We start from the raw sequence: 58,010 nt of genomic DNA, 5'->3' as shown, positions 1-58,010 counted from the left end.
ATGGGTTTAGGGGGAGTTAGTGATAATGTATTGTAGTCAGTGAAATTTTTCTGAATAATGTTGTAGTGGAAATGAAAGCTAATCTTAGGTAAAGTTGTGTAATCTCCATAATCACCTGTTGTTTTTGTGTATAACTGTTCAAAGGTTCTGGGGTCTGTAAAATGTTTTCATGTTTTTTAAAAGTGTCATATGCTAACCAAAGCTACATTTAGCCTAGTTGATTAAAAAAACTGTAATGTTATGAAATATTATTCCAATTTAAAATAACTCTTCTAATTGTGATGCAAAGCTGAATTTTCAGTATCATTACAGTCTTCATTGTCACATGATCCTTCAGAAATCATTCTGATATGCTGATTAGCTGCTCAAGAAACATTAACATATTTTTATGGAAAACATGATAGTAGATAGACCATAGATATTATATATATGTATATACATATAATGTTGTCCTGAGTTTTAATATAACTGTGTGTTTCCAGATTGTTCTTCAGGAGACACTATGCTGTCAACACAGTGATATTCTGTGCCCTGGATCCTCAGGACAGGAAGTACGTAACACACACACACACACACACAAATGTTTGTTTTTGTGAAAAGTGGGGACATTCCATAGGCGTAATGGTTTTTATACTGCACAAGTGGTTCCCAAACTTTTTCAACTCGCACCCTACACCTAATGCCCTTTTACTTTCTCAAAAAAAAAACATATTCTGTATGGTTTAAAAACACATTCAAAAATGTTTACAAGCATTATGTTAAAAAAAGTTACATCCTTAAATTCCTTATAAGTCACCCTCTCCTTGTAATACCTGTGTCATACCCATGTCATTATACAAAGTTGTTGTATATTCTTTGTTGGATGTTCTGACTTCTGCACTATTCACAGGTGGACACGGGACGGCTGCACAGCTGCAAAGTAAGTTTTAATCAGGCTATCTCAGTTCTGAAGTAGTGCCAGTCATGTATTTGAGTGTGTATGTTTATTCATAGTTGTGTATGCATGTGTGTAAAACAGGATCTTTGGCTTCATTGCGAGGAAAAGCGGGAGCAGCACAGAGAATGTGTGTCACCTGTTTGCCGAACACGACCCCGAGCAGCCCGCCAGTGCTATTGTCAACTTTGTCTCTAAGGTGATGATCGGCTCTCAGAAGGCCAAATAGAAAAATCATAAGCAGAGATTCCTGCTGAACTGCGAAGGGGACAGACTCTACATCCTTCATTTCAAATGTTGACGAGGAAACTGAATTTACTGTTTCGCTACTGTTATGTGACCGCTTTTACTTGCTGATGGTGTAGAGACAGTGAAACGTCAGTATTGGAATGGATGAAACTTTATTTTATGTTGGATTCTCCCAGTTTTTTGGACAAGATACACAGGGATGTCGCTAAAACTTAAACTTCAACCCTTTCACAAGGCCCGGGACAACATTCCCAACTGTCCCACCTGATGACGAGCATAAAAAATCCATTCCACAGGAAGTCTTTGAAATCTATGCAGCACTGTTGCATCACATGTCCAGAAGAGGGCGCCACACGTCTTCAGCTCATTCTCGCACTGCCATAAACACAGTCTGCTCCCAAGCAAACTTAACAGCCTAAAAGGAAAAACAACTTACTACCTTTTTTTTTTTCTTTCTTTCTTTTTCACTATTTTGTTTGCAGTATTTCTGAGGTCCTCGGATTCGTTTGGAAATAAAAATGATTGAGGAGTAAATGTAGATTCATTTCCATGTTGTGTCTGGGCACATGCATCCACAAGATGCAGACCAAAGAGCATTTTGCATATCAATTTACAAAATGTAAATGTTTTTGGTTTTATATATGTGTATACATTATCAAATACTACTTTTAACATTTTTTATAGCTCAAAATATTCAATAGTTGTTTATCTCTGTATTTGTTTATAAGTGCCGAGCTAACATTTTCAGTCAATGCCAAGTGGTTTCCTTAAAAAGCATATTGGCTTTGAATTTGTTTATATATTTGGAAATATTTATCATGTAACTCATATTCTGTGTATACTCATCTCTTACTCATCTATGCAGCATGAGAGTTAAGCCATCTAATTTTGATAGATCACCTCATTTAAGGTAAACATTTTTTTTTTTTTTTTTGTACTGAAAAGTGCGTAAATGCTTGATCAAAGAGGATTTTACAGTAAATGTTTCACTTGGAATTCATCTGAATCAGACAAATGTGCCTGTGCCACTACTTCTTCTTCTTTAAGAAGCAAGGACCATGTTTTCATCACAAAAGCTATTCTGTACTTTCCTTGTACTGTCTAACACATGGGTTTATTTGTAAATGAATGATTTATGGACTGTATACAGGCACAGAATACAATATTAAAGAAATTGTACGGTACTAAAATGAGGCAGTGTTTGTCATTTAATGTGCTAAAAGGATATATATCATCAGTTTTGTGACAACATCATGTTAGCATGATACTATAGTGAGATGAGAGGGTCTGTATTAGTTAACTTGGATCATGTGTGCCTTAATAATAACCAATCACCTGTCGCAAAAAGTCAGTGTCTTCTCTTATAAAACAGATTTTTTTTTCATGGTAAACTCTAAAAACACTGTAATTCAATCGAAAAGTATTGTTAAACATGTTGAAGATTAGCAGATAGGCTGTTGATTCATTAAAGGTGGGGTAAATGATTTCTGGTAGCCAATGTTGATATTTCAAATCACCAAAACAAACACGCCCCTATTTTGATAGCTCCACACCACACATACATACGCAACCCAGGCAACGATTATTGTGCCAGCTGGCCGAGCGTATGATATCATCAATAAGTGAAAGCAATGTGTGTTACTATGGTAATACAGGTCGAATGTGTTTTGGTAGTACTGTGTTCTAACATGCATATATGTGTTTTAACAGCATATATTAGTTCTGTGAAACAAAGCAAAACCAATGTTACTCACCTATCGAGAAGAAACAAAGCAACCTCGGCATCCAATCACAGGCCTTCCTGCTCCTTGAGTTCTTGCCAGCTTTGGAAAGCTGATCCGATATTTACACGGGTCCTACTTCTTGCCTTATCGTAAGCCTTCTTTTGTTCCGCAGACATTTTCCTCTTTAGTTTTTTTTTCATCCGCCATCTCTATCTGTCGTTGCTCGGCTCAGCTAATGTCCGTCCTGTGCACTGAGCTCTCTCTCTCTTATCCCCATCATGAGTAGACACACAAGGTTGTTTTGGTACTTGGCCCAACTTTTTTTTTTTCTAAAGCGTTTTTGAAAAAAACAAAAAACAAAACATATACCCCACCTTTAAATGATAAGCTGTTTCCTCTAAAAAGCTGTTCATTCAGCGTAGTGAAGCCTCTCCATTAACATCCATTAAAAAACAAAATGGCTTCTGTTCTCCTTTCCCACGTACTGCCAAAGCAAAAGCGTTAGCATTAACTGTTACATTTTTTTGGCTAAAGGTTGCAGGCTTGACTTCTAGAGGCTTTGGCAGAAGTCAGTATGCATATATTGACAGATAGGAGGGACTATCGTAGCCCTTGGGGATATGATTGGATGAACATTTTATGGTCCTATGCCTTCAACTGATGATAAATAAAATAATAATAATAATAATAATAATAAAACATTTAGACCACTTAACTTATTGATTGCTATCGTGACTTTCAATTAACATAAAAAAAATGTTTTGAACCAAATAACCTACCTTGCCTTTAACTTGTTTGGCAAGATTTTTCGCAAACGGTTGCTCTACCTAAGCCCCTTTCATACTTTCATACATCACAGAACAAAAACTGTAGCTTTATTAGCTTCCACACTAATAGACGATAATGTTCCCTTCATCTTAATTATGTGCTGCAGTAATGTTGTCTGCCACTTTAAATGCTCTAGCTCTGTTGAAAAACAATTAAAAAAATTGTTCTGAAAGTAATTCCAACTTTCGAGTTCCGCTTCTCTATGTCATTGTCATTATATTTGTGGTGTGGAATTCACTATTCTCACTATTCCCAGAGAATTAAAAAGATTATTAAAACGTTATATTATTAGTTTCTCCATTGATGGCCATGTAAGTCTTTAATGAAAATATTTTTTGCAAAAACCATAATGTAATTCTGATGTAGTTGATGTTTTGAAGAGCACATAACTCCATGAAATAGACTTTAGTCTGGTTAGATGCCATATTGAAATTAATGCTAATGAAAACATGGCTGTGAGGAATAGATTTACAGTCTTTACAATGCAACCCACAACTTTTTAAAAACTGTAGTTTTTGCCCACTGAAAAATATTTCTGAATAATCGGTATATTGTCCATTGAATACACTGCACTCGTGTCTCTCACAGCCTCGTTTCATTCCTGCCAAAAATTCAATATGGCTACCCTAAGGTCTATAGACTTTGTGTTGTCTTGTCTGCTGGAGGAATTTCTAATATGGCATGATCATGACATTTAGAACTGAGATGATTGGCTCAAAAAATCCTCAAAGCAAAGCAAAGATTCAGTTGTGTACTCCCAGGACTGCATGCTTCAGCTGAGCAACTGCCATTGAGATGAATGGGAATGTTAACAGCTAGCCATATCCAGGGTATGCTATTTGGATAAACAGTCTGAAACAAAGATTTATTTCTCAGGTAGTAGGGACATTGTATGACAAGAAAAGGATACTGTACTGTAGGTGCTGTAGTTAAACCATGGTTTATTTTTACTATGGTTTTACTGTAAATGCTGTACAAAAACAAGTATTGTTGTTTCTATAGTTTTACTAACTGTTAAACTATGAATAGAACCATGGTTAATTTTGTAGTTACTATGTTTATACTGCAAATGTTGTAGTAAAACCATGTTTGTTTACTATGATTTTACTACAAATGTTGTAGTAAAACCATGTTTTTAATTACTATAGTTTTACTACAAACAAAACAAATAATTGTTAAACCATGGTTACTCTAGTAAAACCTGTAAATGCTGTATTAAAACCATAAGTATGTACTTACTAAAGTTTAACTACAAAACACTTAAAGGGACAGTTCACCCAAAAATGAAAATTTTGTCATTAATTACTCACCTTCATGTCGTTCCAAACCCATAATACCTTCGTTCATCTTCAGAACACAAATTAAGATATTTTTGATGAATTCCGAGAGCTCTCTGACCCTCCATAGACAGCAAGGATCCTTACACGATCAAGGTCCAGAAACGTAGCAAGGACATTGTTAAAATAATCCACGTGACATCAGTGGTTCAACCGTAATTTTACGAAGCTACAAGAATAGTTTTTGTGTGCAACGAAAATAAAAATAACAACTTTATTCAACAATTTGTCTCCTCCACGTCACCCTGGCGCCATTTTAGAGAGTATCACGATGTATGTGCGTGCTTTGATCTGAACATAAACAACTTTTCCGCATGGTGCGTCTGACACAGAATAGCATACATTGTTTATTGTGGTTAAACCACTAATGTCACATGGATTATTTTAATGATGTCCTTCATATGTCCTTCAAGATTTCTGTACCTTGACCATGGTAGTATCCTTGCTGTCTATAGGAGGGTCAGAAAGCTCTCGAAATGAATCAAAAATATCTTAATTTGTGTTCTGAAGATGAACGAAGGTCTTACAGGTTTGGGAACGACATGAGGGTGAGTAATTAATGACAGAATTTTCCTTTCTGGGTGAACTATCCCTTTAAACTATGGTAACTAGTAAAACTATGCTATAGTTTTACTGTAAATGCTGTATTAAAACTAACTATGGTGACTGTAGTTAAACCATGATTAACTTTTTTAGTTACTTACTACTTACTACCACAGTTTAACAATGGTTACTCTAGTGAAAGCATGGTTAATTTTTGTAAGGGATCACAGTTTGACAATCTCAAAGACACTGATTCAGCATAATGTGGTAGACTGCAGGTGGCATGAGCTCACCGTATTCTCTGGAGAGAGAGGGTAGTATAATGGTTTGCTTATTCAGAGGTTTGGTCGGATAAAAAGATAGTGTCTCACTTGTTCAGATGTGATTACTGATTAAACAAACTGCCCCTTTATGCGGGTTCAGGGCAAGGGGGTGGAGGTGAATATTAAACAAGAAAGAACGAGACACAAAGAAACTCAGAAAATTTTCTGAGTCAGCGAAGCTGGATTTCTTCAGCGCAGTGCCCCCTACTGGCCCACCCTCCCAAATACAACAAGCACTGTGAGTGTTACTTACTTTTCTGTTTCTTTAACCTTCTCACTATGGGTTTCAGTCTGATTGAGAGGAATGCCAGTCATGCAACTCTCCAGACACACACATACACAATTCATCTCAACACCCCGCAGGTCTCCACATGTTTGCATAAACACACACATTGGAAAAGTGTCACAGTCGAGAGAGTTTGATTAAGCACTGTGAGTGTATTACACATATATAAAACAAAGACCTGTGTGTGTAGAGCTGTGTATCAGGCATTCCTCTTCGTCAGACTCATGGTCACGACTGGGAGCTCTGTGTTTTTTTGTGAATGTTTAGTTTTGCGCGTTTTGCTTGCCGTTGAGTTCCAGCATCACGCCGGGAGTGTGAGTTTTGGCCATAGAGGCACATTGTGAGGGGCGGCCGTGTCATAAGCGTGGCCCTGGGGTGGTATGTTCTGTATGGATACAGACTTTGACCCTGAGCTTAATTATTTGTGGGTTGGGGGTGCAAGAGGTCGCTAAAAAATTTGTATTTGAATGAAATCTGATAGACAGGGGTACGTGCAGTACGTGGTTGGGAGTTTGTGTCACATTTTGATACATTGATGAGAAATGTGGGAGAGGTTTTTTGGGGGTTTCTGTTCTTATGATTTATTCTTTTTTTATTATTATTATTTTTTAACTGGATCACTGCTATGACCAGAAATTATATCACATGTTGAACCCCTGCAGGCTTTTATGATTGTGTCTCAAGGTCAGATTAAATTATCAGATAATTTGTTAGTTAGTTCATGTTGTGAAATGTCATGTGGTGTAACGTTATGAAACTTTATGAAAATAGTAATATTTATGAATGAATCATTTATGGTATTTGTATAGAAATATTTACATTGAAAAACATATTTAAAAACCTTTTTTTTAAATAATGATTAAGATTTGTACATTCATATTTATTTAAGGTGTAAGGTGTAAAAGCAACAAGTTAAAAGTTGCTTTTAACTTGATGGTTACACCACATGATATATTTAGAGTTATTACATTGAAACTTTGCTTATAAATAATATAAAAGTTTTTCAAATTCATATGAAACCACCATGAATACAGAAGAGTACATTTCTATGCACTTGCACATATATATTTTTTTTTTCCTTTATCATGGACACGTTTAAAAAACTTTCTTACAAAACCCACACTTGACCTTCATTGCAATCCTATATATGTGCACAAACAAGCGAAAAGCCAAGACCTTGTTGTATACCTCCTTCCTGTGTGTCAGTGTATGTGTGTGTGTTTGTGAGTGAAACAGATCTGGTGGAGTGGGGGGGTTGAAGGGATGACCTCATCAGGAAAGGAAACTTTCCCACAGTCTGTACACAAAGCCTGCTGTCAAAAGGTGAACAGAAAGAGAAAGAGAAGAAATTTAACACACTGGATAAAAAAAGGCCTAATCTCAATATACAACCTCTCTAAAAAAAAAAAAAAAAAAAAAAAAAAAAAGACATCTCAGCTCAAATATTTAGCAGCGAATAAATGGTGATTCTCACTCACGTCAAATTTATTTGGGAAAAAGATTCTTGAGACGATGTCGAGATGCAATATTGCCAAGCTCTTAACAGCCGTCATGAGAGGGATCATCGGTTTATCGCTGCAAAACAAATATTTTCTTAATGACTGTCAACGTATAATACATGACACATGTCTTTCTTAAACACACTTGACATGTTTAATTCCTCGCTGGGACACGTGAATGCGCTTGGGCTTACAGTCGTAGGCGTTGCTGATTAGCTGAGGCATGCGATGGGTGATAATTAGAGATGGAGGCCAAGCGCATGAGTTAGGCCTCTGCAGCAATACACTGGACCGATGATGTTTTGCTATTTAAACCGCCAAGTGTTTTTGTCTGGCTCGCAGATTGCAGTGGTTTCTAAATGAACCAAACGAGCGTCTTTCCTGGAAATGGGGTTTTATGCTTTTGCACTACACAACCTCCTCATGCAATATGACAGAGCCACATTCTTGGACCTCCTCTCAGACAGGCCGCAGATTGCAGAAAAACCATAGAAGTGTGTGAATGTTACCATATGAATTATGAAAATGCTTGATGGCATGCTGGATGAGGGATTCTGATGTCTGGTAATGTCACATTCATTGGCGCTTGGACAATGATGAGGATGTCATAAGAGAATACTGTAATGTGACTTAAATGCCTCAGTATTTTGGAATGGAACTTTTAGTGTTTGTGTGAATCATCTGTCATTCTTAATGAATTTCCTTGCTAGCCCAGACAGGTTTACACAGCTATGTTTACATGCACCCATATAATACATTAGTACTCAGAGTGATGTCTCAATCGATTGAAACCCTTCATGTAAACACCTCAATCGATCTGACTGAGCTGGAAATTAATTTCACATTGAATGCACTGGTTGCATATAAACAACTTTCAGACTCTGAAATTGGATTGGATTCATTCAGGTTGAAGAGAAGTAGTCCATGTAAATATACATACTGACACTTTTCATTTGGCAGATGCTCTTGAAAGCATCTCAAGTCATGATTTGTGTTTCCTTGGAATTGGACCTATTAGCTTGGTGGTCCTATAGTTCCATGCATGCTCTACCAATATATATATATGCATGCAAATGTGTATCTTTATATACATATAAATATATACAGTACACTCATAAGTCATAAAAAAATAAAATGTTTCGGATTTGATCAATCGCGATTAATCTATTTGAAAGCTCTAAAATAAATAAAAAATTAAATTAAATATAAAAATTATAATAATAAAAAGCCTCCTTTTTATATTTACTCTGTCAATTCATTTTGTGCAAATAGTTTGGTTTAAGGAGGTCTCCAATACCTGGAGGTTATTCATCTCAGTCGGTGGCAGTTGCTTGGCTAACGCAGGACCCCCTGAAGGTGTAATTTTTAATGCTGGGTTATTTTTTCTCTCAGCTGCGAGTGAAATGCGAGGCAGCAGCCTAAAGTTCGCAGTTCCCCCGCGAACAGCACCGACACAAGAATTAGCACTATTTCGATAAAAAGCGATTACAGCGAATGGTTCAATACACTTAAATTAAAATGCTACTTTTAAATGTGCCTTTTTAATTAAAAAATGCTTGTTAAATGAGTTTTAATGTATGTAGTATTGTAAACTATGCTGTAATGTATTTAGCCAAATAAATTAAATTTGTCTTGTATTTTGTCCATGGGTGTTCTTGCTTAATAATAAATGTTCATCTTTTGATTATTGCTGTAGCCTATAGTAAATCTGTGTGTGATTTTTATATTTCCATCCCATTTTAAGTCAGAAATATAATATATATATACATATATATATATATAATTTTTATATATATATATATATATATATATATAATAGATGACTTATAGGCACAATATGTAATTTTTCACCGCTAGAGGGCGTGTATTCGATGCAATACGACAGAAATCATGTTCATGGATGAGCTAATGATTTATTAACGTAGCAGAATGAAGCAGGGTGAGGCTGAAAGCCGTCAAAGTGAAACAGGGCCGCTGAATGAGCGTGACACATGGCTCGAAAGCAGCGGAGCTTTTTTTATGCCACAGTCGACTGCTTCTGCTCCTTCCAGTCGTGCAGGTGTGGGGTTAAGCAGTGCTGTTTTATCATACTAGAAACATTTGAAAGTTCTGTTATAATGCTTCTCGCTGTGGTCGTCACTGGTCTATTAAAATGCACAACATATTAAAGCGTCTCTGGTGTTTCCATATGTTTTCTACAAAACAAAACCGGAAATCGAGGGATTATGACGTCAATTTAGCAACCATCCAGATCACCCTAGCAACATTGTAGCAATCACACAGAAATACCCTAACAACCGCCCAGAGCTCCTTAGTACCACCTCAGAACCATTCAAAACATCCTAGCAACATCAAAGCAACCATATAGCAACACCCTAAAAACCACACTGAATTCTCTAGCAACCAACCAGAACACCCTATAAATACCCTAGCAACTATCTAGATCACCCTATCAACACTATAGCAATCACATAGAAACCCCCCAATGACCACCCAGAGCTCCTTAGCACCACTTCGGAACCATTCAGGACGTCCTAGCAACATCAAAGCAACCACATAGCAACACCCTTACAACCACCCAGAGTTCCTTAGCAACCATTCAGATCAGCCTAGCAACACTGTAGCAATCACATAGAAACACTCCAACAACCGGCCAGAGCTCCTTAGCGCCACATTGGAACATGGAATTAAAAAGTCCATTCACAGGGTCAATTCAAGTCAATACTTGATAAAAACGTAAGCTGGATAAAAGTATGTCAAATTCATAAATGTAAGTTTATTTTTTAATCATTTATGTTGCTTGCAAATAATGTCAGGGTAATTTTGAATGGCTGTCAGTGAAGAAATATGCTTTTTGAATGGTGTAATTAGATTCAGCACCAAATAGTTTCTTGATTTGAACATCTTTTTGTCATTAAAAATGCTTCAGGAAGTCAAAAGCATGTGTGCACTTCAGATGAGCATGATGAGTTTGTATGTGCAAGTGGACATTTGGCCCTCACACTGACCCGGGCCTTTGAGCCTTAAGATACCCAGAGGCTCCTGCTTTGAAGTGCACAGTCCGCACACACACGCCCCCAATTTTCAGAACATTCCCTCCATAACGCCCTTTCTCTCGTGACAATGAGCTCAGCAATTTCTCCTGTCCTCGCTCAGAAACTAGGCTGTCACTTGCTCACTCTCACGTTCCCTTTCAGCTGTAGCCTACGTGCTGTAAAGCACATGCTCGGTGCACTTTTGTGATCTTGTCCCTCTGTGTATTGTCTGTGATTTGAAATACACTCATACAAGTTCACACAGAGACTTAATGAACCTGTATGTGGGGGTGGGCAGGGTGATCACACTCACTTCTCAGCCAAAAAGAGGCCAACAGATTCATTTTCATGACATCAGCATTTCTACAATACTGTTAACGAGGGAGTCCCTCTGTGAGTAAATTATTGGGGACTGTTTGTTCCTACTTTTATCTTTGCTCTCTCATAATGTTTCTTTTTGGATGCAGTTCATCAAATGAGGTATGGGTAATTTGATTCTGGTATTTTGGGTCTGTGAGGAAGAATTCAGATACAATGTGTCAAGGTATGTGGTTGTGTGACAATGTGTCAGTGTAAGCTGGATTAATGGTTTAGTAGTGTCAAGCTCTGTTCCAAAGCTGCCTTGCTTTCTACTGCCTGCATGCATAGGCAGCTGCCTTCTAAGGCAACACCGAATGTGGAATCGAATTTATCAAAACAAAAGTGACAGTTTTAAAGCCCTGTACGTTGGTACCTGCATGTAACACAAACAGTGAGTGCTCATCATGTAGAGCTCATCAGGAGACTTAACACAATTGAATACAGTGGAGTTTGGCATTAGCATGTTACTAAGCTAATGACAAGATATTAATTTAATTAATTTAACTATTAATTTAACTAACTTGAATTAATTATAAGAATATTTATTTACTCTTTTCTGTTATCTATGTCTCTATCCACCATTTTGGTTACCTGTGAAATATATATATATATATATATATATATATTTATATATATATATATATATATATATATATATATATATATATATATAAATATATATATATATATATATATATATATTGGCACATAGAGATGTAACTGCTGATTCACATTTGAAATGAATTTGGATTTGGACTGCTGCCTAGTCCAGTAAGTCTGTGCTGGACAGTGTTTACATTTTTGTTTTGTTTTGTTTTGTTTTTATTTATTTATTCATTTGTTAAATTTAGTCATATATGATCATAAAATGTTATCGTTTACATATATTTTGTTTTATTTATTATTTTATTGTTTAATAGTTTAATATAATTTATTATTATTATTATTATTAAAGTATTATTTAGTAACAAAGTATTTATTTATTTATTTATTTATTTATTTATTATTAATATATAATGATATTGTTTGCATATTTTTGTTGTTTTGCTTATTATTATTTTGTTTTTTATTATTTAAGATAATTTATTATTTATTTACATTTTTAAATACCATTATTTAGTCATGAAGGGGCATTTATTTGTTCATTTATTTATTTATTTATTTATTTATTTATTTATTTATTTATTTATTTATTTATTTTGAAATAACTTTTTGATTGTTTTTTATTCTTATTTTAGTTAAGCATATACATATATGCTTAACCAAAATAAGAATAAAAAAATGTTAATTCAAAGTAAATATATAGGTACTGTATATATAGCACTGTACATGATTATACAAAATAATAATAATAATAATTTTTAAAAATCATAAGTCATATTACCTTATTACATAGACATATTTATTTACAGGAAAACAAGACAAAAAAGAGAGAATCTTTTCATATTCAGCACATATTGTTCCCAAAGCATTTCAAATGTTGTAGTCAGGTTGAACTCTGCATGTATTTCACCAGTTCCTGTTGTTTAGTAACTGTAAATTAGTAGGCTGATTTACATTACATCACATTCTGTCTATAATGGAGATTTGTAATTGCATTATTGGATTGGTGTGTGGTTACTTTGGCAATGGATTTGGAGCTAAATGGCTATGTAATCATTGTTTTGTCACTACTGATTTATAGTTGATGAAAATCTAATATCGACCTCAGCGCTGGTCCAACACTGGCCCTTGATCCGAAGCAGCTGTTAGTTCTGACCCAGATGCCAATGGCTTGTTGAGAGGAAGGAGCATAGCAAACCAGCTAATCAACCAGTGAAAAAGAGAGGATAGAGAGAGAGACTGAGGGAAAGAGAGAGAGAAAAATTAAGAGATCAGGAAGAAAGATACAAGAGTGAGAGAGAGAGAGAAGAGGTGCATGAGAGACATTTTCTGTGTTTTTATCAGGCTAATTTTATGAATGCACTAATTGATACAAGTTATTGATACACTGTTTAAAAGTTCAGGGTCAGTATTTTATTTGATTTATTTGTTAAGAAATTAATGCTTTTATTCAGCAAGGATGCATTAAATAGTTCAAAATGATAGTAAATGTATTTTAAAAGTTACTAAAAATTCTATTATAATTAAATGCTGTTTTAATTGTAAACCTTCTATTCATCAAAGTATCATGGTTTTCACGAAACATTACGCAGCACAACTTTTTTCCCCACATTGATAATAATAAAACATCAGCATATTAGAATGATCAAGGATCATGTGACACTGCAGACTGCACACTGCAAATTCTACTTTAATTTTCCTAATTTCATTCAAAAAATGGTTAATTAAATACATTTTAAAATTAGATACACATGGTGACTACTTTAAGTCAACACAATACAAAGGACATTACAGGTAAAAAATAGTAGAAGTAAAATAATAAATGTGATAAGATTATAAATTATTCTAAGAAAATGTAAGGAAAACCCTTAGTAAAGATTACTTTTATATACAAAAAAGTGCTACTTGTTATCTCACAGAATAAGTGTTTTGGTGGAACCCATAATTTTCTGTTGTTGTGTGATCTGAGTGATCTATACAACATTTCTGAGGTATGTAGGGGCAAAACCATGAAGACATTTAAAAATTAGCAAGACACTGCATGCTTTATCCTCAGATGATTGGAGGAGGGCTGTATGTTTATGGATTTGTGCTGTAAATGCCCAGGCAAGTGGTTATCAAAACCTATTTCCCTCAATAGTGGGCGAACCCGTGACCCACAAGGTCAGAGGTCAAAACCCCCAGACAGGCCCACGAGAGTTTGCCTTTTAAAAGCGACCTCATCTCACTCAAAACCCCTCAGCTGGGGGCATTACATCACCCTTTTCCCATCATTATCAGGGTTGCAGAGAGACTGACTCTGTCTTTGTGTGCGCAGAGGTCAGTGGGTGAGAGATGGAGATGTCCAGGAACAGAAAGGGATAAAGAGATAGGATAGAAAAGTGGAACACAGAGATTCTATTTAAGTGACGAGAAACTCGTCTGTGCAGTCTGTGACCCAGCGCAAGTCTCTCTTCAACACACACACACACACACACACACACACACTCACTCACACGCTCCATAGGAACAAAATGGCACTCTTGGTTTAGCCTAACAATGTCAGTGATACTCTAGTACCGGCTTATGGGTTTTATTGTTAGCGTATAATCCTCTTGGCATTGTGCTTAACAATGCCCTCAGTTAATGGGCAGTCTAACCTACTTGCATTGTCTCTAATTGGTCTCTCTGGAGCAGGAAGACAGAAAGAGAAGGACCAGGTTGGAGAGGGGAAGGAGCCGGGCTGAACCACCGCTTTAGTGCAGAGTCAGGGAACAGGCTTGGACAAAGGAGCTTTTGTGGCACCAGAGCCCAGAGTTCAGGAAATGCACCTGGTCCCCCTCTCCAGCTGATAAGAGCTCTCACTAGCCATTACCTCATCACATACACACACACACATGCAGGTAGCAGCACTCATGTAGACAAGATTGACATGCACTAAATATTTTTTTTTTTTGTATGTATCTAAAATAAATTGAACTTTCGAAGTTTTCAAATGTGTTTTACAGGTAAAATTAAAACCTATTTATGCATCCAGAAAAAAAAGTAGACAATATGTCACATTGAATATTTATGTTCAGTCAAGCAAATGAAAAAGTGATTATCATTTACTCTTTTTAGAGAGTTTAGAAGAATGTGCAAGCTTCTACTTTCCATTAAATAATGATGAGGGCTGTCAAACTGAATTTTTAGAGAATTTTTTTGAGGTTTATAGCCCCTGGTTCCCATCTAGTGAGTTTTCTTTCACTGCCATTCAAAGGACTGTGGTCTGTAATTTAGTTTTTTTTTTTAGTTTTTTAGTTTTTTTAGTATTTGCACACAATGGCTGCCATTTTAACCCAAAATTCAGTAAAAACAGATATATTTTAAAATATTATTACAATTTAAAATTACTGCTTTCTTTTTAAATATATTTTAAGATGTAATTCATTCCTGTTATGTCAAAACTGAATTTTCAGCATCATTACTTCAGTCTTAAGTGTCAAATGATCCTTCAGAAAATATTCTAATATGCCGATTTGGTGATATTATTCTTATCAATGTGTGTGTGTGTGTGTATATATATATATATATATATATATATATATATATATATATATATATATATATATATATATATATATATATATATATATATAAACAGTACTGTGAATGCACTACGCACACACACACACACACATTTGGAACTGTTAAACATTTTCCAAAAAATAATGACCCACAAAAAGCAGCTGATAATAAAATTATTCATTTTCCAAAGAACTCAGAAAGCAAAGGTGTTAAAGGGGTCATATGATGTTGCTAAAAAAGAACATTATTTTGTGTATTTGGTGTAATGCAATTTAAGCATTTATGCAGTTTAAGATAAAAAAAATAAACACATTATTTTCCACAGACTGTCCATTATTGTTTCTCCTCTATGCCCCACCTTTCTGAAACGCGTACAAAGCTCATTGTTCTGAATAGCGAGGTGTGCTCTGATTGGCCAGCTATCCAGTGCATTATGATAGGCCGAATACTTCAAGTGTGTGATGGAAATATTACGCCCCTTAACACTGTGATTCTGTGTGTCCTGGCGCAACAAGACAAAACTAATAAAACCCATTACAAACGAGGCATTTGTAGCATCCAGTGGGGACATAATTACTGATTATAATGACTTATACTGTCTTTTTATGCGTTGCGTATCATGCTGCGTAACATAAAACCATGTCTGCATTTGTGATCTGTGAAATGACAAACAACAAGCACTACTCTACACTGCTCAAAACTCGCGTTTGAATCATCAGTGGCAAATCCTTTAAATATGAAAACATACTTACAGGCTGTGAGTCAGCATTATTTGTCAGAACACCGGCATTGTAGGCTACTCTCCCGGGAAACAGTCCTTGTACTCCGTAAAATGCGTTGCACACATCTGAATATTTGGTTTGAACTATTCTGGAACAGTGTTGTAAATACAACTTAACCACTGATTTCTAGTTGTGTCCTCTTTTGGAAGCCCAAACAAAGTAGTTTCGCTTTCACAACGAAACACACAGCATTTCCAAAAACATGGCGGCGGTGACAACAATACTACAGCGAGAATAAAAGTTATGCCTTCTTTCTTTGCGTGAATATTTGGGCGGTGTTATGCAAATCTTCCCACACAGTGACATAGACATGTGGGGACGTGTTAGAAAGAGCCATTTTAGGAGAGCCTTAACTCTTATAAAGAATATCTCTTTGGGTTTGAGACTTTAGTCTTTGCAACTTTAGGGATTTTATCTATTCAAAAACAGCTTGTAACACTCCAAAGACAAAGGAAAACTTGAAATCACATCATATGACCCCTTTAAAAAGCTATATAGTCACACCTGGACTTACCTTCCTCATATTGTTCTTATATACATCCATTATATGCCCACATGATTTCAAAATAAAAGTCATACATATTTTCATAAATTCATAATCAAAACCACAATAAATCCATAAATCAATACAGTATGTTTCACAATTAAAAAAACAACACTGTATGACAGATGGATCGCTTTTATTTAGTTTTTCCTTTTTTATTCAAAATATTCACACACTTGCTTACCATGTCATTAACTCTCTGATATTCCGATTCCCAAATGCGTGTAAGTGAGTGTGATTAGTCGTTTAAAAACCATCATAAATGAGCTTGATCGTGATCTATAAAGTGAGATGGGCGCCACCATGTTTGTTCGCGCTGCAGTTCAGAGAGTCCTGTCAGTCGTAATTACAGCACGTGAATTCATCAATTTTCTCTCGAAGTACATGCAGGTAAGTGGCTGGTGAACTGGGGGAAGAATAGAGTAAACTTTATAGTTACTTACACTATGTGTATCTGATATGAATAAAAAACGTTGGCAAATTATATTTGAATGGATTGTTATTGCTGCTTCCATAGACATCCGTGTGTATTTTACAAACTCTAAATGTATGGTTTTACTATTACTTATGTGTACTTAAATGTCTGAAACTTAAAATAAACATTATGTGGTTAAAAACACTGCGATTATCTTACAAGTGCAGAGCGTGTCTCAGCACCAGCCAAAGCACGAAAGCAGATTGAATTTGGCAGTTATGTGACGTCACCGAAAGTTCTATATCCCATATGTGGGACCGTACCGCTCAAAGGGTTAAATAGCTGCAACGTTACGCCTTACATGATTTACTCCCTCTCTTCTTCTGGCTTTTTCTATGTCTTCCTCTAATTAGATGTTCCTGGCACGCTCTCGCTCTCTCTCTTCCTGTCCATCTTTTTATGGCCATGCCAGATATCCTCTTTTACACTGGCCTACTTTTCTACCTCACGGCGAGGACCTCTCCTATGGATGGAGTTGGCGCTGAAAGAGGAAATAGTTCCAGACCAACAAGTGATCTAAATCTTTAGAGGGGCTTTTATGAACAAGAAAATGTGAGGAATTGTGCTGGTGGCATCAATAGTTTTCAGATCTGTACAAAACGTCTACTTAACAGCGATCAGATATTCACACACACACACACACACATACTTCCCTTTTAGCATCTGAAGCTACAGGAATGAGGAGAGGGAAGGCTCTCTGGTATTTGGACTGTTTTGTAATCATCAGTCACACATGGTTTGTCAAAATAAAAGCCATACTGAACCGCAGTGTAAAACTATGCTTTCTAATGTTTAGAAACCCAGATAGACATTCAAAGACACCCAGAAAAATGTTAAAAGGAGGCCAAAAAAGCTATATTAAATTTGAAGTTTGCATTTAAGGCATTGCATCTCAGATAATCAGTCTTGCTTAATGCATCAGTGTTTGCAAAGTTGTACAACATCCACAGACACGGCTGGTCTGTATGTCTTGCAGTTCTACCAGATCATAACTTCTGAGTTTGGCATTGCTGGGATATGGTAAGGAAAGTTATCTAGTGAAAAATAATATAGAAAACATGATATGGTCTGTATGGTTTGTGCATGAATTTGAGTATGTTAAAAGCAAGAGTGGGGGCTAAAATCAGCTAAACAGAGATTTGGTCTATGAATACATTCCAGGGTACTTACTTTTTCTGGCTTTTTATAGCTCAGATTGAGACTTAAATAGCTGGTGAGTTGGACTTTGTGAGGTTTTTCCATATGCAGTGGGGCGGAGAGATGAAGACTGATAAAAATGAGACAAAACACGGGTCTTAGTTTGCAAGTCAACAACAACAACAAAAAAAAAACCTATATTATAATATAGCTGAGAAAGAGAGAGATAGTTGAAGTTAAAAAGCCAAAGACAGAGAGTAGGAGGAGAAAGAGAGAAAGCAATGCATTGGCACTTTTAAATAGACTTCGTGGAACATCAAATCCCTTCCACCAAATCAGCTGATGCCTCATCATTTGCCAAGGGGGTGAGGAAAAGACATAAGTGGGCAGGGGGGACAGGGGTGGAGGCCAAAGATGAGCATCAATGACAGATCAGAATCTTCACACATTAACTATGCAAGAGAAAGAGAGTGATTTTTTATTTATTTTTTTATCTTTAGTATCTTTAAATTACTTTTTAATGAATTTAACTGACTCCCTTTTGTTAAATTTGTTAATAATTTTTTTTTATTTAACATTACTATTTACACTGCTGTTACTTTATTTGACTTTTTTTTTGACCCACTGAAGTAGGATTTAAGTACATATTTATATGTAATTTCATAATTAGTTATGTTGTCTTTAATGGATTTCACTGAAACTTGTACGTCATGGTTTTTAAATGTATTTGTAATTACACATTTGTAATGACAAAGTTGCAATTCAGTAATATACTTTAAATGTAATATCAAAAACTATGGCTAAAATAATACAGTACTTACATGTGTTTAGTATGTTAATAAACACATTAAATTAAGTGTATTTCTTCAATGCACAAGATGTTAAAACATAATTATTAAAAATACACTTTTTAAAATAAAACTTTAAATTTTTCATTATTACAAAGTTAACGTTTGTGTGTTTAAAGCACTTTTTTTGGTTATTAAATTATCTGCAAGTACTTTTTAAATGTTTTTATAAGATTTGAAGTACACTACAAGTACACATTCAATACAATTAATCATAATCCTTTTTAACAAAGGAAAAAAAGGTGCAAAATAGAGCAACGTGTATCTGATCAAATCCCCAACACACTAACACAAACTCTGTTCTGCTCTGGGTGTCACAGTTTCCCAGAATTCATTGTGTTTATGAGGGAAGCAGACCCTGAAGCAGTGAAGCAGCATTTCTCAGAACCCCTGCCTCTAAAGCTGTGTGTGTGTGTGTGTGTGTGTGTGTGTGTGTGTGTGTGTGTGTGTGTGTGTGTGTGTGTGTGTGTGTGTGTGTGTGTGAGAGAGAGTCTGTGTGTGTGAGAGAGTCTGTGTGTGTGTGTGTGTGTGTGTGTGTATAACTGGCACAGTATTTTAGATTCCTGAAATGTTCTAAATGCTCGTCGCCTCACTTCCTCCTGACTGATTCTGTGTTTGTGTGTGTGTGTGTGTGTGTGTGTGTGTGTGTGTGTGTGTGTGTGTGTGTGTGTGTGTGTGTGTGTGTGTGTGTATGTGTATTATGATGACATTGTCAAAAAACAAGCTTCTCTGCCTTTCAGGTACACACACACACACACACACACACACAAACAAATGCTGGCCGTGTTTGGAATTGAAAATCAACTTACTACTTACAAATTATTGCACAGAATACACTGCATGCAAAACTATACACTTGTAGTTATATATTTTCAATTAAATTCAGTTTGAGTTTATTTGTATAGAGTGTGTCAAAGCAATGTCATTAATACACAGCTTATAAAATAATGCAAGTTATGTGGTCAATAAATATCATGTATTCAGTTAAGCCGACATAATGAACATGTAAAACACTGATTATAGCTTGCGATCATAATGATTACAACATCTGGCATATTTAAATACAAAAGTTGCAGTCAGATGCATTACTTGTGTTCCTGAAAGCTGTATTACTGTAGGTCAAAATATGAGCTTTTTTAGTATTATAAGAATTAATCATTTTATATACCGAAACCAAAGTTCAAAGGTCAAGGATGAGTAATAAAGCTTTTATTACCCAGTTCGGTAAATGATGTACAAACACAACAAACTTTCATGACCTCGCACAACCATAAAGAACTCTCACACAGCACTAGATTATGTTTCCTCAGGTGCTAAAGATATGTGTGTTTGTACATAAGCAAATCCTCTTATGAAGTAGGTGATGAAAATCCTCATTTGAGCGTTTAATCTCTGGTCTGACGTCTGTGCGTTTTATTGGTGCTTCAGTGACGTGACTTTAACGCCAGCCTCGAAAATAGTTTACAGGGACCGAATGCCTTCCATAAATCGGTTGTGAAACGTATAAGTTATGTATGCATGTTTGGTGTGGGCAAGTTCTTTACATGTGCATTAGCTCTCAATGAAGAGCCGGATGGGTTTGCAACCAGCAGAGGGAAATTGCATCAGCGTTCTGGACAGATCGAGCATGAGGGCCACTCGCTGCCCGCTCATGAGAGGCATGACACATTCAAAAATAGCGCACACTCACCCCGACACACTTTTCCTGTGACACTTGCTAGCTGTTACACAAGTAATACCCTAGCATAAACACTTTGGGCAAATTCCTTGTTAGCATCACTATGACCTATTCACTTGGAAGGGCAGTACTCTGAAAGGTGCAATTCTCATTGGCTGTTTGGAACAGCATAGTGAAATCAGTGTTGTTTGGGATATCACATAAAATTTGGATGGAAATGCTAAGATGTGCATAAATTCTAAAAACGTGTATAAAAAAGGTATGTACTCAGTTGAGTTGAGTGAATTTTTATCCAATGAGAATCACATAAGCTTAGATGGAAACATCAATGTGGATCCAAAAAAGTATTGTGACTTTGTCTCAACAGATCATGTGATTAGATAAATTAACTAACTAACTATTTGGTAATCACCTCCCATAACTGTCTCTAATAACTGCATTCCCAAACATCATGCATCCGAAAGCAAGATAACATGACAGTATTCGCTATTGGGCTTCAACTGGCGCAAGGTATATTATTTTATAAAAATGGGGTCTTCTGACCAACGTAATCAGCAAATTTGACATCTTTCTCTCTTCTGACCAACATAATCAATTTCTTTTTCCTTTCAACACAATAAAAGTTTAGCCAACTATGACGATTTCCATTTCTGAGGACCACATAAATGTGAAAGGACAATTAAAAATCAATTATATGAATTATGCACAAAAAAATTATGAAAAAAAAATTGCTTAACTACATCTTACTGCTGAAACCGATGCCATTTTAAGTGTTTCCACATGACATTGCAGCGGTCAGGTGGTACAAGTCAGACCTCTACAAAAATGAGTTTACAAGTTGTAATTATGAGTTCTAGAACATGATTGTTTTTTTTTACCGAATCACATAATTACGGTAATTCTGACTCAGCATGAACGCACCTTAACACCTTTTCATTTTTTACATGTTATTGCTAATTGGAGTTATACTGTTTGTTTGATTTTCCAGAATTATTGTCAATATCAATGTTAATAAGAAGACTGATCAAGATTTTTGGCTCATTTTCCAGAAGATAGTCTTTTAAATGTGTACACTGTATCTGTCAGTATTTATCTTGTCTAATGTTAGTAGTAAACTGACATAGAGATCAGTGCTAACGCATGGATTAAAATCAGCAAAATTCAAATTTGACTTTGATAAAGTGTTTAAGATTTAATTTGCTTCGTTGACAGTGAAGTGTTAAAACAAACAAGTGTCCCAAAACACTCACAATTGGTCAACAAACAGATAGTCCCGCCTCCAAATTTACACCATTGGTTGGAGCAATCAGCCTACAAATAGTTATCTTACAGCTGTCTCAGCATGTTATACTGAGATTAAATATACTTTAAAATAATTATATTACTTTAAAAATGATCACATACTATTTGAAGATCTATCAATTTGAAAATCTATCTATAATTAATGTTTCACAAATTACTTTATATTAATTGTGTTTATATATAGGTAAAGGGTCTATAAAAGGTTCCCATTTATTACTATTCTTATTTAATTTTAGAATCATAATAAAAGTAATGTAAATTATTAAAGGTCTTACAAAGTAAAGTCTTAATGTGTCATTCTGAAAAAGGAATGGAAAACTGCATATAACAGAGTGAAAGGCGGTCCATGTGAATGTGTGTGTGTGTGTGTGTTTGTATGTGAGAAACACAATTATTTAACCCTGTAGCATCACGGCTATGGGGGAGGAGGGTTACGATTACTTTCGCCACAGTGGGCTGACTGACAGATTGCATCCGTTTTATTCAGGTCCCTCTGATTGGTCGATTCGATCTCCTGATACCCGTGGACCGCAGGACCTATGTCACACCATATGACGTGTGAAAATCGCTCACGCAATTACAAGCACATACACATCACAAACACATATCAATATAATCAATATTAGCATGAATAATACCTAGAAAAATCCATGCCGGCAGCATCTGGGCAGCTAACTAAATAATTTTTATTTAAATGTAAATTTTTTTTATGAGTTGTATTAATTGAATCTAAATCCTTCAAAAATTACTAGAACATTATTAAACTGATTTGAATCTCATTCATTCATTTAGTCATCCCATCAAAAAGTGGCTTTCTGAAACTCACCATGTTGCTTTTCTTTCAGCTGCGTAGCTCTTTGCAGTCTCTTTCAAGTAACCCTAATATGATGGTGGAAATGTTATTTGTCCAAATTCTCTGCTTTTTATGGCACTGGCAATATGTGTGTTTGTATGTCTGTACCGGCAATCCCATTTGAATTTGTGCTGGCCGGTGCACTGGCATATGTGTGTGCGTTTGCCCTAAAGTCGTTGTGGTTGGACGCCGTCCTTTTAACTTAATGAGAGTATGTTCTGTATGTCTCACTGGGGCACAAATACACGTTGTACAGACAGAGCAGCATATCATTACAAATCGCATAAGAAAAAACAAAACCAGACCCAGACGTGTACACCCACGCTCGCTTAACTCTACACACACCACAGGCTCGGTCTCTTCCACTCATACGCAGATACTTGCCCTCAGATACACACCCTGCCATTTTTAATAGACACATGGACGCACATACATGCTATTAACTCAATGGCTTACATATGCACTTCTTAGATACTGACTTTTTGCAAGGATGTTAATCTTGAGCGGTGTTTGCTGAGCTATAGCTGTGTAGTGCTGTGAAACTCTTCATTTAGCCCTAATGTAATGGTTCTGCATGGAATTTCTCACCATTGCTTTTCTCTTTTTATTTTTGCTTAAAAAAAGGCTTTTGGCCATGCTGTGAATATTATCAGCTCTGAGTGAGTAGTCTTAAAAGAAAAGTTCTGCTATTATTTATTCACCCTCATGTCTTTCTTTTGTGGAGCACAAAAGCGGTCACACACTAAAAAATGAAAGGCAACTATAATGACTTGGATTTCAGTCTTTTCCTCACAGAAAGCTTCAGAAGACTTGAAATAGTGCACACGTTTTGTGTTACTTTTATTGTGTGCATTATTTTTTTTTTCTTTTGTCCTTTTTGGAGGACAAAAATTTCAATGCACACTACCGTTCAAAAGTTTGGATTATTACAGTTTTTCATATGTTTTTGAAAGAAACATGTTCTCCCAGACTGCATTTATTTAATCAAAAAACACAGTAAAAACATAAATATCTTAAAATATATTTACAATTTTAAACAACTGTTTTCTATTGCAGTAGATTTTGAAATGTAATTTATTTTTGTGATGGCAAAGCTGAATTTTCAGCATCATAACTCCAGTCTTGAGTGTCACATGATCCTTCAGAAATTATTCTAATATGTTGATTTGCTGCTCAAGAAACATTTATTATATCCATGTTCAAAACAGCTGCTGCTTAATATTTTTGATTTTGTATTCTGTATTATTTTTTCCTATATTCCTAATGGCAATTGTATTATTTGTTTATATACTACACATTTTATTTAACATTTTTATCACAGAATAAGACAGAACATATATTTTAAAGTTTCTATAGATGGTTTGCACTGCATCATCCAGATACTTTATTTATTACCTGACTTGAAAAACACACATATACCATATATTGTTGCAATCATGCATGTATTGTCTTCACATTTTTTATTAAGTTTAGCTACAGCGATAGCTGGATGCCTTTGTCCATATTAGGGATTTCCTGACACGTCATAAATTATGAGTCAGTTTTGGATTTTCTGCATGAGCAAGCCCTCCAGCTTCGAGTATGATAATCAAATATGCCCAGTGGGATTTTTTTTTTTTTTGATAGAAAGATTGAATATACAGGAAATACGGGAAAATATTTAAACTTGATAATGGTGGGATAGAATGTTAAAATCCTGGAGAATCCCGGAAAGAAAAATGGAATGGTTCTGATTTTTTTATTTTTTTATTTTTATTTTTTTTTTTTTTGGGGGGGGGGGGGGGGGTAAAAAAAAAAGGAGCGAGTGGATTTTTATCTTTATATGGTGGTTGTCTAAACACTGCCAACACAAATTTATGTTCAAACAACATGTAAAAGTGAATTTTGCATATTAGGTGCCTTTTCTTAGAGGCCCTTTCCAAACATTTCAATGGCCTTGTATTAAAAAGACCATCATGAACATTTTTTTAAAACAACTTCTTTTGAGTTTCACTGAAAAAAAAAAGTCAGGTTTGGAATTATATGACTGCAAACAATGATGTCAGTTTTGGGTGAACGATCACTTTAATTCTAAGATTTGCAAAATTTGGACAAGCATGTGTGTGCATGATTGCTTGTGTGCATGTCCATTAATCATGTTTAGTATTTGCTTAGAGTTAATAAATTCAGGTTTAACCAAGAGTGTGAAATATTTGCATGATGAAAAACAGAACGAAAAATAAGGTCAGCGAGGGTACATGATGCAGAGCACTGAACTGTACGACCCTGACCACCTGCTGCGCGACTGCGTGCCCTCGCACCTCGGGTAACTTCATTAGGTCAAACACACTGGTTGGCCGCAAAGTTGACTGAATTTCCATCTAACAAGATAGAATCTTTTCTAAGGGCATTTGGTGATGATATTCTGGATTTAGGAAGAATGTGTTCTCTATATAGCTACATATTACTACATTCTAATGAATCACACTGTAGATATTCTTCCTACTTAATTCTGACGATCTAATAAATCATGTGTAAGAAGTATTTCTAGTGGAATGCTTTTAATAAAAAATAAAAAACGTAAATCCAATAAAAAGTAATCAAGTTTTTATTGCCCCCAGATGAGACATCCTTCTTAACTCTATCATTAGATCCAGCTTTCCACAGCCATTCACTTGTATGTTTGCATTTAGCTGCTTTTAATGCGGCCAAATTGTTTTGATTTCAGAAATAACAGTTGATGGTTACACATAATTATAAAGAATTTAGCAAGTACTGATCCAATACTGATAAAATCTAAATGTCAGAGCCAAATTTGTCATACACGCACGCAGCACAGTGACGAGTCAGCATTTCCCTGAGATTTATGTGAAGCTTAACTTCAGTTCCAAAATTTAGACGTGTCAAGGAGATGAATAGGGTGCCTATGAGGTGAATGGTGGTGAGGTCATTGCTGTTACTAATGGGTTTTACAAGGCTATATGCCATAAATGCACACTATATGCATTTAGAATTACAATATTTTTGTTGCTCTTTGCAGCATCTTAATAATCTTTTTTTTTTTTTTTTTATGGTGAGATTTAGAGAATCTACAGAATGGATTATATGTGGAACTTTACTGACTAATAAACAAAAAAAATATGAACTGACTAAATAATTAGGGCTAAATAAATAAATAAATGCACTTTCAATTTTCTGTCAATTTTCTGATAATCTGTGGAACTTTCAAATGACTAACAAACTATAAAATAACTAACTAAACAAATAAAAAAAATGCACTTTCAATGTACAACTTTCAAAGTAGCTGAGGATAATAAATAAAGCTGTATACTAACAAACTAACTATCTACCTACCTAACTAACTATTAACTACCAATCTACCTAACTAACTAAATAAATACATACATACATACATAAATGCACTTAAAATGTTCTATAATCTGAGGAACTGTCTATTTACAAACTATAAACCAACCAACTAACTAAACAAACAAACAATAAAATGCAGTTTAAACTTTTTAAACAATTTTCTGATAATCTGTGGAATTTTATACTGACTAATGAGCTAACCCAACTATAAACTAACTAAATTAAACTAAACTAAATAAATCCATGTTTTTAAAGTTTTCTAAAGTAACTGAAAATAATCTTTGGAACTTTATACTTACTATTAAACTAACAAACTATGTACTAACTAACTACATACATATACAATACATACAAAAGTAAATAAATGCACTTCAATTTTCAAACACAATAAAATGTGCTGTTTTTTCCCAGTGAATAATATCAAGCTGATCAGCACTTAAGCTGTGCTTCTGGTTCCTGTATTTTCCACTGAGATCCTTTAATAAGGCGTCCTTTGATGAGGAACATTGTTATAGTTCACGGAAGAATGGTATGTCCTGGATATCATATTGTACTGAGCATACCATGAGATTTGAACCTGCTTTTCCAGGAACCACCCCCCATAACATCCTCACAGCCAGAATCTGATGCATGTATTGGGAGATACATACGGCATGAAATGAAGCAGGTTTGACTGAATCAATTCCAGAAACGTCTGCACACACTAATCTAGACAACAGCCTATGCATTTTCCACACATATGCAGGCAACATAGATACTGAACACATTTTCACATACATCAGGCCTAAGTTTGTTCAGTTTCTACTTTGTTTAAACATTAGCTAAATATTTCAGATGTGGCTGAGCATGATTTATGTGGGTGTCTGTGCAGAAAGGTTTTATAAAATGGGCACTTGATTCTTATGCTTAGTTTGTTTTGGTCTTCAGCTCAGAAAAACATTAGATATACGCTATACTTTTAAGTTCTGCCAACTACTCAGAATCCACTTCCATCCTTTGACTATTAATTTCCATGGATGTGTGGTGATTATTACATCACTGTTGGGTTATTATTGGCTTTATTACTGGTGTGTAATGGGAATATGAATGTACAGTTAGTTGTTCATTAACACAACAAAATACATAAATAAACAACAGAGTGACCAGGACATTGTTTAATGCTGAAGGGGTTTTGACAATAACCAAAATTATCTGTAGTGGCCAGTGAAGTCTTTTCAGTCTAATAAATGTTTTCATTAAGTAGTTCAGGAGCAAAATATAATAAGATATATTTCAGAAACATTTGCTGTAAACCAAATGTGCATCTAGAGCAGATGTCACTTATAATGGACACTTCCATTCAAAAGTTTGGGATCGGTAAAATTTAATATCTATTAAAGTCTCTCCTTCAAAACAAACCAACACTTCATTGATCAAAAATATTATTACATTTTAAAATAACTGTTTTCTCTTTTCTACTTTAATATATTTAAAATGTAATAAAATGTAATTTATATAATTGCATATTATATTGAAATGTATTTGAAATGTAATTTATTCCTGTGATGCAAAGCTGAATTTTCAGTATCATTACTCCAGTCTTCACTGTCACATGATCTTTCAGAAATCATTCTAATATGCCGATTTGCTTCTCAAGAAACATAATAATTATTCAAATTGTTAAATACATTTGTGCTGCTTAATACTTGTGTGGAAACACTTTTTTCCACACACTTTTTTCAGGATTCCTAACATTGGCATGTGTGAATTTGTGTGTTTGCTCATATAAGTGTGTGTAATTCCATTGGGGGTTGTTTGTTTTTGGGCAGAGCGTGACTGTTTGCACCATCTGGTCATGTGTTGAAAGATCTTCAGTCCAGGGGTCTTGCTGAGCATGTTTGACCAAGCTGAGTCTCTTAGCAAGGCACAGGCTAAACATCCTATGAGCTGGACATTTAGAACAAAGAAATGTTATGATGCACAAAAAAATACCCACAATAGCGCCCCTTGTGGTTAAGAATGCAGCATGTACTGATGTTGCATTATGAATTGCATGTTAGCTTGATTTCACACTTCATAAAAAGCATTTGAATTCTTCCATTGAGTTTGTTTTAGGCCCACCATTACCACAAGAAGCCCCTACCAGATCACATCCTCCTCCCTTTGCCTTTGTTTTTTTTCCATCCCGCACTCTTTAATCTTATCCACATCTGTATCTCTCCCTCCTCCCTCTCTTTTGCTCTCTAATATAAAAGGTTAAGGGATGTGCTTCCCGCTGACTCCGAAATGGCCAAAACCTCATTTGAGTGTTTCATGGAATTCAGCTCCAGATGTTTCCCAAGAAACCCTTTACACACTAACCACAGCATCCCTCATGGATGAACCCCTGCCATAGATTTATTGACAGGCATTGTTCCAGTTTGTTCCTAAAAAGCAGCTGCTGTCTGAGAACAAGTAGGCAATAGTTTGAGTTATGCAGCTGTCCGAAACTTTAACAGGCCTTATAAAGTTGTATTACAATGAATGGCACTGAATACAGTAACATCCTAGATTTTTATGAAGTCAAATGAGGACTTTTGGTCTCTAAATGTGTAAGTATTTTGGCACTTACATATACTTATATACACTTATAATAATATAATAATAATAATAATAGCTCACCTTTTCCAAGCAAATTGAACAATTTGACATATCATTCATGTCTGTAGCACAAGAATTTAGGGGCAAGTTAAAAGGCAAAGTTTAGTACTTAAGGCTAGGGGTTTTGAAAACCCCATAACAAGAACCACTAATGACACTAGAGCACACAAATGGCCAAATTTCACACCGCATAAACTCCGATTTTTGGTTTTACAGTAGAGAGGGGGGATACGCATTCATGGTGTGACTTAAACCATAAATGGGAAACCCTGGGAAAGGGTGAATGCCCTCCAAAGGATAACACAATCATTCTCCGTCCAAGAAAACAGCAACAAAAATACCAGGCTGGGATTGCGACTTGGAAAAAATATGTTTTATGGAGTGGCAAGAAGGAAAAATAAAATAAAAGCAAACAAAAGCTGGCGAGGTTAAAGAGCAAAACGAACTGGTTCCATTTATAGAGCTGCTACAGAAAAGAAAAACATTAAAACTTTAAGAAATTGAGATGCCAGATTACTTATACTTAGTTCCAGTAGTAAAAAAAACATGAGGTAGAAAACCTGACCATCTCAAATAATCCCATACATATTTGGACTGATATTACTGTCATTTCTTATTGTCAAGCCAGCTCGTCATCCCCAAAGTGTTACCATTACATAGATTTAGAAAGGAGTGTACTACGAATGAAATACCACTGTTCTTATATTGTTTTTAATCTTACATTCGATTTTTACTTTAGGTTTTACTTTTGTGAATTAGCATTTCATTTCACACTAATGAATTTAGAATTTAAAAGTCAGTTAACTGTGCAAAATCTGGAACAGTATCTGTCAAATCATCCACAAACCCTGTGCTGAACCAGTTTACACAGCATAATTCCCATCTGTCTGACAGAAACGTTGACAGAAAAGAGGTAACAAGCTAAAATTAACTAGTATTTATTTTATTGTATGCATGCAATGTATTTTATACTATTAAAACCTATTTTGAATAGTAACAAAAATATGCAAGAAGATTTCTACAATCTAGCATATACTTTAATGGGACATCTGGCACAATTTTTACTAAAACCATAACAAGATGTAGTTTAATAGCTATGATACTATTTTTGAAATCAAATCTTTGCATAGCTATGACAGAAAACACTAATATCTAACAATGCCTTCTAAAAAAATCTAATAATCCCAAATAGGAAATAAAACAGTAATCGAATAAGCATGTGTCCTACTCTATGTCCTAAACTGAGTGCTGAAACACTGGTGTCTCATATTGTATGTCAATGAAATTTTGAAAAAAATCAATCGAATCTGTGTGTGAAAAAATTCAGCTGTACCCCCCTTTGTAATTGTTAACATTTTCATAAGTAAATGTAACTTAATTAAATATTTTGTCTAAGTAACTGTAACAGATTACAGTTACATTTATTATGTAATTAAATTACGCAAGTCTGTTACATGTAACTATTTATTCCCCAGAGTCTCTCAACACTGATTTAGACATATACTCTGTTCACATACTGTTTTTTGTCTTCTATATAGGAAGTATGTGATTTGGGCTACAGTCAGTGACTTATTTAAATTAAGGCAAAGGAATACTTCAGCACATTTAGTGTAATTTTGTTTTTTTGTACTAAAATTCCATTTCAGTTTATTAGTGACTTTTCACCACACTGTTCACTCCTAAGTAGTTCTCTACAAGTGAAGTACAAGAGAAGAATTTGCAGATCTTGCTGAGGTGGCTTTTTTGCTCACCACCCCAGCTACTTGGACTTAAGGACACCCTGGAGACTGTGTTGGCATGCTTATTCTCAAGTGCATTTGCAGACTCCAGTGTCCCATAGCTAATGTGCGACCCCAAACCCTTCCCTTCTCTTCCCTCCCTTCACATTCCTGTCATGATTGGCAGACTGTCAGCCTGTAAGAGATATTTTTTAGAGACTGTCGGTTCTGTCATCACAGAGAGTGAGTTAGGGAGCTCAAGACTTTGTTTCCTCCAAATGAGCCTGGCAGGGGATAAAAGTGACTGGCGTGGGAGTTTTATTTACACTGTTCCAGCATAACATCACTGCCAAACAATATTTAAATGCACACACACACACACACACACACACACACACACACACACACACACAGATACCCTCCACACCAGCCACCTCAGTAACCAAGAGATGTTCTGAGAATAAGTATTTTAGGAGAAAGCATCACATACAACTCTTGTGCAAAAGGCAATCCCAAAATGTACTGAGATAGTTTCAGTAAACATAAATCTAAGATGGCTGACAAGATATAAGAAATGATGAGTATTAAAAATGCTTCATACCTAAAATTTGTGTGTGCGTGTTTTTATGCTTGCAACAGTGCCATCCTGTTAGCTTAGCAGCATACTAAGGTCAAACTCTTTTGAAATCAATTGTAAGTAGAGTCTGTGTCACTGACTATGTAGCGTGTTTCAAATCTTAAATGGGGAATGCCTTTGTTGGTATTATGTGGCAGTTATCTAAGTTTTGGAGCAGAGAATGTACGACTCGAAAGGTGTGTTTGAGCATGTGGGGTGAATGTGGACAACGTTGGATTAAACCCTTATTTGGTTATAAACAAAAAAAGACTCCACAAGGCAAGACAATTGCTAGTTGTTGCTCAGCAAAAAGAATAGAGGAAATAGTTCAGTGCAATTAAAATGTATTATTTTACACAATGTGCTTGAGTAGTGTGCTGTTAACTTAGCAACATGCTAACATCATTTTTTTTAATCAGTATTTATTAGAGTCACAGAGTTTCTGATGATTCCATGGCTTTTCTTTCATATTGCGATGTACAGTACCTCAGATTACAATGGAAATGAAGTCTTGGTTCTGTTTATTGATTGGACTTAAGGAGTAAGTTAAACTTAAATATCAATGCAAGCTTCCAGTCAGTTGTGGATGTTTTTTTTTTTATTTTTACCAGAAAATTGAATTATGACATTTTGATTAAACATTATAAGGTCAAAAAATAAATAAATAAAATTCACGTACATGAATGAATCTTTCAAAATAAAAACACCATCAAAATAGCACTTACAAAATAGCCGGGGTGAATTTTGATTTCACACCGACTTTTAATTAATCCAAGATGGATGAGGTGAGGAAAATACAGCACAACAACCTGAGCTCAGCTTCAATCTACTCATCACCTTAACTTTAACTGCATTTGTAGTCGACGCCACTAGCCAGACGATAAACAAACACAGACCGGAAGTTTGTGGGCCCGATGAAACCATCTATAGTCTTTACTATTCTATGCTCTCAAAGGCTAGGGGCGTGTCTGTTGTTGAAACCACGCCCACTGATGGGAAAGCTGCCACCTCTCTCAACTTTCAAATACTGCTACAACCTGAATGGATGCTCCCCCTAGCAGCTGAATTGGATTTACACAGCCATATGGTATAGATAGCTAGCAAACAGTAAGCAGTAGAAACTAACGGCAATGACAGTAACTCGTGACTGAGTGTGCAAACCACCGATGCTAAGCGCTCTAGACTAGTTACTATAGTGTTTAGGGGAGGGTCCATGCTCAGTGGCTCCACAAAATCCAGAACATGAAAATGGTAAAAAAATATTTAACTGTTTTAGAAGTTCACAGTCTTTGTAACGTGTTTTCAGCAATACATTTCTAACATTTATAATGTGTTTAGAAACAATTCTCTAAACGGTCTTTACATAGACTTTAATAGAGTAGTGTGTACCTTGTAGATGCACTGCTCCCATGCGTTCCATGACCAAGATGGTGGACAAGGTAAGAGAAAAGTTGATTATTTTTAAAAAATGGTTCCATCTTTGGAAGGAAAGAACAAATAATTTTAGTAGTATGCAATAATTTTTAATACTATTAAACTTTAAGCTTATAAGAGTTGTATGCTTTTAGTTTAGTTTCATGCTAGATGGAATCTCTTCTTCAAGTGCTATTTGTGTTATGCTGCCTTGGTAGAGTTCCAAATCGGTCACTTATGAGGTTCCATGACTGTCTCGATGCTGCTTTAGAAGGCAACTGCCTATGCAGGCAGTATGCAACGAGGCAGTTTGAGCCATAGTGAACTTGCAAGGTGTGTGTGTGTGTAAGAGAGAGCATGTGGTGAATGGGGACAGTGTTGGGCTAAACCTTTATTGGGTCTGCTCCATCTGTTTTGGCTCATACTCAAACCATGCAGTGCGAAGTCATGCTCGGATCTCACACATTCCTTCAGCTTTATACGCTCTACTGTGTGCTCACTATTTCCATCTTCAGAATTGCTCTCACGGAGAAGCTTTTCCAAAAATAGAGTGAAGCTCAGAGAGCTTATTGCAAAAAAACACAAAATGATTATGTTCAGCCTGTTTCGCTTCTGATATTTCTCACAGTGACAAACCACCTGTGCGTCACGCCTGCTTTCTCTAAATCGGTCTGAGCTCTCTCCATTTCCATTCTGATCTCGCTCTGTAGCCTAGCAAAAGCAAATATTTTCTGCTACCCACCACACCATTTACCTTCACTCATTACCTTTTTTATTTATTTTTTGCTGCTGCTGCAATAGCCGAACAGCAAGTGATTATAACACGGTGGAATTTGATCTCTGCGCTGTTAAGTCACATGCTGTGACTGTAATTATTCGTTCCTGAAGAGAGAGGCACAACAGAAGAACAGAGCACAGAAACATTCAGGACATATTCAGTTCTGGCCTGTGAGCGCAGTGCGCATTTGGTTTCCTTCCTGGTTGAATTACAGTTGCTATCGAAATCTGGAGAGGCTTTGGGAAATGGTCCATGGAAAGATGATGTTGTTCTTCACAGGCAATGAGTTTGTTTGAGCCAGATCTGAAAAATAATGTCTTCGTGAGTTTAGATTCAATGAGGCCATTTATCTGATAATGTTGTTTACATTTTTAGCCTGCAAATGGGGCACAGAGGCCTCACATTGAACGCTTTCTTGGCTCAGAGTGTTTTAAGAGGCATGGTCGTAGATTTGGCCATGTGCAATGCAAAAACAACTACTGAATGTACAATATAAGTATTGTATGTTTCTATGCAGTATTTATATTTTATATGACTTTATAACTTAAATTACCAGTTTCTTAGGTGCTGTTTATGAGTTGTTTATTCTTGGCCCATTCGTTCTGGCTTGAACAACTGCAGATCTAGCTGGTGTGTGTTTTTTGTTTACATTTTAAAGCCACGAGATGTTTAATTTTACATTTAAAATCATTGTAAATGTTTTTTTTTTTTTTTTTTACTGTACTGTGTACATCTTTTTTTACTGTTTAAGATAAATCAGTAAACTGGTTTAAGTGTATGGTTAAAGCATTTTAATTTAAGTAAAGCATATTAAATAAATAAAACAGCACACTTAAAAGTTCCTTAAAGTATTTTAATAAAATATATTTTATAAAAATATATATTAAATATATATTAAAGATTGTCTACTTTAAGGACTTTTTCTACCTTAAGGACATATTTTAACCCCCATTCACATTACTGAAATATGAATAAGATAGATTATTGATTATTATATAAGAAAGAAAGAAGAAAGAAAGAAAGAAAGAAAGAAAAAAAGAATGTAAATGTGCTGCAAAATTGTCCTGAAAATGACTTAAAATAGCACATTACATTTTCTTTATGCAAAATATGATTTCTTATCTTTTCTCATCTTTCAGTTGTAGGGTTTAATAACTCTTTAAATAACATTTTACATTTTGTGACATTGACACAAATACTTTTCCTAAACAAGAACATCTGATCATCTGCAGAGACATTTGTTTGGGGTGGTAGATGAGAGAGTGCTGTGCAGGTGTCTGAGGCAAATTTTTGATGTGTAAATGAGGGAAATGAGTAATATGCTGTTTGAATTCTGAACCCAAGGCATTGTAAATCTTTTTTTTATGATTTCTTTGTGTCACAACATGACGAGAGTGAAGCCAAATCAAATCTTATTAGAAAAACACATGGTCTCCTAAAATAAGTGAAATTCGGATACTTTCAGAAAAATTTGCTTCCCAGCTGTTACACAAAGGGGAACATGTGCATAACAGAAAACAGGCATAGAAAACCTTTAAAAAGTTTAAAATGGCTTTCTTTTAGAACAAACCAAGCCCTTAGTAGGAGATGCACTACACATATGCTTGCAAGACAAAACCATTTGAGACAATATGGTGTAATGTGACAGAAAACCCTCAATGCCAACAATAAATCATGCAATGTATGTGTTTAGTGCATTAATGCATATTCGTGTGTGATTCATAATATAAAGTGGCAATGCCATCAGGGATGTGTTGTTTTCTATAAAACTCCCTCGGAGGAACGAAACAAATAAATCAACTCCTCCACCCCCTTCTCTCATTCCCTCCATCCCACTCCAGAAACCGCTGATGAAACCCAGTATTAAATGAGTGTCACAGTAACAGTTGTCATATGTGACACACAGCAGAGCAGGAAGGACAATTAATGATTTACCATCCAACTCCGAGATCAGCCAAAGGAATGTGAATGAGAGACAGAACGTTGGAGACGTGCTGACACTCAAATGAAAAAAAGTGTGAGATTCAGATAGATTATAGAGGATATTAAGACTAAGAGACGCTTAAAATGTAGGCCCGCAGTTTGGCGTCCGTCCTTTAGAGCACAGCGTTTTCAATAAACATTCAGCCAGCTGCAATAATATTCACAGAAATAAACACTCAGACTCGCACACACCAGCAAACAGGCCCTTCTAAATGCGATCCAATGATTTTGAGAAGTTACACGTTTACTGGCTTGCACTGATAAGGAATCGTCAATATGATCAAAGTCAATAACCCAGTCATGGATGGCACCATCAAACGCTTTCTTATCAGATTGTACAGTCGGGTGCAGTTTGATTTTCGGTCTCTGTCGCTCCGTGCAGAAACACTAGGCAGGCGCTGTGCATTCCATTCCCAAAATGATCCTGGAGACCAGAGGAGAGCCCTCACGTGCCGCTTCTTTAAACGGAAGGAATTCCTGAGGTATACAGACAGACAGACAATAAGAAATCTAGAGCAGGAGAGCGAGGGAGAAATATGCAGAGTCATAAGAAAACTAATCTTAGTAGCAGAGGGTGCTGTTAGTGGGGTTGTGTGTGCTGGGGGTATTTCCTTACCCCCTCTGCTTGTTTTTCAGTGGGCCAGTCTCAACACTGGGGTCTGCAGGCAGGCCTGTAGGCCTTTATTTTCCCAAAGCTGGAGCCACCGAGCTGTACAGCCTGTACAGACTTTGTGTTATTACAGAGCAGAGGCAGGAGGGGTGTTCAGCGCTGAAGCAGCACAATCCAACATCCAACCCACACTCTAATCATCTCTTACCACCCAGTGAGAAGGAAAGATAGACTGAAAAAGAGAAAGGATGCAGGCCTGTCGTGAAAATTCACGGGTCAACATTTTTCTCCCACAGGCCCAATGAGGAGTCACGGGGGTCAAGGTTACTAGTTGGATGGATGAATGGATGGTGAAAAGTTGCAAATGGTCAGTGAAGATTCTGTTTGGTTGAATGGGCTGATCATGGTACAGCAGGTGTCATGAGACCGCTAATGCCTGACCACCCAAATTGCATTTTCCACATTATTCTGCAGTGTTCAGAGAGTTCCTCTAATATTCACTGGTAAAAATTGGTCTGGGCTATTTTTTAATGTTTTGTACACCTTACTATAAGTTACCATGACCCATTGTATTAGGTTTCCATTGTAATATTTGTTCTAAAAATAAACAGATGCATCCATCAGAGGATAATTTTAAAATATTTGTGTAATATTTGTTTTATTAATTTTGACTTAAAATTTTATTTGCTGTTATTTTTTTCCCATAAATATTAAGCTAATGTTTCTACTGTTCTATTGTTAACAGTTTTCTTTTTGTCTGTATTGAATGCACCATTAGTCTAAAGAAGACAAGTGGTTTGGAGAATAGATGGATGGGTGTATCCAATAAACCCTAGTCAGGTAAAACTCAAAACTCAAACTAACACATATTAAATGAGGCTGTGAGGGATAGGCTTACAGTCTTTTCAATGGCACACACTGTATGAAGGGTTTAGATCACATAATTTTCCAAACACACAACTTTTAAATAGTTTTACAGTGTTTCCTTCCATATAGATGTTTTGTTGTTAAACAACAGTAGAGTCCATTGAACGCACCTGTACTAGGCTACTTCTATCCTTCACTGCCTCGTTTTCATTGTAGTGAAAAATTAAATGTAGTGCTACCCTGATTATTCACTTTAAAATAAATTCAGACGTCCAATTGTCATCAGAAAATATATGTGACCCTGGAAAACAAAACCAGTCATAAGAAGCACGGGTATATTTGTAGTAATAGCCAACGATACATAATATGGGTCAAATTATCGATTTTTCTTTTTATGAAAGTGAAAGTGAAAGTGACGTGACATTCAGCCAAGTATGGTGACCCATACTCAGAATTTGTGCTCTGCATTTAAACCCATTGCACACACACAGAGCAGTGAAACACACACACACTGTGAACACACACCGGAGCGGTGCGCAGCCATTTTTATTGCTGCGAGCAGTTGGGGTTCAGTGCCTTGCTCAAGGGCACCTAAATCGTGGTATTGAGGGTGGAGAGAGCGCTGTACATTCACTCCCCCCACCCACAATTCCTGCCGGCCCGAGACTCGAACTCAAAACCCTTCGATTGGGAGTCCGACTCTCTAACCATTAGGCCACGACTTCCCAAGAAATCATTAGGATATTAATTAAAGATCATGTTCCATGGAGATATTTTGTAAATTTCCTACCGTAATTATATATCAAAACTTAATTTTTGACTTTATTTGGACAACATTAAAGGCAATTTTCTCAATATTTAGATTTTTTTTTTACACCCTCATTTTCCAGATTTCCAATTAGTTGTATCTCGACCAAATATTGTCTTATCCTAACGAACCATACATCAGTTGGAAAGCCTATTTATTCAACTTTCAGATGATGTATAAATCTCAATTTCAAGAAATTTACCCTTATGACTGGTTTTGTGGGCCAGAGTCACATATTGAATTGTTACTTTATTTGTTTATTAGTAAAAGTGTAGTTCTACTTGAGCAGTTGTTTCAAAAGTTAAAACTGTGACCAGGACACATACTTTCCTACTTTTTATTATTATTATTATTATTATTTGGGCTTCAAGGGAGTTGAATGTGCTCATTTGTATAACACAAGTTCATAGTACTTAGATGGACTTAGATAACAACATAGATGTTGCCTACATGATATGTTGGTTACATTACCTTTGTGGCGTCAACAGGTGTTAACTCGCTACCTTTTTCAGCTTTCCAAATGCTAGTAGGCTAAATGCCTATAATGACCGGTCTAAAAGCCCTCGCAAGATTTCCCTGTTTTCCACCCAGGTCTCTTGTTTTGAATGATTTCATTAAGGATGCGCGCGGTCCCTTAAGACCGAGAGCGGTGACTACATAATTCATACCGAGGGGAGTGACTTAGTGCCCGTGCTTTTGCTGCCTGTATAAAACCTGAAGGTCCACTTAAACTCACTTACAGATGGAGAGATCCAGCCGCTTCATTCACAGTCTAGTCAAACCGACGTGACAGCAGCATTTGAGCCAAAGCACCGCTACTTTCCCAAGGCATATGTTGAGAGCTCAGGCTTTAGTGTAATCATATATCCAGGTGAGGTGATCTGACGCACCGTTTTTCCACGCATCTACCCCCTCCTGCGCTTCGGCTCCATGACGGGACTGTGTGCGCTCTGCCTGACCGCGCTGCTCGCAGCATTCGCCCGGCTGGCTGCAAGCGTCAGCCCAGTGGTCCGCTGCGAGCCATGCGACGAAGTGGCGATGGTGCTGTGTAAACCGCTGCCCCGGGACTGCGCCGAGCCGGTAAAGGAGCCGGGCTGCGGGTGCTGCATGACTTGCCCGCTAACCGAGGGCCAGGCGTGCGGAGTGTACACAGGGCGCTGCGGTACCGGGCTGAGCTGTCAACATCGCCCCGGGGAGAGCAAACCTCTGCAGGCTCTGCTGGAGGGACGGGGCGTGTGTGCGAAGACACCGGACAAAAAGCCCAGCGGCAATCCATCGCACGGACACGGTAAGCGCACAGCACAGCCGTCATTTCACCGTTAGTGTAGCGTATGTGCAGTGTACTATTTATTCAGTGACTTTAATGGGGGCAGAATTTTTGTGAGTGAAAATTAAAACTTTTTGTCACATACCTGCGATTTGTTTAATAAAAGAATAAATAATGACCGGACTTTATGTCCGATACACTGTCGGGCGGCATACTGTTGCTATGGTTACCTCTTAAGGCGAATGAGATTTATTCAGAAGTGCATTCTGACTAACTTGTAATCTAACTTTTTTGTTTACTGAAACGTTGTTAGTAAACATTTATACCTACAAGTAGCTGTATAAGCACACATAGGCTACTGTTTACACATACTTTCTTTTGACAAAAACAGCTTAAACCAGCCTAAAAGATGGTCTTAGCTGGTTCGCGAGCTTGGTTGGGCTAATATATTGGATAAAAATGATAACCAGGTAGACCAGGTAGGACCATTAATCTATTTTAGGATATTTATTTATTTATTTTAAGCAGTGAGGCCTTAATTAGTGACCCCCCCAAACACCCCCCAATTTACAGCCTGTGTGGTGTCTTAAACACTAAAAACTAAAACACATCAAACACTATCCACACGGTTGAGCGTATGGCTTGTGTGTTCAACTGTGTATCAGTGTGAGTTTACGCTGCTGTGTGTAACATGGTTTATATGTTCGCAGGTTAATAATGCTGCTGGTCTTTCTCTCTCTGTAGGAGGGGGGTGGCTTTTCCTCTGACTTTTCATAAGATGCAGCACATACCACACTGCACTCATGCCACAATATAGACATTAGCATCTCTAAACAGGTTTTTTAGGGTTGTGGGTTACTCCAGATAAACAAGATAAGCTACCCGTGTTGACATCCTGATATGTATTTTCTGCATGACAACACATTCTGCTTTTGTTTTTATGGCATTATGCTGGTAATGCATCTCAACAGGTTATTTTCTGCCTGACGAGATATTGTATTTTTAAACATGACTACTGGTAGGTCATCCTGAGCAGGTAGGTCAGAGTTTCAAAACACCGGCATGACGCAGCGACCTCTGGTAACAGGCAGTCGTCATGAAGTCCAGCCACCGAGAGACGGCCCCACACTACTGCCGTTGTTCTCGAGGTTCAGCGCTACAGCAGCCTCTCTATGCTGTTTTATGTGTGTGGTGTGTATGTGTGTGTGAGAGAGAGAGCCAGAGATGGAGAGAGGAAACAGCTCTGTGTATCTGTGTGTGTGTGCACTAAAATTTGGCTTCACCAACCCAATCGTTAAGAATGCCACATTCGTTTATATATAGTCTCTGCAGAAGAGCGGAGATCACCGTTTTGTGAATGATGCTCTCTAGATGTTTACTTGCTCAGGAACTCCGCACTCTCCATTGAGAGGGTCAAGAAACAAGCTAAATGGAAATGATTGGCATAGGATTTCTAACAAAGTAATTTCCTTGCGGGCGAGCTGAGAATAGATCCAGCGGCACCTGTGTCGAAGGTTTTATTGTGCATCACTTAGTATGCATTTATTAGCTTGCACCTAGCCAACACATTCATCCTAGCAAATTCCTTTAAGACAGGGAAGGCTGTGGACCCACACGACCAAAATAAGTAGCGTTCTTGGTCATAACTGACGTCTAGCTAGCTGACTGAATTTGTTTTTATCCTCTCTAGTTATTTGATAGAGCCGCTGTGGTGTGTTGAAGCAATCAAATATGACATTGTCACACACAAAGGCTATTGTTAGGACCCAGAGTCACTTTTAAAAAGCAGTTTGGGGGCGCCAACTGTTTTACAGTAGTGCCTTACCTCATGTTTTCTCCCTCCACTGCCCTTTCATTTGAGCCCATGCTGCTTTTCAGTGCTCTTTTCCCATCATACCACACTTTATGGTAATTACACACTCTGGCCAACCAGAGAGCAGGGCTCCATTGCCATGGTGTGTGTCGCTCCACCCCATGGCTCTGCCACACATGAATTATGATATTTTTGCAGGGCTTGATTGGTCTGGTAGCAGTGTGGCCCAGTGTGATTCTGGGTGGGAACAGTGGTGGAGCAAGAGGAATGAAAGATCATGAGGTTATGAGTTATGACGTTGATTGTGCGTATGCAGTTATATACTTAATCATGCAGATTTCTCAGAAGAGGCGGATTCATTCTCGTCCCGAGCCTTGGTAATGAAATTCTCCTGCCTTGTGCCCAGTCACTCATTTTTACTTTTGAGAAGAAAAACCCTACGTCTGTTTCACCCTCTCATTCACGTTCTACACGTTTTGCCAGAATGATAAATTGTTTGCTCATTTAGGATTGAACAAATAGTGAGGTTGAGTGACTCAAAATGGGCCACTAGGTGCTGGAAAAAGGTTTTACAAAAGTTTACATTGGGGTTAAATTTTGATGTTTTTCCAGTTCCTGAATTAGATGGCCCTCCATTCTCTTCCTCTGTCCTGGATTTGTTTATGTGGAAGGTACAGTGGGTCATGCATGGGAAGCAGGCATCAACATTTTATTAGCAGTCATTATATGCAACCATTACAATTGCTTACCTTGTTCGAGTTGTTATGTTGCAGAAGTTGCTGTTGTTGATGTTGTTGTTTGTTGTTGTTGTTATGATCATCGTCAATGAAGGCATAGTTTAATTCTGGTTTGGAGAGCAGCTTCCATGGCTACAGAGGAGTGTTTGGTGTGCCACAAGTGCGCACTTACTCACATACACACACAGTGAAAATCTGTTTTCACTTAACTCTTCCACTCTGCTGAATCCTGTCCACTATCTCTACAGTTCTTCACAATATTCAGACCTTGTGCACCTTCATATATCTCTCGATGCCAGTCTTTGTCTCTCACTTTCTATATTTAATAGCCCATTTGGTTTGTCTTTCTTTCTAAATATCTTTTTCTCTTCTACTCCAGCTGTTTATTAGTCTCTCATTCCTGCGAGAACTCTGCTTTGTTTTGTTCGGCCAGAGACTGAATATTTATTCAACAGACAAGAGCTGTAAAACCCCAAGAGGACAGCATGTTTAAACAGTGCCATAATTCATCTTCGCCCAGCGCTCTCGCCAGGCATTTGTTGAAGCTGACAAATGCACTTCTTGCTAGACCCTTTACTGGTCAACTGCTTTTACTTGCAGTTGAGAAATTACCATGCAGTTAGTAAAAACAGAAATTAGAGTGCATTTTGGGACATTGTGTCTCAAGTGCTTGCATTTTGTCCACAGTAAATGCCTGCTCAAAGGCATATTTAAAAGAGTGATGAAGTTGTCCTGCGAAATCTGTGCCGGCGATGAGCTCTCTACATTTAGCTTATTGGCAGAGGTTTTCTTATCAAAACGACATACAAGAGCAAATATTTTGTCTGGGGAAATTAAAGGGAATTTGCATCTACTTACTGTATCCTTGCTCCAAACGTGTCAAGTCCTATACGTTATCTACAGATATCTAAGAATGTCCGTGCTGCTTTTTTCCATGAAAGGACAATGGTTGGTGATTGGACATGGTCATGCTTCAAAAGGCACCATAAAAGTAGTCTATATGAGTAGATAAGAGCTTTCTCATCCTCTTCATGTTTCTGCACATTCCAAATTTGCACCTTCATGATACTGTACTGTATATGCAGGAACCAATGGAATTTGTGTATGGTGTCAAGCGTGCTATGCTTTATAAAGAAGTTCTTTCATACTGAAAATAACACTTGTTTTTAATGACATGAGGATGAGTACATGATGACAGACGTTGAACTTTTCTCATAATGGATCTAGTAGTTAAAAGTAAATAATAATTAAGTGAAATAGGGATGTTGATACAAATGCACTAATAATACATCTAAATGTTATTTAGTAGAATAAGTATAGGGTTCACGTATTGAGGAATGGTGTGGGATGAGAGGAAAGGACATCTAGACCACAATGAAGCCACATTTGCATTTAATAGATTTTGTGAGCAGCCACAGCAAAGCTTCAGCTGGGCACAGAGAGGAAAGCATGTGATGTTTGTTGGTTAGACCATCCTACCGGACCATGTTAGTTGAAGGCAGGCAAACGCTCCGTCCTGTAGCCGTATTTGGTTTCAGGTCAGGTGGTCTGTCCTCTGCTTATAACGATTGTAACTTGGTGCACTATAAATACTATCACTCCTCCGCTTCCATATCCCCCTTTCTATATCTCTTTCTCTTCTGCTACTTTTTTCTCTGTGTCTTTCTGATAAGCTTTAACACTTTCTATTGTAAATGTTTGCGTGTAAAAGCAAGTAAAATGCCTATTCTTATGGGGCAGAATCTTAGAATAGAGCTGTTCAGTCTGTAGTCCTAAAAGCTGGAAGACAATGTGCATTTTCTAGCCATGGGTTCCCTCTGGAATTTCCAATGTTTTTTTAGAATAGCGGTTTTTCGATTTATGAGTGAAATAAGGCCTGTGGTAAACATTACTTGCAGCGATTTTAACGTTTTGTTCTACTCGATAAATTACACAGTCATTGCTCAAAACTGAATTTGGAAGCTTCTGGGTTTTTTCAGTCATATATGTTGATAAATAATGACTACAAGTACCACAGGGTTGATGAATCAGACAACAATTGTAGCAACTTACATTTTAAATAAACACAACAACTTCACAATTCTGGTTTTAGGTAGGACTCGATAAGTCTTTTCAAGTAGTGTTAGCCACATTGAACCTTACTACCCTAAACCTAATTCCCAAGGAACCGATGGCGAAATAGCAATCTTGGCTGGCCTACAAATTGATGTCATCAGTGATGTACTCTATATGCTAATAGATGTTTAGGATTATGCTACTTCAGGGCTGTCCAATTCTGCTTCTGGAGGGCTGCTATCCTGCAGAGTTTAGACCAGTCCTCATTAAACACACTTAAACCAGCTAATCTAGATCTTCTAGAACATTCTAGGCAAGTGTATTGAGGAAGGTTGGAGCTAAACTCTGCAGGACACTGACCCTCCAGGAGCAGGATTGGATCCCCTGTGCTATTTTGTTTCATGTGAAAAGATGCAGTTGTATGAATGCTGCTTTTGTTAATAGTAAAATTGTTCATATGTATTAATACACTTATCTTTTGATTCAGATAACCCTGAAGAGGAAGGAGAGGAACATATCTCCAATGATACTAAGGCAACAGGCCCCGGGGGAGCTGAGACAGTCCAGAACACAACAATTGTTTCCGGAGACACGCAGGGAGGGCCAAGGATGGCAGTAGAGCCCATAGATACTATGTCACACACCAAAGAGGAGATGATCAAAAGAGATCAATTGAAGATACGTCAGATCTTTAAAGGGGAACCAGTTTCCAGTGGGGTTCATACAGATATTCACAACTTCAGTCTGGAGTCAAAAAGAGAAACTGAATATGTAAGCACACACAGTTCTTCCGCCAACATGCATTTTTAAGAAAAAGCATGTATTGGAGTGGAGTACATTCTATTCCCATTCTACTTGTTTGCATATCCAACCTCCTCACATGTTTGCAAGTAAGATATTTCCTGTAATTGTGCATTCGCTGTGTGTGTACAGGGCCCGTGTCGTCGGGAGATGGAGAGCATTATGAAGAATTTTAAGATCTCAAATGTGCTGAACCCAAGAGGCTTCCGCATTCCAAACTGCGACCAAAAGGGTTTCTACAAGAAAAAACAGGTAATTACCTTTTACCCGAGTGCCTAGACTTTTCTTTTGCAGATGCTTTTTATTTGAAGTCACTTACTTTGCACCAATTACAGGGCCTATCCCCCATGTGGCTAAGTACCTCGCTCAAGGCGGGAATAGGTGTCCTATTTTTAGACCATACTTACCTGGGATCAAACATGCAACCTTTGTGTAATCAGCCCAGATACTCAAACTATTTTTTTACCACCATCCGTGTACAAGACGATAAGTAACTGTCATGGCAACTGTCACAACAGTATTAGAAAAGTAGGTGGGGGCCTATTTGTATGTGCATGCTGGTTCTTGAAAGTATCTGTTGTTTCCTCAACTGACGGGGTGCATGAGTGAATCTGAACAAAGTGGTTGGTGGGGGCAAATGCAATTCTCGGAAATTTGTGAGTCACCCGCAACCCCCTATTAAGAACATGAGTCAAAAGGCCTTGTCTGAATGGCCCTAATGAGTTTGGGTGAATTTGGAAAACCTCTCTGACAGATACCACAGTGACCCCGGAGGCCTAATGACAACACTGGAGAGATAGAGATGGAAATGTTTCAAAAAAAGGATGAGATTTAGAATCAATGTGAAACATGTGTTGCTTAGGAGCTGCTTCATGCTGAAATACAGAGTATGAAGTCTACCCTGATATGCACACATATACCCACACACACGCTTAATAGCATGTGGTTCCATTGAACATGTAACCCAATGAAGGGACCCTGGGTTTCTGGAGAAAACAGGCTGTGCTCTAGGGCTAAGATCGCAGAGTCAAGAGAAAGTGATAAGTTCAGGTCCCAAGAAACATGTTCTGCACACCCTTGAGGGAAAAGACAAGGGTCTTGCAAATGGTTTGCATGAGTACCTAAGAGAGATTCATAGTGGCACCTGTATCAAATAAAGTTTTGGAGACTGTTCTCATGCTCCAACAGTAAGTGTAGTTGAAAATCTGGCTTTGACATTTTCCAGTCCTGTTCCTGCCCTCTGCCCTCTGTCCATGATTATCTATTTTAAATCCATGTTTGAAAGAAAGGACAGTGACAGGTTAACAATTCAACTAATCAATGTCTAGTGGTTTTACAGCTCAAGCAAAAGACAAACCGTATACTTGAGCACAAACAACATAAATTAAAACCATACCACATCCTTTCATGTATCTGGCTTGCACAAATATAGTTTAGTTTGTTTTGTAAAATCAAACCCCTATGCTTAGATCTCTGGTAATAGTAGAAGAACATCTGTATGACAGGCTGTGTCCACACATGATGAAGATCAAGCTGATCAGATTCCCCTCCGACTGACTCCAACTGAAATTTCTTTGCTTCCATCATGGTGATTTAAGCCGAAGCCTAAGTCTTGGTCGACCCTAAGATTACAGTCATTCATTTTTATTTTGGCATCAAAAACAAACATGCACAAACTCCTGTGCCATACATACTCACACAAGTGAACTGTAGATGTCCTGGATGCCTTCGGGGGTCCCTACACTCCCCGGAATAAGATCTGTAATGGGAGCGTTTGTATATGTATGTGGGGGTATGTGTGTCTGAAGGCCATACCTGGGGAGAGCAGAGTCCAATCCATGCTAATTTTAGCCTTGATTATATGAATTGGCTCAGTGTGTTAGTGGAGGCCAGGCATGCCGGCCCCAGCGCCGCCAACCCCCCTCTACACTTCCCAATCCAGATGCATCTCTCACCCAGGTTACTGTACTCCTGCGCTGGGCTGGAGCAGTGCTCGGCCCCCTCATCTACTGGCTTCCCTAGCTCTCCCAGGGCCAGGCAGTCCACTTAAGCTCTCATGCTGAATAGGATCGGGGTGAGAGACTAGAAGAGAATGCCAGGCATGCTGGGAATGATCCAGGGTGTGCACGCTTCCACTCAAACACCAATACACAGATATGGTCACCCATGCACCAAATACATACAGTACACATATTTCATACTACACTTTGCAAAGACACAGGCCCTGGGGCAGCTTCTATCCCAAACAGCATACTTCCTAACAGACACAAACACACATGCATACACTGCTCGTATAGTTTTGCAAAGAAAACAACCACTGTTCTGATTCACATGCAGCATATTGTGTATGTGCGTGTGTGTGTTTGTGTGTGTGTGTGTGTGTGTGTGTGTGTGTATGTGCGTGTGTGTGTTTGTGTGTGTGTGTGTTTTATGAGTTCGTGTTTACCCTGTGGCTGCTTTTAATGCCCTTCCGCCTTCCTGCTGCCCATAAGGGCATCATTATGGGCCAACGTTGACTAAGTCTTGCTTTGTGACACACACACACACACACACACACACACACACACACACACACACACACACATATATATATATATATATATATATATATATATATATATATATATATATATATATATATATATATATATATACAGTTACACAGACATATATACACATAGTCTCTTTCTCCCGCTTTTACATAGATGTCCATTCACAACACAGGTCTGTTGTGTTGCAACCTCTACCCCGTGTACCCCGCACCCTACTTATGCCATTCTGTCTTTCTCTGATACAGACACATACACACATATATGAGTAGACATGCAGTAATCAGTCATCAGTCATGCCACTATGCGTTTTGAGGGTATGTACAGTATTGTAATATGTAATGTTCTTGACTCTCTGGTCATATGGAACTGGACATTAACTATGTTGTTATGTGGAGAAAGATTTGGGACTAATTCAATTCACTCGGGGGCAGCAAATAAATAGAAATTGTGCGTTCAATGTTGCTCATTGCATCAGTTGAGAAAAAAACAAAACATTTATTTACATTAAAATATCACTTTTATTGCCTGGTTAGGACACTGTGGTACAGTGAAATACCTAGCTTTAGTCATTATTAGTCCCCCTTACATCAAACAGAAAGCATCCTGTGTGCCTGTACAGTCTGAATGGAACATTCCCATAATACATAGCTGCTCAGCACCGAGTAGTTTCCTGCAGGGCTTAATTTGTGCCTGAACAAGCAGGATCTGGATCCACCTCCTCTGAAGCTGGATCCAGCACCTATTATAGTGGATCCCCCACCTTATACGCCCCTGCAAGAAATTGATGCAATGACCATATGTTTGATGAATAAGCAAGTATAATATTAATGTGGTTGATAACTTGCAATATTAAAAAGTACAAAAGATAACCATAATTCATTAATTATTAGGAAAGGCACTTTTATATCTAATGCGCGTTTATAAGCAAGATTGTAACGCACGTTTTTAATTTATTTCATACCATTTATTTATTCCAGTCCGAGTTCCGGGACTTCATAATTTACAAATTAAGCACTGGAGCCTTCCTGTACACTCATTCTTTCTCTTTTGTTCAGATGCAGACAAACTCGTAACCAAACAAATAAAAAGTCTAGTGATATGTTACTTATTTAGTCAAATACAAATGTTTGTCATAACAAAAAAATCAAGTGGGTGTGGAGACAATTGAAATTAAAAGGATGAGTGTAGCATTTGAAGCAGCCCCTTGTAGAGGCCAGGTTTCATTCCCAGACTGCTCTTGTTCTGCTTGAGGTATTTTAATTTGCTACCCTTCCAATAAAACACCTCCTTATCTCCCCTTCACTCTCAAACTCTCTTTCTCTCTGACTCATCCACTCCACAAAGTCTGTTTATCTTTCTTTCATTCTTTCTTTCTAGTTTGTTACCTCCTTCTTTCCCCTTGTGTCTGAAAGAATAAATTTTCACTAATGAATGTACCACATGAGGATGTGTGTGTGTGTCGGTGGGTGTGAATGTTTGTTTGTGTGTGTATGTGTGTGTTTGTTTTTGCCTGTGTAGTATAATAAAATAGGCTCCAGATGACTTTGAGTCTATGCCAGTTTTCTTAAAATAGACCTAGAAGCCCTTTAACAGTCCATGGCAAATATATTAGCTTGGTCAAATTTAACTTCAACAAATTTAACATGAACATAAAATCACAGTTTCATCAGCAGCAGGCTGACAGAAACATGCATTTAAACCTCTCATAAAAGCAAAACTTGGTTGTATGTGTATGTTTATGAATTTTGATATTCACAAGTTGACAAAACTTGCATGTAAAAATAATCAGCAAATGCAAACACACTGCAGATCATTTTACAGTACAGTATGTGTGTGTGTGTGTGTGTGTGTGTGTGTGTGTGTGTGTGTGTGTGTGTGTGTGTACACCTTGCTGTGTCCGTTAAATTCCCCTAAACCACAGAAGACAGTTTGTTTGATGCACTTAATTTTTTATATTTCTCATAAACACATAAACACACTCACTGTGAGTGGCAGGCATGCATTCTTTCAGCTTAGATGTGATATTTGTTTTGCACATATCTCTAACTCACTGCCAAAGGAGAGAAAGACAAGCACGAGAGAAACATGCTACACGCAATAACTACACTCAGCCATGAGATAGGCCCAAGCATGTTTTGATATTCAATGTGACATTCGTTCTTAGTTGTTGTAATGGTAAAACATTTAAAGTTATAGCCTATTCATTTGTTAAAGATTTAAAAAATTTAGATAAATTTAGTAAAACTTATACAATCATTCTGTTTGAGGGATCCATATTAGATAGCACATACACAGACATGTTCATCGCAATTAAGAATATCTTAAGTTAGCTAATCAAAAGAGCTTTTCTTAACTAGCTTTTGCAAGTGCTAAGCTAGTAGACTAAGTACTGTATGTTCAGTTTTGATACAAAGGCTTAGCATGTGCCTATTTCATCCTTGTCCAGTGTTTGCGCTATTTCTCTGCAAAAGGTATGAGCAATAAAAATGTCTTTGTACTCACACAAGTGCAGGCTTCTGTTGTTGTTGATGTTTCCAGTAGTTTATTGCTGATGTTATTATTGTTCCATCTCTTTTTCTGTTGTTCTTGTGCAAGAAAAATCAAGCGAGTTCTATACTGATGATGACACATTTATGTACACATTTTTCACATACAACCTAGTGTGCATGTAAAAATGTGGAAAAAGCTGATAGCTTTCTAACCAAAGGCTTACTAAAAACACAAAAAATGGGAAATGTTTAATTTGAACATTAGCTTCTGTAATGTAATGTTAAATGTAAGGTATCACTTCATCATCATTAAGACGATATACACTGTAAAACGATCTTCTTTTCTATAATTTCAGGCACAGTATAATGTTTTTAACACATACATTAGCATGTAGCATTAGCATACGCAAATAGTTCGACACAGATTGTGCGTGAAACATTTGACACAAATGCACTAGAAAGATTCATTCTTGTCCAATGTCTGTGCCTTTTCACTTCAAAAGTTGTGTGATAAAAATGACTTTGTACTCATTTAAAATAGAATTAGTGTTCTGATGATAAAATTTGCATTGCACACAGTACGCATAACCTAGCATTCACGAAAAAAAATAAAATAAATAGTAAATAAAAAGTATACTTTGGGCTTATCAATTAAATTTTTTGTCTCAGCCAGTAGAATTGCTTTGAGGTCCAAGAGGGATAGATCTTTGTGAGGGGATATTAGGATTCACATAAAAATAATAAAAATAAATAATTACACCCTAAAAATTTAAATTGACACTCCCCAAAAGCCGTTGAATAATTCACACACTGAATATAAATTAAATGGGATTTTTATATAGTTGTGCAAATTATATATATTTCAACAGATTTCACTTGCTCTGTCCCTCTTTTGCTTCCATACTTCCCCTTAAATCCCCTCTGGCATTCCTTTACCCCAATCTCTCTCCCTCGTTCTCTCTCTGGCTCTAGTATCCGTGTTACTCGCTCTCACCTAAGTGCAATGCGATGAGAAATGTGTTTATGCCACTGTCTCTTCCATTTGGAGCATGTTGTCTGTTTTGCATATACCCGTCCAAATATCATATGGTTATGCATTCTCTTCCTGTCTCACCCACTCTCTCCGCAGTGCCGTCCATCCAAAGGGCGCAGAAGAGGCTACTGCTCGTGCGTGGACAAGTATGGACAACCCATACCCGGCTACGATGGAAAGGAGAAAGTCCACTGCATTAACATGGAGACAAAGTGAAGGGAAGATAGAGGCAGAGCGGTGGAAACAGGGAGACAAAGAGAGATATCTCCCCTGAAGAACTACATGAATACAAATTCAAAAGTGCTGTCCCAAAGCTGACCTCCCACTTGTATGCTGAGGCATGGACTCACGTGACCAGAACCTCACTTTACACTTCAGGAGAGTAGGGAGAACGAGAAGAGGAGACAGAGAGCGTGTCATGTCTTCAGTTTTGGACTGTATCCTGAGAGGGAAGTGTGAACATAGTCAAAAGTACAAGCAAATTTTAACTCCGTAATGGCACACTATGTCTGAGCAAATGTACTCTTGTGTACATGAGGGAGGTTGTGTACTTGTTCAGTCTCTCTCTTCTGCTACAGCGTGTATTGCTCTCTGCCAGCGGCTCTCTCTAAGTCCTACTTCCGGTTTCTGCCCTCCTGGTGTAGGGTCGTTTAAACTGGGCATGCTCAGTGGCACTAGGCGGCTCCAGCCATAGACTCCATCTGAAGCACAAGCACTTCATGCACTTTGGCCCCTCCTGAACATATACTCCAGCCTGTCACTAGGCTAACAGATAGATAAAACAATTCGACCAATTGTAAACGATTCTATACCAGGACATATTTAGATGAACGCCCCTTTTGTTTATATTATCTTACATCGGACGCAGAGCTCTTAGCTTGTGTTGTCGGGACAGCACTGATATGCTCCGCGTGGGCATTATCTCACTTTCAAAACATCATGAAGCACTTTGATTGTTGCTCCAGTCGTTGACTATCATTGTCCATCACATTTCTAAGTCTTTGCTGAAAGCATGTATTTTGCGCGAAATCCTGTTTATGGGTTTGAATGTAACCGTAACTCTACAGTGCCCTGAATTACCGCTGCGAAATCGGTGTAGCTATGGCAGTTTGTGAAATCGATGCCTTAACAAAACCCATGTGGAAATGTGTCGCAGGTGTTTTCGCCCTCTGCCTCTCTAAAAATCCATATCGATCGCCCCAGTAGAAAAGCTACAGGCTAACATGGTGGCCATGTTGGATAACCAGGGCTAGTGTTGTTGTCTCAAAACTGACCTCCTGAGAAAAGACTTGAAAGGTGGAGGGTGCCAGAGAGGTAGCCCACACGTTAGCTTATTAGCATAGCGTCGACAAAAAGCTCACCCCTTTCCCAAACAGCTAAAGAAAAGACAAACAAAAATATTTGGTGCTACACCTTATCTGACTTGATTATGGGGAAAGAGCACACGAGTGTGCTAAGCTATTAGCCCTTCCTTAACTTGTAATTTTGTCTTGTGAAAGATTTTTATATGAATATATATTTTGTTTCAGGCCAGCTAAAGAGGCATGTGAACTTTATGCTATAAAGATTATTTATCCAAGAAAGAAATATAAGCTGATCCAAACTTTGTCTTTGAGAAAAATTCAGTGACCCGTTGATTGCACAGTAGTGAAACATAGAACTCAGCATATTTTTGGGAATATAATCACTAAAGTCTTTTGTTTTAGTTTTAGCTTTGTTGTTTATCTACAGTGCGGAGTACGATGTGTCTTTTGTTAGCTTAGCGAAGATGCTGTCCTTGAATCGTTTTGTGTAAGGTTTAGTTTAAATCTTCAGGTTATGTAGGCCTTCTAAGGTATGAATTAAGCTAAATCTAAGCTTAACTTTAGCTAACCTAAGCTAAACTAAGCTAAAGTAAAGTGAACGCTAAGATTCAGTAAAGCTGAGGCCAAGCTTCTGTTTCAAAGAATATCAAGGTCAATGTTCAAGCTAGTTGATCTTCAAGAAAGCTTGCCACCCTCATTCTGTGCAATGCCAGGGTCTCTCACCCGCAAGTCACTTTTAAAGATCCCTCCGTTCACGGGTAATTGCTTTTTTTTTTAAATTTTGGTTCTTTAAAAAGCTTTTTATGTTACTAAACTAGAAATTATACAGCTATCACTTTCTTCAAGAAAGGAAATGTTTTTGTTCAAATATAATTGTATTTCATGCCTTTTTTTAATAAAAAAAATGTAAACACTATTTTATTTACACGATGACAGACTGTAATTTCACAACTTTGAGGGGATTGTTCACCCTAAAATGACAATTCTGTACATTTTGTCAGTGGAGTCTATTGTTGTTCAACTGTTGTCAAGAGCAACTGACAAAAGCAGTTTTTCAAAATATCATCTTCCACAAAATAAAGAAATGCTGGTTTGGAATGACACAAGGGTGAGTAAATGACAGATTTTTGTCATTCATGGGTGAACTACTCCTGAAGTATGCAGTTCGGATTTGTTTTTAACATATGGAGGCCATTCATTCATTTTAGATAAGGTGACTAGTGTCACCGTCAAGAGTTTCAAAACAATGGTTCTTTCACAGAAAGCTTATATGTTAGCTACAGTAATTTTGTCATTAGTATAACAGAGTGCCGGGGGCAATGGAGATTTAAAATCTCGTGTGTAACAGGTCAACATCTTTGAACCGCTTCATTTCACACTCTAGCTTGAGCCCCACGCAGGTCATTACTCCTCAAATCTACACACAGAGACCCCATTCACATTAGCATAGTTATTCACTTGTCCTAGCAATGTCAGCGCAGGCAATTCTCAAAAAAGAAGCTGCGATGCCACAATTCATGAAATGAAATCGCTCATATACATGAGGTCAAACACTCAGGAAGGTACTCTTTTTTTTTTTTTTTTTTTTCCAATTTATTTTAGGTGTCCATGAAAATACTAATTGTAAAACCACAAACAAGGTGTTACAATTGTGTTTGTTTGCTACTAATCGAGTAATTTAGACACCCCTAATGTCAAGCAGGGATGGATTATTTCAATGAAGCAACTAAATTTCGTCTCCTGCGGTTTACAAAACTGAGATTAAGGTGTAAAGGGTGGTGCCACGGAGGCTGGACATCAGGAAAAAGGGGGGAGGGGGGTACTGCTGGCCGGCCAGCACAAACACAGCCCAGGTCAAAGGCACCGTAGAGAGAGTGGAGCCCGGTTCCCCAAAATACTGAGCTGAAATTAGTCCGCCTCATTTGAGATTACCACGATAAGGACACACATATGCGCGCACACATATGGTTCTGCCTGCAGGCAGTTTTAAATATAGACAAGACAGAACATAATCAAGCTTGGCAGGAGAAATCGAGAAAGAAGTGGAGTTTTTTTGCACTTTGTGGTTTTTGTTAACCAGCTTCTCGTTATGTTCAGGTGTTGTTGTTTTGTCCTGACATTACTAATTGAGTTTGATTCAATCTTGCTTCATAGTTCACTGCAGCTTCTCGTCTGACCCGAGGGCGAGTTTAAACGGCTGACACTGAGGTGCTTGTAAATATGATTTATTAAATAGTTCTTTTTTTACCCACAATGACTTACAATTACAAACCATGAAAAATATATTATACACATGAGCAACTGCTTTGGAGTGAAGCAACGTCTGGATCTCTTTTCCTCATCACTTAAAAAAATAATAAATGGACCACAGTATTAGACAACACAAGTATGACCGACAAATACAGTAAGACTGTAATCTCACTTTGATCATACAGACAAGCAATTTACAAACACTTGATTAATAAAAAATCTTAATTTAAAAGAGAGGTAGGAACAGGCAGGTACCCGTTTCAAAGCTGTGAAAATCAATACTCTTGCATGTAAAAAACACAGAATTGTGGGGAAAAAAGATTCCCACTTTTATGCCCATCTAATCTCAATATTTATAAACAAAAACAGAATTCATTAGTAAAATATGATAATAATAATAAAAACATATACAGTATAAAAATATGGCAATGTATGGACAGTGACAAAGAGGTTTGGTCATGCAGTGCTTTTTTCCATATCAGTCCTTTCCAGCAAAGCAAGCCTGAAGGAAATTTAAGACGAGACACAGTCATCTATATACAGCAAATATACAGATTTACACCATACAAAAACATGTATAAGGCATAAGGAATAAATATTCTTATCCAGATATCGAAATGAATACATTCAGTTTAAATAAATAAGTATGGGTACTTCATGTAAAATACATATTCATTTTCTTTACAGAAAAATAGATCTTTTTCTTTTTTGTTGAGTTTAGGGAGTTTACCAATCAAAAACAGTGTACCTGAATTAAATACCACCACTAACAATAAATAAATACTAAGATATTTTTAAAAAATATAATGATAAAAATCAGTGGTATGATATGTATGTGTGTGAGAGAGACAGATCAGTGGTTGAGCACTTCAGATCCCCCAGCATGTGTGTGTGTGTGTGAGACAGATCAGTGGTTGAGTTCCTCGGGACACTCGGCATCTGCTGGCAGGTCACTTGATCCAGGAATCTTCTTCCCGTTCCAGGATGACACACACCAACACTTCCCCCTCTGGCCATCCAGAGATGATTCACACTGCGGGGAGAACGAGACAGAGAGAGAGGTTATTTCATTCTCTAGAAACACAAGCTTGCATGCACAGCCTAGTTCTCAGTGGAGTGTGGTTCTAACACTCGGCCATCACACATATATCATCGTGTTGAAGAATATCACACGTTAAGCTTTAGATACCGACACACAAACTCTCAATGTGAAATCAAGATGTTAGGTGGTTTCTGTAACAGATACTTGCACACAAGACTCTTCTTCTTACCTGTTTGACTTTGTAGTGACCGTGTTTGTCACAGTTTGGAAGGTAGAACCTGGTCATTTTGTCTCCCAGTTTCTGCTGTGATTTAGTGATCTTTTCGAGGGCTGTCTGCAGTTCAATATGACAAGGACCCTAGAAAGACAAAATATATATATTAAGAAACACTTTTCAAATATTTCTAAAAACATTAACATTTATTTGAATAATATTTTACAAATTGTTTCAATTGTTTAGGAAATTATTTTTAACAAAAACTACTACTAATAATAAGTATAATTGGTGGTTGTTGCTAAACTACTTTTACAACAACTACTAATAATAATGATTATTGTTATAAACATAATCAATAATAATTGTTTTATTTGTTATTTGAATATAATTATGCCAGTTTTTTTATTTTTATTTAATAATCTCGGGTTACTGTTATTATTATTTACAACCTCAAGATCATTTATTTTGGGGGGTATATATATAGTGACTAAATATAGTCACTCTTAAATGCAATTGCTTTGAAAATGCATCAAATTATGCATCCCCCCCATAAAGCATATACGAAAAAAAATTCAAGAAACCTTCTACTGCCCTCTAGTGGCCGCAAGTTGTACCAGAGTCTCATTTTAAAAAGCCTTTACGCATATCCATAAAACCGAGGCGCTTTAGACTCACCAGTTCTACGAGTTTCTTGCGTATTGCGTTGCCTTTGGCCTTCATGCTCTCTTTAGCAGTGATGACCCGCGGGTCGAAGGGCTTGCCGTGGCCGGGCACGAACACCGTTGAGCCGCCTTCGTTCACTGCTGTCGGCCCGTTGTGTGACTCCGGGAGATCTGAAAGAAAAGGAAAGGACAGAATTATTGGAGGGATTCCGGGAGCCTTGAACAGACTTTAGTTAACGTAATTTTCCATTTTTAATTGTCTCTTCAGAATGCTACATACAGGTTTTAACTTTGTTTTTAAACGTTTCTGCTAAAGACCGATAACTCAGTCAGAGCTCATAGTTTCACTTGTCGCCAAAAAAGGGCGCTAAATGAACAGAATCGCTAGAGGACGTAACCATAACAACGGAACGTCTCTCACGCGCTTTCCGCCGAGATTCTTTTTCACCGGTAAATCGACACATTGTGACAAGGCTCATCTTTTGTAGCCTATTACTTTCTTTATAAATTTACATACCACAAAACTTTGTGTTGTTTTTTTAAAGAAAGTTTTTGTTGTTGCTGTTGTTGTTGCTAAATATAATTGACGTTTGCGTCAATTTGCATTGCGCTATAGGAACCTCGACAGATTTACATTTAATAACTAATAAAGCAGATATTATATAGATATGAATATTCTTTTTTAAAACTTTAATTGCATTACAATAGTCGATTCTATAGTTCGCTATATTTATTATATATCTAAAAATATCCAAGTGACTTGTTAACGCTGATGAAATCTCGCCAAAGGTTGAATCAGCGAGATGATGCAATGAACTCTCAGGACGCAGAGCTACGGCGCAGTCTTATTAAACGCTGGTACCTGGCGTGTTGTCGCTTTGGTTCTGGTCAGGCTCGGGGGTCTCAGTGCACACCCCGTGTCCTCGGGTGAGCGCATGCAGGGGCCGGGCTTCTCCAGGTTTGGGCAAGCAGCGGAGCCCCGAGCCGCAGGGCGCAGTGTAGATCCCGCAGGAGTCGCCTCTCTTCAGTGCGCAGGCGAGGCAGCAGCCGCAGCCCGTCTCTTTAAGCACCTCCTCACAGCTGGCATCCACCGCAGGACACTCAGCCAGCCGCTCCGGGGAGCACGGGGCGCAGCGGATAGGTTCCTGTCCAACCACTGGAGAAGCCCGGAGCCCCGGCGCTGAAAGGAGTGCGCTGAATGCTGCCGCCCAGAAAAAGTTCAGAAGCAGTCTGTTCATCCCAAAGCAAGGATCAGAATAAATAGATAAATAAATAAATATCAGCTGAAGTGAAATGAGGAGTTCCTCGCAGGCTTTTCGCTATCTAAAATGACTAGCTCTCTCCGGGTCGCCTCGCGGTATTTATACGCGCACTGGGTCCCGCTGACACGTACATGTTTGACGCATTGGCAATATCAATGATTTCTTAAATGATCCCCCTCTGTTCCTATTGGCTGGTGGAGATCCAGTCCGAGGTGTTCCCTTGAACACAGCGCGTAAAAAATGCGTCACTGTTTGTGTCGGAACATAATGTGTATAATAGTGAAAACGTGCGCTTAGGCTACCCCAAAGCATCATGTCGGAAATAACAATAATAAGGCGTCTTCTCCATAGATTCAATCCAGCAAATCGGTATTTGTAGACTAAATACGAACTGTGTTCTTTATGAAATGAAACTCATTTACATTTCAGGACATCAGGGCATTCAGTGTTTATTATCCACAATGTGCTTCTTGTTAGAAATGCTTAAAAATGGAAAAACAAAACGTTAATAAGATTTAATATAAAATAAGCTTTGTTTGTTTATTTGTTTAAACAGTATATTATATATATATATATATATATTTATTTATTTATTTATTTATTTATTTTGTGAAAATTCCTTATTCATGAATGCAAATTCACTAGGCTATTAGAAAACGTTTAGTTTAACCCTATTAGTTAAACCAGGCAGTAAAATAATAATGAATTTGAACTCGTTTGAACTATATTCCGCAACCTCATTCTGGACCATCGTTCATTTATGATCCAATCATTCATTCATTACAACAAAAAGTGAAAGTATGCCTATGTCTAAACTAATTTTCTATGCAATTTTGATAGACTGAAGAATACGCTATTCAGGTTCATGTTTTGGGTTTTC

General features: G+C 37.3%; 3 protein-coding genes across 3 annotated transcripts in view; 2 read left to right on the top strand and 1 right to left on the bottom strand.

The window, feature by feature from the left end:
• The window catches only part of LOC109044815 (tensin-3-like), a 45,635-nt gene extending 43,259 nt beyond the window's left edge, over positions 1–2,376 (top strand). Inside the window, exons 25-27 of the mRNA XM_042746731.1 lie at positions 483–551; positions 890–919; positions 1,019–2,376. Of these exons, the coding sequence (XP_042602665.1) occupies positions 483–551; positions 890–919; positions 1,019–1,163 (244 nt within the window). The 3' untranslated portion in view covers positions 1,164–2,376. The remainder of the gene's footprint in view (positions 1–482; positions 552–889; positions 920–1,018) is intronic.
• Positions 2,377–38,328: 35,952 nt separating this feature from the next.
• LOC109113391 (insulin-like growth factor-binding protein 3) lies at positions 38,329–54,430 on the top strand. Its single transcript, XM_019126191.2, has 4 exons — positions 38,329–38,934; positions 44,006–44,289; positions 44,452–44,571; positions 50,490–54,430. Exons 1-4 carry the CDS (start codon positions 38,577–38,579, stop codon positions 50,607–50,609), a joined length of 882 nt encoding a protein of 293 aa, XP_018981736.1. The 5' UTR covers positions 38,329–38,576; the 3' UTR covers positions 50,610–54,430.
• Positions 53,907–57,231, bottom strand: LOC109104741 (insulin-like growth factor-binding protein 1). Its single transcript, XM_019118016.2, has 4 exons — positions 56,731–57,231; positions 55,882–56,039; positions 55,219–55,347; positions 53,907–54,980 (listed from the first exon to the last, which is right to left on the bottom strand). The coding sequence occupies exons 1-4, from the start codon at positions 57,104–57,106 to the stop codon at positions 54,855–54,857; spliced, it is 789 nt and encodes a 262-aa protein (XP_018973561.2). The 5' UTR covers positions 57,107–57,231; the 3' UTR covers positions 53,907–54,854.
• Positions 57,232–58,010: the final 779 nt, after the last annotated feature.

This window comes from Cyprinus carpio, chromosome B20, assembly GCF_018340385.1.
Source record: "Cyprinus carpio isolate SPL01 chromosome B20, ASM1834038v1, whole genome shotgun sequence".
Lineage (NCBI taxonomy): Eukaryota > Metazoa > Chordata > Actinopteri > Cypriniformes > Cyprinidae > Cyprinus > Cyprinus carpio.
Note: the sequence above shows the minus strand (reverse complement) of the source record. Positions and strands in the feature narration are given on the sequence as shown.

Coding starts and splice junctions, on each gene's coding strand:
- LOC109113391 (XM_019126191.2), top strand. CDS start 38,577: ATGACGGGACTGTGTGCGCTCTGCCTGACCGCGCTGCTCGCAGCATTC. Junction 38,935..44,005: donor CAATCCATCGCACGGACACG/GTAAGCGCACAG, acceptor CTTTTGATTCAG/ATAACCCTGAAGAGGAAGGA. Junction 44,290..44,451: donor CAAAAAGAGAAACTGAATAT/GTAAGCACACAC, acceptor GTGTGTGTACAG/GGCCCGTGTCGTCGGGAGAT.
- LOC109104741 (XM_019118016.2), bottom strand. CDS start 57,106: ATGAACAGACTGCTTCTGAACTTTTTCTGGGCGGCAGCATTCAGCGCA. Junction 56,040..56,730: donor CCAAAGCGACAACACGCCAG/GTACCAGCGTTT, acceptor CTTTTCTTTCAG/ATCTCCCGGAGTCACACAAC. Junction 54,981..55,218: donor GTCACTACAAAGTCAAACAG/GTAAGAAGAAGA, acceptor TTCTCCCCGCAG/TGTGAATCATCTCTGGATGG.